Raw genomic sequence first — 72,089 nt, forward strand, 5'->3', positions numbered from 1 at the left:
GAATATGTTTGGGGATATCAGCCTATTATTATCAGAGTTTCTTGGTATCCTCCCCCTCCCCAAATCGAAGAATCTAATTGCAAAATGAGTCAAAATCTTTCCGAAGAAAACGTGGAGGCAGAAGTAATACTGCCATTCGAGAAGTGAGAGTAGCCTAAGGAAACGAACTGAATATTTTGTGTTAAAGAAACATGTATGAAAAAAGTGTTGCAATTGAGTATTATCAAGATGTATCAACCTTGTCGTCCCGGATTCTTTTCTTTTTTTAAATATTCTGTGAAAGTGAAAATTTGTAACTGTGATTGTGATCTAAGTAAGGTTTATATTGGAGTGACCTCTGGTCAACCAGTAGATGGGAGAAAAAGAAAACCAGTTCTTAATTGATTTTTGTTACTTAGCATCGCTTTTCTGACAGTTTTGGCCAATCGCCACGGAGATTGGCAGAAAAGCACTGTATGAAGTACACTTATTATTTAAGCCCCATAGAAATTTGGGGAAAATACTGGTCTTTCAATCAAGTTTCTCTTCAAGGTTTTACATTTTCCTCTCTTTGATATGGCTGTAGGCATCTTCTGGCCGGCCTCCGTGGCGGAGTAGTTATCATATCACGCTACAACGCCAGTGGTCCAGTGTTCGAATCCCGGCCTGAGCATGGGTGTTTTCCGTGACTGTCCCTTCATCAATTTCATCATATCATCACTCATCCTCATCTTCGCGATTAGCCAAAAGTGACAGAAATGCGAAGTGAAATAAACCAAATCAATCAACCAATAAATCAAGGTATCTTCTCCCCAGGCCAGACTTATTGTACAGTAACGGACACTTCTGAGTTGTAACAAGCCCACTGACTCTCAAGGGATCATTAAAGTTCCTACTTTGGTCAGAGGAGTGTAATTTATTGTTGTGTTCAAGTCTAAGTAGGAAATGCTAATAATTTACATGGACATCCACTCTATTCAAATTCAAATTCAAATTCATTATTTGCGTGGGCGAGGTTCAGCCTGAGGCTGTTCTGCCACCTAACCCGTGTCATGGAGTACATTTAAATTTACATTTCTTATACATAGATGTGGTTACAGTATTAATACAGAGTACAATAAAATGTACGATTTAGTTACAGAATCTATTGATAAAGTAATTGTAATAAATGTATGAATAAAATGATACAAAAATTGTGAAAAGACAACATAAAAATAAAATAAATTAATAAAAAAAAGATGTAGGCAAAATACATAACATAAACATGCAAGTTACATCATAGTATTCGAATACAATCTCTGCTCTGCTAGAAGAAAATTCTTTACTTCATTATGGAAAGATTCTATTTTAGATATGCTCGACATGCTCTTAGGTAGGGCACTTCATATTTTTGCAGCAAGTCCTCACATTCAAAACGGGAAAAAATAATGTTATTTCCCGACTAAATTGGGAGATTATAGGGGCGGAAAATATTCAAAATTGCCCGATACTAAATGTTAATTATACACACAATTTCACCCTTGGTGATTTATTTTGCATTTCTGGAATAAAAACTGCTAGTTTCAATGAATTTCGAACATTTAGTACAAACATTATGTAGGGAATAAACTACTTTAAACTCTATTATTTAGATTTCCCGAAGTCTGGATCGGTCCCGACTTTTTAGGTTCCTGCACATCCGTCGTCAAAACTGCGGAGTCTACTCCTGCTAATGGGCTTCCCATTTTCACGCCTGGTAGCTTGAAGGCAATTATTTTGGCGCCTAGATCTCGAGGAAATGGATGAAGAAAGATCCGTGAAAGATTATTTAGCCCTGATCGTAGTTTACATCCTCCTTGTACACACCCATTCGTTCCTTTCATACATGACACAATCTCAGCTCCCTTTAGCGGCATGTTGTGAGCCTAGGAACCGGAAGTTGTTGTGCTAGAAGTATGGCGTCCGCGCGAAAGCACTTCCTTCCGGTGGATAGCCCCTATATTATGCCCGGTTCGCTCAACCCGTGTTAAATTTTAAAGAAGCGTTAAATCAAGTTAACGCTACATTAGCACATCGAGGTATTTCTCCAACCTTCGTTAAGGCTAACAGACCTCTAATGTCGTCGTTAAATCTAAAGATGGCGAAATTGCGTATGCCAGCTGTTGTGTTGAAAGGTTATCCCAAATCGATTTGAACACATTATTTGCATACCATCGCAAAACATACACTACTTCGATTTCTTTCTACAGCAAAAATAATTTTTCCATTTCTTATTTCATATTATATATTCGTACTTCAAATCAGAAATCACATGTAAGTTAAATGAGAAATATTGTATCAATGTACTTTTGAAAGTTTTGTCAATAATGGCATCGTGATCATCACAAATTATTCAAATTTTATTAATTTTGCCTGTCGAGCCAAAAATATATGTTTATAGTTAATTATACGAACTTGATTTTTTAAAATGCATATTGGGCTTCCAGCTTCAATGCACTGTAACCATAAACACAAAATATCGCATGACTTTTTAATATAATGTAACATATTTCAATTTGTATAAGGTAAAGTTATTCACCAAAATATTCGGTGTCGTCGTCCACGCCAGCGTCGTAAACGCCGTTTTCTAGTGGATCACATAGAAACTGGAGAAAGTCGTGGTTTGTTGTGTTTATGCTTATGTCTGCTTATAACTACCATTCCAACTTTATGTTGTTTTTTAAACTGAAAAAAAGCCAGAGATAAAATTAAAATGAAGCAACTGTCCTAGAAATAGGCAATACACGTCCTGTATTCTCATTTAATGTAAAATAAATCTGTAACATTACACAATGTAGCCTGCAATCTTTCATAGTAGTAGGGAATTGTTATTTCGAACTTTTCAAATTATTATCCTCCTACTCCAATTAACATAATGGAAAAAATGATTTTGCAGTGAAGAGAATGCTCGACACAAATGTTCATCATTCTATATTCTGAATCACAGTGTGTGCAACCACAAGCGGTTAGCGACAACTGTAGCAACTTGGAGATAAATGCTAAAAGCACCAAATCTGACCTGCCTAACCTAACCAAGTACAGAAATAAAGAAAACCTGCATAACCTATCTGCTTATTTAGCTCGTAGCTGTACGTAAGTACTGTGCAATAAAACATTTTATTTAATATAACGTGAGTTTTAATATAATCACAAAATCAAAACAATTATTATGCAGCATACTGAAAGTGGGCTGACTTATAACGGTGCAAATGGAAATTTAATCGTGTTCGTAACAAACTGAAAGAGCACTTGAAAATTGATAAAAATAATCAACCGTTTCATGTACAAGGTACATTTACGAACGACTACCATCTCATCACGTAATATAGATTACATATGTTGCTTCATTAAGAATAAAAGCTTGAGGTCATAAGCAGTTTCAGGTATATTGTTTCGTGCATGGACATTGCAACATTTTGACATTGTGCAGTGACATAAAACACACTACCATCCATTCAGAAATTATTCCTTGTACGTACATACGTACAAGTGGTAATGATATTGTCTAAGAGTGCACTTGTTTTTTTCACCAGTTATGATAAATCATATACAGGATCAAATATAATATAAAAATATCATATTAATCAACTGTTCCATGAAAAATTTACATATATTTAAGTGTTACACATTACTTTATTTATTGTTGTTCCTGGGATTTCATACAAAAAGACCCAAAACAAATGTTTCGGTAGAACGCGCTTACGCACAGTCTACTGTCCACGGTGCAACCAAATGTATTAGAATAGCAAGGAATCATAGCAAAACGCCTCTAACATGTCATTAGTTAACGGGCTTATAAAATCGCTTGAGCGAACATTAAAAGTTTAACAGGCTGCTAAGATTTTGCTGATACGTTAACTATCAGCTCGTTAAGAACGTTTTAACGATGCTTGAGCGAACCGGGCATACGACTTTTAACTACTTGAGCTCTTCGGTCGGTCATATCTTGACGGTTTTTGTATTTTGTTGAGTCTCAGTCTTGTAGGACTATGCCTCAGTATATGTCATTTTGTCTTTTGTCTCTTCTTTTCATGACGGTTTAAATTGTAATTGTCTAATGTCATAAAGTCATGCTCTACAACTGTCGTAGAGCTTTTTTGGTGTGGTAGCGATAAAATGTAGATTAGGACATGTTGCCGATAAGGCGATGAAATGTGGTGAGTCGGTGATGATTTACAAGAATGTCAAGGATTTTGGTAATGATGCCGGAGGGCATTTTCAAATGTTTTGATAGTGATGCCGGAGGGCATTCTCAAATGTTAAGGTGGGTATGCCGGAGGGCATTTTCAAATGTTGTGATGAAAAAGGATGCCAACAGCGCCTGGCATTCCCAGGTGGTCACCCATCCAAGCACTGACCCGGCGCGACGCTGCTTGACTTTTTAGAGCGGTCACCCATCCGAGTACTGACCCAGCGGAACGCTGCTTGACTTTTTGGAAAGCGGTCACCCATCCAACTACTGTCCCGGCGCGACGCTGCTTGACTTTTTGGAGAACGGTCACCCATCCAAGTACTGACCCGGCGGAACGCTGCTTGACTTTTTGGAAAGCGGTCACCCATCCAACTACTGTCCCGGCGCGACGCTGCTTGACTTTTTGGAGAACGGTCACCCATCCGAGCACTGACCCGGCGGGACGCTGCTTAACATTTAGCGTGATGTGGCCGAAGATTTTATTGTAACCTGGGCATTTTGTGTGTTCTTCTAGCTGGTTCAACCTGGCCTATAAGATGGATAGTGGGGTTCATATGATGTGGAAGAGAGGCCCAAACTTTTGTTCTCATGCGTTGCATGACCTCGAAGAGCGTTTCCACATCCAGGTCGTCATGTAGCTGAACATTTGTTGTATATCTGTCTACCCCAGCGATAATCCTCAGGGCTCTATTTTGTACACTGTATAGTCTGCGTAAGTTGCTTGCGGCCGCGTGGCCCCAGACTGCACACGCGTAAATAAGCATAGATCGGATCGTAATCTTGTATATGGAAATTCTTGTTTCTAGAGGTAACACCTGGCTTTTGAATAAGCTGAATAGGTTGCCTATTCGTTGCGATCCTTTGTTGGCTGTATTCAGGATGTGTTCGCGAAAGGTAAGACCTTTCTCCATCGGCACTCCTAGATATTTCGCTGAGGTTTGCAGAGGGATATTACTCCGGTGGAGCCGTAATTGTGGGTTGAACCTCTCGAATTTCTTCTTTGTGAAGAGGACGGCCGAACTTTTCTCCGGGTTTACCTTGATCCTCCACTTGGTGGTCCATTCCTCGTAGAGCCGGAGATAGCGCTGCATATATGTTTCGGCATGCTGGGCTCTTATACTTGATGTAAATATTGCCGTGTCATCAGCGTAGACAGCTACCATCACTGATGGCGGAGCTGGCATGTCATAAGTATACAAAGCATATAATAGCGGCGATAGAAGAGAGCCCTGGGGCACACCTGCCGTAATTGGTCTCGCGCTGGATCTTTCCCCATTAAATCTTACGATGAGCTGCCGATTTTGAAAGAATGAATGCAGCAGTTGAATGTCCGAGTCCGGAAACCCGAGGCGATGAAGTTTGTATAACAGTCCCTCGTGCCAGACACGGTCAAAAGCCTTTTCGATATCTAGGAACACTCCTAAAGTAGATGCCTTCCGGTTGAAGTTTACTGTCACTAGGTCCACCACTCTCAGAAGCTGAGTCTCGGTGCTGTGGCCAGGTCGAAAGCCATGTTGGAAATCTGGCAATAGATGATGTTCCTGCGTAAAATTTTGCAATCTTTGCAGGAAGAGGCGCTCAAACGCTTTTCCCAGGTTACTGAGGAGGCTGATTGGCCTGTGATTGACCGGGAAGATCGGGCTTTTCCCTGCCTTCAGGATTGGAACTACTTCAGCCACTTTCCATTGTTGCGGGAAGTAGCTGTGTCTTATCATTGCGTTAAAGATTCTGGTCATGTAGACCAAGAGTTTTCTTGTGCCATGTCTGAGATCCTCGTTTAATCTTATCAATTCCGGCTGCCCTTCGTATCTTCATCTTTGCGAATACTTCCGCCACATGCCGTGGTGTGATAAGCATAGGCCCTACGAGCGGCGGATGTTCGATGAAAAAATCCTCAGCCCAGTTTTCTACTTGCTCGATGATATCGTCATCGTAAGGCCATGCATTGGGAGACATCTGCTGTTCGTATAGCAATGCAAACTCCTCAACCTACTGTTCCGGTTGGAATGAAAGCCCAGCTGCTGTGTGCAGGACTGGTGTTCTTTGGGTCTTCTTCTTCCCTTGCAGGGATTGAGCAAGTCCCCAGAATTTGGTGGGTCTTTCATTTATATCCTCCAAGATATTGTCCCACTTGTGTACAGTTTCCCTTAACAGGTGTCTTCGAATCTTCCGCTGGGTCTTGTTCCATAGGTGCTTGTGGAAAGGATTTCTCGTGGTTTGGAATTTCCGTCGGGCCCATCTTTTCACCCTGATGAGGATTCGTAGATGTATATCCTCCCTTGCAGCCGGTGTCTCAATGGTGCGCATGTTGGTGGCAGCTCTCTTAGCCTCTGTGATGTTGACAGTGATGGTGTGGACCGCTTTCTCGATGTCTGCCACAGTGTTAATCTTGTCATGCAGATTTATCCGATCGTTTAGGCATTGTCTGTAGAGATCCCAATTGCAAGTGTATTCCCTTCGAGGTTCAGGGATTCGTTTCAATAGATTATGCTGAACCGTGAAACAGACTGGCTCGTGGTCCGAGTTCAGCGCGCTTACAACAAAAGGAGCTGTAGAGAGCTGTAGGTCCTTAGTGAGAACTACATCCAGAACATCTGGTAGGCCGCCATTCTTCGGGAAATGTGTCGGTTCTCTGGGTGCTTGAATTTGGAAGTTCACAGTTCCCAGAAGTCTTAGTAGTTGAGATCCTGCGACGTTGGCATGAGGCGAGTTCCAATGTCCGTGTTTAGAGTTAAGATCGCCGGCTAGTATTACTTTGTCGCCGAGTTGATAAATTTCCCTAAAGTCAGCGTCTATTATTCTTGCTGGCGGTTTAATATAGCCGACTGCCGCAATAAATCTTGAGCCAGGAGCATATATTTCGACACCTATTGCTTCCAGTGCCTGCAGGTTGTTTATTGCGATATGCGTGGATGGTATGTCAGATTTCACCAGAATAAGCAGTCCTCCTTTCACACCTGTTGTTCTGTCTTGCCTGTATTGAGTGTAATTTGAAAATTTTATCTGCAGTTTATTGTTCAAATGAATTTCGCAAATAAGCATTACGTCGATTTGTTTTTCTTGGAGAAAGAGTCTTAGGAGCATTCGTTGTTCCCAAAGTCCATCGGCATTCCATGTTGCCATGGTTATTTGTCGTGTGAATGTCGTCGCATAGTCATTTCTGGCCATGGAGCAACATTTCTAACAATACCTCCACCGCGGAAGTGAGCTTTACCGGCCCGTCAAGTGCTGCAGCCACCTTCCTGAGGCCTTCCCTGATGATTGGGATATACTGTTGTATGAAGTCACTTTTTACGAAGTTTATTAGGGAGGTGATGTCGTCTGACATGGCTGACTTTTGTACCGGCCTTGCAGGAGTGCCTTCCCTGCGCCTGTGTACCATCTCTTCCCTTACATCTGAATTTCTTGCCGTTTGAAACCCTGGAGGTTGTCTGTGTTGTTGCACTACAGCCGAGTACTTCTGTCTGTTGTTTCCTGATGAGGAGCTGGAAGGCGTTTGCCCTGCAGGCGTGACGTCCGTATTCCCTTGTTCCTTCCTTGAACATCCTTGTATGGAATCATGTTCCCTCTGCGGAAGCTGTGGCATCTTCCTGGGTTGAAAGGTGTCCGGTCTCTCTGTGAGGAGGAGGGACGGGCTGCGTTTTTATGGGCGAGTTTTGGCCCATTTCCTGGCTGTGCATTGGGGGTGTTGTTCCTTGCAGCTTTCATGGCTTTGATGACGGGGCATCCTTGATAGCTGGCTGGATGTTCCCCTTCGCAAAGCGCACAAACTGCAGGGTGATCAGCTCCTTTCTTCTGACAGTCAGTAGATAGGTGTTTTTCGGCGCACTTAACGCAGCGTGGTGTAGCTCTACATGTTTCAGAAGAGTGTCCCAGCCTCTGGCACCTGTAACACTGGAGGAGTACTCTTGTTCTGTATGGTTCCACCGAGATGTTGTAGTATCCTATGAATTCAAGAGCGGAGAACTCTTTCCATCTTCCTTCTTTGGTGAGCACCACCAGGAACAACGGGATAGGAATTCTCTTCCCTTTATCTTGTCCTCTCCCTCGTTTCGTGAGGATGTTGATCCTTTTGATCACGAAGCCCATATTAGTGAGCTCTGCTTGAAGTTCTGGGATGGGCGTGCAGGTTGAAAGACCCCTGATGACAGCCTTGATGGGGCGTTCTTGTCTGGTCATCCCGTATGCCATGTCAATGTGATGTTCCTCGCAGAAGGACTTCACTGCTTCAAGGTCTTGCTGGCTTCTACACTGGATTTTTATGCAGGAGGCAGTGTGTTTCACAATGGGCTTCTCCTTGAGGTGCTGTACCAGGTTGGCAATCGTAGCGTACTTGTTTTGCACGTCGTACAAGAAGGCAACCGCCGGCCTAACGATTCCTGGTGGGCGCGGCGGGTTACTTCCACTACCCGAAACATTTGGGTGGGAAGGAGGGTTATTTGCACTGTTCGAAACACATGGGTGGGAAGGAGGGTTCTTTGTACTATCTACTACATGTGATGTGTTAGCTACATTCTGACTACAAGACATGTCATTATCGTCTGTGTCGATGTGGCAAAAGTCGTTGTCGTCAGCCCAGTTAGTAGGGGGAGGTAATTTCCTCCGTCTGGAGAATTTCTTTGGTATTTGAAATCCGTCAGTGGGAGGGATAATGTCATCGTCCGTGTCTGAGGTAAAATCGCTACTCACGACTTCCATGGCCCTCTTAAGCGACGCCGGCGGTACATCCCTCATCTCGACTTCCGTCGATGCAGCAGCTTTCGATGCTTTGTCGAGCGGAGGAGGAGTTGTTTGGTCCAGGCATTCTTGTCCCGGTTGATTCTCGTGCTTAGCAGCACTATCTGGTGCTTTCTCAATCTTCTTTTCGTTCTTCTTTGGCTTAATATTCTCCGATGAACAGGTCCGCAAACCGTCAACGAAGTGCACTGGCCGTGAGAAGTTCTCCTGAGCTCTAGGTATGACATCATCATTTATTTTAATTGTTGTATTGATGTGCTCGACCGAGCCAATAGCATTTCGAGTTCCAATAAATGTGTATATATAACATGACTTATTAGCATTAATTTTAAGGCCATTTGCATCATACCATGTTTTTATCGCACCCAAATCATTACTTATGTATTCAATACTTGTGAGGAAGTAAATTCACATCATTGGTATTATTATTGTTGTTAAACACGGCGCAATTAAGAACCACATGAACAACAATTCTTTTGCTCACAAAAATACAGTACCTGCCCGAGCATTGTTCCACTATATGTCTAGACTGATTTTTTTTCTATCTTCACACGAATCTATTTTACAACATAACCCATGGTGCGATAGCCCAAGAAAGCCTTGGCCGATCTCCTGACTGCCAGTCTCCATCCCACAATCCTACCTAGAGATATGGATATCTCCAACCGGTAATGGGGTGACGTGGTGTCAGCATGTCGAACCCTCAGCCGTTATAGGAGATTTCGCAGACAGGGTTACGCTACTCACTCGCAGCTCCCCAATGGACATTTCCACTTTGACATGAAAAACGTTTTAAATCCATTCATTTTACAGATAATAACACAAACATGAGATGTGCAAAATATCTCGGCGATATTTGTTTCGGTTCTCGAGAAACACGCCTTCAAACACCGCTGAAATTTACCTTCTACGTCACGGATTTGAAAACGTCCTCTCCACAGACAGGAGGTCCTCTGACGTCATCACTTAGAAATGCGTGGAGGCGGGGCTTCTGCTCGTCCCGTCAACTTAGCATGAACCGCGGAAGCGACAGAAAATTCACTTGCTACTGTGTAAAACAAGTATCGTACAACTTCCAGTGCAAAAATCTGTGCTCCATTTCTTGGAGATGAAATGCCCTAGCAGTATAGTAGTATTTACTATAATTCAGCCACTCGGTAGAGGGTTTTCCCATTAGGGTGACAAAGCAAACCTTGTAACAGTCAATGGCTGAACACGTGAACAGCCTTGCTCATTGCGAATACATAGGTTAGTTCTGACTGGCAAGAACTTAATATTATAGGAATGCCTTTTCTGGAATTACAGTTATTTTCGTCATAATATTTTCTTCACAAATTTTAAGATAATACTTTTAGAACACACTGGATTACACGCAATTTCTGCAATATAAGAGGTGATACGGTATAAAAAGGTACGGTGAGTTTTTCAATTTCCTGCAGTAAATGACAGTTTTCTTCAGTTAATATATATATTGCAAATTTTTGTATTTAGCCTACTTTTACGTCGCTTTTCCGTTCACTTTGTTTAACCGCAACGATGAGAACGCATGGTTAATTTATTATAAATTATTTATTAATTATCATCTCTAACATCACATTTCTTCCCACTTTTGGCTAATCGCTACAATGAAGATGAAGAACTACAAGCTGTATTCGAAGTCGGGGTGCAGGAGTACACCCCCCCCACACACACACACACTACCACCGAACTGAGTATCACCCAACCTGCCATGATAAGAGACGAACCTTTTCTTGTGTCCCATCTCATTTCGAAAACATTCACTTGTCCCATCTCCTTTTATGAGACGAAACGGAACATGCCTCGTCTCGTGAGCAACACTAACATTAACAATAGAAGCATCCCCCTAGCTGTCACCAAAGTCTCGAGCAAACATCCTCCCATGTAACAATTTCCAGTTCAATGAAATGTCACTCACAAGGAAACAGTCATGCCCAGGTCGAGAGTCAAACCTGAACATGCGACTTCCTCAGATAAATCATGAATTTTGTGTATAATCATTACAACGCCAGTTCATTCCTGGTAATTCTGAATCTGCAGTTTGGTTTGCATATATAAGCAGGATAATATTTAGTTTTCGAGGGCTGTACCGTCGAAACGAGGAGTCAAAAAAAAATAATAAGAGAGATTTTTTGTATTTATAATGATAAGCCTTTGCATACGTTGTTAATTCTATATTTTTCTAGACTTGAGACGAGAACGAGAATTGCCCTCCCAAACCGAGACGGATGTTTATAAATTGAGACGAGACTGTCAATGAGACATTTACAAATAAACACGAGACAAACATTTACAACTCTCAACGAGAACGAGACCAAGGCTGCCATGTCTCGTCTCGATAGGATCGAGACCAAGGCTGCCATGTCTCGTCTCGATAGGATCCTTAGTGGTGAAGTTGTGAACCAACCAATTAATGCGTTCGGGGTAACGAGATGAGGCGGCTTTTTTCGCAGTACAAAATTCAAAATAATTATATCGTACTATTTCAGTATGGGATATTGTTATACACATGGGCGTATATATAGTTCACGGGAAGGAGGGATGGATCAACTTTTGGTATGATTAAGGTTGGTTTATTTCGTAAGTGAAAGTCCATGACACTGCTAGCCGGAAGCTTGTTGGGGAGCAGGGCGGGAGGGGATGTTGGACCCGACAAAGTTGTGTGTTTGTAGTCACGAAGTCATGCTACTTAGTATTGATACTTTTCTGTTCATCTTGTGTCACTACGTTTTTAAGAACCAAATTTCTTTAATATGATTCGAGGGGTGGGGGGATAACTGATTTGACAGTCTCAATGCAGTTTCTTATCGCAGAAATTCCGAAACTATCAGGAAATTGCAGATATTTGTCTGCAGTCCCATCTGGTGTGTGGAATTACGAAATTTCCTTCCCATCCGTATCCCGTCCCCCGTCCTATACGTCTTTAATTTAAGAGAATGAAATAAGTCCGAAGGAATTTTTTATGAACAAGCGGAAATAACAAGGAAACTGGTAATTTTAGTGAACCAAAAAAAGAGGGGGTTTGGACCCGTTGAATCCCCTTTAAATACGCCCATGGTTATACACATTATTTCCTTGTAATAATTGTACGTACATAAACTAAGTATACATATGTACTGTGCAACTAATGTAATCTTCTCAGTGTATTTTCTCTTATCTGCACAAAGATATTTGATCATAATTTGCGCAAAAGAAATGGATCACAAACTGAAATTGCTTTATGGAAAAGAAAGTTAAATAGGCTTTATAAATAAAGTGAAGAATGTGAAAATTCCTATCTTGCACTACATAGGTTACGGTAAATATCGATAAATATAAGTTTAAAAATTATTTTTGAGTGTCTGGTCAGCAACCAATTTTATAAGCAATATTTTTCGTATGGCCTGAGAACACACACGCAACTGAACCCTTTCATTTATCTTGCACGTGAGCAGCACGGATATTTCATAGAAGAATGATCATTACAAAGCATAGCTTTCCTTTCTCCTATCGCTCCTTATTCCATTATTTAAATCGGTACAGATTTGTGAAACTGCTGCACGTATTCGCTCACCGTGGTCTACCCATCCGGAACTAGACGCTCGAAGCAGACGACAAACGAGCTCTCCCTAAGGAGTGACGTAGTAACATGGCGGCGGCGTGTTTTCAGCGCAACGCTAGCCTCGCAACTTTGGAAGTCTCGTTTCTGCCTTAAACTGGACGCAGAGAAACGCGAGAACTTGCAGGGTTCATTTTTCCAGGGTGTAGTTTTTAAAATTGTTGTAAAAAAAATTGAGTGGAAATGTCCATTACCTCACGATGGTGGGTTGCCAGCGGTCCTATTCGCGATTAAAATTAAACGATATGCCATCTGGTGGGACTTTCAGGAACTAGTCTAGGTAGGATACGTTGTGTTGAAGTCGTTTAAATCATGGGGAATATGCGAAAGAGTAAGGTCTACTGTTCAGGTTTTTTTGTGCTCTAAATCGTTTTATGGGTCAGAACAAATGAAAAGTTTTCATGTATTTCCACCCCGTGGAATCAACAAAATGAAATTTGTTAATAAATCAGGAGAACGTAATTGAATGACAGAAGATTGGCATGGGGATAACACTGGAATTCGGCAAGTACGAAGAATGCACGAGTCTGCTCACATTATTTTTCGAGAGATAAATATATATTACCACCATGAAAGTAAAGTTTTAAATTGCATTTTATAAATAAAGCTTTTTTTTTCTTTCCGAAAAGTCATGAAGCGATTTAGTTTGAGAATGAATTAATGTCAAATGTAACCAGGAAATGAAAATAGACATGCTAATGTTGCTGTTTCATTCAGTACGATTTCCTTTTTCAGTGAGGATAGCCTGGTCATGAAATCGTGAATATTATTATTAAACCAGAAACAAGAAAGAATTGCAATGATATGTTCGCAATTTTCTCCTGTCCCAGCTTTTCAAGTAGAGATCAATTTCAATTCCTTTATTTTCAAATAATTTGCGAAAACCCCAGTTACAACATGAGGTGCAGATGATACAGCACTGCTTTGAAGAACCAGTGCGTATACATTACTTTCGTCTGCGTTTTCCGTGTTATTTTTGCCTATCATAATTAAATGCTTCGCTCTCAGTACAGCTTCACCTTCGTTATAGTTCCTGGAATTCACATCGCATTCAAAATATTTAAAATGTCGCGTAATTTAAACGTTTTCTACCATACCAGCCATGACAACACGCTGCCATTTCGTACTACTGCTGAATGTAAACAAAGATTTATCCTACATAGAGCGGCTATATTGGAAGCGACACTAGCGCTCAGGTGGTAATTTTAATCGCGAATACACAGGCCAAGCACCCAGGCGGACTCGAACGCAAACCCATGCCGTCCAGCAGTCGGAGCCCAAAGCACAGCGCATGCATGTGCGAACTGAACCGTTCGCGAACCGCTTGTAAACCTCTTGTTCTCACTATTGGGACATGGTTTTCAGCGCCGAGCGAACTGCTTGTGAACCGCTAGTGGCGATCCATCTCCTTTCGGTTTTCTGACGAACACAAAGGAATTCGCAGTTCACACTGGGACGGCGTCGTGCGTAGTTCGTTGCTTTTGGTCTGCTCGCGAACCTCCAGATTTTCTATTGGTTTTGTTGCAGTTTTTGATGTAATTATAGAGTGGTCAGAGGAAAATGCACTAAAGCTTATTGGTATTTATGAAACCAGATCTTTACTCTGGGATCCTAAACATAAGTACCATTTCAAAAAAAAATTTAAAAGAAGATGCCTGGAGAGAAATAGATGCCGAGATGAATATTTGTGCGGACAAATGTGACTTCAAATCCATCATAAGCTCCGTACCAATGCGTTTCTTATACAGGTTGGTGTGCCACCAACGTCGTTGTTTCCTCTTCTTCTTGCACAAACTAGCCGTCACTAAAGCCGCACCAGTCATCACCAAAATCGCATACTTTTCCTCACGCGGAGACATGATGACAAGATGAACACTGAACAAAAGATTGCCTGTGGTTTGCGGTTTCCCATGGATCGTTGGAAGTTCGCTGGTAAGAATAATTTCAGCGAACGGTTCACAAGCGGCTCGCAAACGGTTCGGTTCGCACATGTATACGCACCTTAAGACCGCACGGCCACGGAGTAGGACTATTTTACAACATACAGGATGATTAAGAAGTGAAGGTACAAATTGTAAGGGTCAAAACTACTCACTATAGGAGAAGCAAAGATAAGCTAATCGGGACCGGACCTACAGTTTAAAGTGGGATCCGAACCTCTATGTGCCTCCACCGGATATCGCAATCGGAACCCTTTGATTACAAATTGAAAGCGTTTCCACTACGCCATAGCCGCAATCAACATGACTCTGCGAATAAACCGTTTGCAAGAAATTGGAAGCTGTATAAATGTATTGTCATGATCCGCCATTGACGTGCTTGCTGATACTGATGCGCTGTTCGCCCTGCACGCTTGTCCACCAGGTGCCTTCCGAGTTTGCCGACATGTGGCGTAGTACACTTGACATGCAATATGTTTAATAAAGAAACTATTCAGAGTCAGATGAACGCTTTGTTCTTGTTATTTGGTTCCCCACTGTAGTAGAACAGCGCATACAATGAGCATCAGTATAGCGAACACGTTAGTGGCGGATTGTGACAATACATTCATACTTCGGTAATTTTCTCTCAAACGGTTTATTTGCAGGCCCACGTTCACTGCAAGTTTTTTCCTTTCTATTGTGTACTTATCACCAGGTACGTAGAAATATATTTTGGGGCGTTCGAATCAAGTGTCTCATAATAATAATAATAATAATGTTTAAATTAATTTAAAATAATGATAATAATAGTAATAATTCAAATATTAAAATTAATTAATATTACATTTTTATTACATGAATAGATATAGAGACGGTTTAAGGAGTATAACAGCACGTATTCATTATCTAGTTTACGTATAGATAAGGTCCGCATAATTTGTAGAAGAAAACAACTGTCCTGGAAATGAAATTAACGCCAAATAGATAAAGAATTTAATATTTATTGAATTTAAAAATATATATATATTTTTGGTCCAGTTGACGAAAAGTAAAGTTCCTGGTAATATTTTATACATATTATTATTATAAGTAGTAATAGATCTTGCATAAATCTTCTTTGGTACTGTTATTTAAAGTCGTATGATCCCAATATAATCCTTGGCTTCCAATTAGTTTGGGGGAAAATAATAACTCTCGATCAAACAACGAGTATATTTTTATATTTAGTTTTAGTTATTTTATTATTTTATTTTAATACTTAGTAAGTCTTTCGGGGGGGGCGGACCCCATGGTCACCCCATGGACCTCCCGTTTCGCCGAATGCCCCAGAGACAAATATCAAACCTATGCAAAATTTTCGTCGAAATGAAAATTCCCGTTTTGCCGAATCCTCTTTCGCCGAATGTTCTGAGACGAGGGAATTTGCTCTCTGCCGGGAAATTTCAGGAACTTAAGTGAAAAAAATAACCTCCGTCCATTGGGCCCAACATGGTAATTAACCCTCCAGTCTCGCTTTGCAGCTCTTTCAAAAGAGTGCTGAATTCGTAAACGTTCGGGGGCCTCCCCGATGGCGCAGTGGTAGCGTCATCGCCTTGCAATCAATAGGCAAGGTCCCGGGTTTGATACCCGGTGGAGGCACATAGTGGTTCTGAACCCACTTTAAACTGTAGGTCCAGTCCCGATTAGCCTTATTCGGCATAAAGTGGACTTAAAACACAAATTCAATAAACATTCAAGTAAACGTTCAGATGGTGTCTCTGTAGCCTCCTGTTCAGCCCTGAATGCCATCCCTCCACATAATTCGTTGTTCTTTCCTCATCATTATTGAAATGTTTTCACACGAAAATTTGGCGTATCACTTATTACTACAATATTTCTGATTCCACAATAGGAATCCACAATCTGACCCTCTCATCTTCCTTGTAAAGTGTTGCTAATCCTAATGCTTGAACCTTCTTCCTTACACACTGAATAAAGTGGAAGAGGCATCCTCCGATGATGATGCCTGGAAAGACGCTTCGTACTGCGTTCAAAGCTGCTACTTCGAAATCAAGGACGATTTCCCCGATTTCCACAGGGACCTGAAATTTCCCTGGGGAATGAATATTTCCTTCATTCAAAATATTCGGCGTAAGGCGATTCGGCAAAACGGGAATTGCCATTTCGCCGAAAATTTTACTTAGGTGTGAAATCTGATATAATGCGCCTCTAGCCCATTCGGCGAAATGGGAAAACAGGCCCCTAGATACGTCCTTGCTTACCACCCTTACAACATGTACTGTGACCTCTGAATCATCCTGTATGTATGAATAATTTTCATGTTCTACAAGGTGTTAACTTTTCTTATAGAACGAATATTCCAACTAAATTAACATTTGCTGGAATTTTACATGTGGATAACAGACAAGAGTTCATTCTTTAGTATTCTTGTGGCCCGATATAAAGTCAGATATCGCCCCCTACCATCTCTGGCACTGGCAGGGGCGATTTTACCCCATCCCCTCCTCAAATATGATAGCCACATCTTAAGACAAATATTTTCAATTAGATTTTCAAAACCGATCGAATTCAAAAAGAATCATTTTGTGCTATCGATTGCAACACATCTGGTCATTATGAAACTGGCAGCATGTGCCTAATTTTATCATAAAGAAATATTCAAAATAATTTTACGTATTTGCTTGTGTTTGGTTTATTGCAGAACTTCTTATGATAGATTTTTTATTGTTGAGTAGAGTTATGGGAGGGAAGGAACCAAGAATAGTTCATCCTAGTCATCAGAGACCAATGAGGCAGTGGATAGTATCAAGGGCACCCGCAAAAAATGTTCCAAAATTGATATTACGTTTTCGTGTCTCCATAAGAAAGGAACTATTTTAAAATTAAACCCAATAGGGAATGAGTGAAAGGAAAACAAAGAAGCCATATACGCAGAGAGAGAGAGAGAGAGAGAGAGAGAGAGAGAAGGAGACAGGACAAGAAGTAAATAAGCCAGAGTCAAAGAGATATAAGGGGATGGGAAAGATGGAAAGAAACCACAGAGAAAGAATTAAATGAAGGGTCGGGAGAAAGAGAAAAAGAAGAGAAGTAAAGAAATCACAGGCAGAGTGAGAGCAAAGCGAGTAATAAAATGAAACAGAACAGACAGTTGAGGGAAGAGAGAGAGAATAAAGAAGAAAAAAATACAGGAAACGGGAGGGAAATGTGGAGAAAATAAATTATCAAGAAGAGAGGAAGTAAATACGAACAAACTGATAGTGAGTATGAGAAAAGAGAAGGTAAATCTACAAGAAGATACAAGAAAAACAGAAAAAAAATCCGGATTTCACTGCCTACGACATCCGATTTGCCTCCTAAATCCGGATTACCTCTGAAATCCAGCTTCTCTGGTTTTACCATTTGGATTCCGGATAGTAAAAAATATCCGGATTTGTGCATCCAGGGGTAGTGGAAAAATTGTTTCAATGACATTCAAGGTCAGCCAGGACTCGAACACGTAATCTCGACCAGCGAAAGCGCTCAACAACAGAGGGAACAAGGAATTTACGAGTGAATGACAACATGGTTGATGACCGAGATGATTTTGCAATTACATTCATCAGGAAATTAAACGGAACCAAAGAAATTCTAGAAAATATACTGATGTGGTGTTTGTCGAAATAAGCATGCTAGTTGCGCAACACGATGAGGATTCTACCGCTATAATTGAAAATAGCCGTCACATAAAGCAAATAATGAATGAAAGCATTCCGGTGACACAAGAATTGACCCACATTTATTTTAGTGGGATCGTTACATAATTAGGGGCGACTGGTACCCACATGCAAAGACAATATAGTGAAGACATGATCAGCACACGACAGGGAAGCATTACGCTTCTCATGGGGGGGAAAAACCACCGCAAAAAAAGCGGAATTTGCCGTCCACAATGAGTAACGTGCCCTGCTTTCACACCCCTCCCCCCGGGCGTTTCCTTTCGTCACGAACAACAACCACCTGGTGACGTCATGACCTCGGGGAACGTGCCCTGTCACGTGAGCATCTGGAAAGGAACGAGCGAAATCCTCCTCCATAGAGTTAGCCGTTCCTGCGACACTTTCATTAGGCGCCAGCGTTTTGCAAGCGCCGTTGTGCTGTACATTTTTGCCCTCTTTAAAAAGGACTAGTAATGTCCGAGTGGATGGCATTCGTCGTGCTGAATTGAACCATGAGATATCGCGAGTGGCACCTGTGAAGGACGAAGCAGAAGAACTGGAAAATAACATGGAACAAGTAGTGAGGACTAGTTCGTGCTTGGTGATTCTTGTTTTCATATCAAGGTTGCACATTTCCAGCGCTCAGTCACGTAAGTACCCAACCAACTTGCTCTATTTAAATTAAGTTAATTTGAAACATTAAAAGTTGCCAGTTGTCTCTTGAGCCTTTAGTTGATTTTGCTGGTATGAAAACTGTCTTGCGATAGCCTTGGGTTCGTAAGCGATGCGTAGCCACGCTGCTCTACGAGGAATACGGACGGCAGGTGGAATTTACCTTGCACACGGAATGATCTTCTCTCGTAGAAGGTCGTACGAAGGCAACACCAGTGTCTTCCGTTTATCGAACACAAACAGCTTATTTTATACTTCAAAATAGCTATCAATACGTAGATCTAGCGCAGTCATATCAAACTGACATTTAACTATGAAGTCAGAATTTGCGACTTGCACTTGTGTATTGTTATTATTTATTAGTTCCATAAAGTGCCGCAGTGGCGGAGCGGTAATCATAACGCACCACGACAACAAAGTTCCTAGGTTTTCTACCCTGGTCAGGCATGGATGGACTATCTCTAATGTAATGGTGGGACAGTTGCCCCCTCCCCACTTTTTGCTACCTTTGCTCCCGCACTATGCTACTAAACCTTATGTATAAAGGGAAAGTAAACTGTCCGTGTCCCCCCCCCTTAATTTTGATACCCTGCCCCCAACCCAATCGCCGCCACTGTGTGTTCACCTTCATCGTCGCGATTATCCCAAGAGGCAGAAATGCGAGTTTGAAGAATAGCAATGGCAGTGAAGTCATTATTGTAATTCATTAATAGGCAGGTTTGTCACCAGGCGCCAGTCTATAGGAAAACATTCACTACGCATGCGCTCCCAACAGACCGACGTGACAGGATACTGACAACAAGGCCCGGTCCGAGCAACACGTACAGATTTTATGTTACTTCGGTACGGATTCCATTTAACTCTATAGGTTCGTTTCCAAGCGACACTAGTCGCTTGTCTGGTCGCTTCGGTCTGAAAGCTTCCTTACGCATCATATCAGTGTATTCGTCTATCATATTTTCCCCCAGATCCTTTTCCCGTTTACCATTGCTTCAGTTCATCTTCTTAGTGTGTCCCAATCAATTTATTTCCCTTTTCTGGATCGCTTCCAGCGTTGTTCTTTCACATGAAAGATGCACATATCGCTTGGACTGGGTCATGTTCTCAATATCGTGCATCTTTCCAAGAGTTTCTTCTTACTTTGTCTATCCATTTCACACGCTCTATTCTTCACCGTAGCCTTATTTCTAAAACGTCTAGTCGATTTGCCTCACTTTTTCGTAGCGTCATGCACGTAGCCACATTTGTAATCCTACAAATATCTAATTTAAATAGTGTATAGTGGTAATTAATTATACTTCCTTAGCAAGATTAAACATTAGATCGAAAAAGGTTTAGTGTATGACAGAGCAACCAGCTTATATTTTTATATTCTACAATTTAATATATTAAATGGATCCACAGCTCCAAATATTCATAGTTTTCTTTGTGAGAGGTCACACCAGATAAAATGTATGAGCAAAATTTGCCCTTAACTTTTAGTCTTTTTTTTAATGTGTAAAGGTCAATAACAAAATACAATAACTTTGAATTTCAGTACACTAACTGTACGAAATGTAAGGAAAATAATATCACCCATACGGTGCATCGAGTAGCAAAGTCCCTCCATTTATATTATAACAACAACAACAATAAAGTTGGATTAAAATTAATTTATTTTTAATAACTTATAATAGTTATTATTGTAAAATGACAATTATAACCTAACTAATTAACTCCCTAGCCTTCTTAAACCCGAAGGTTCATGGCTGCAGCAACACAGGCCTTCCATCTTTCCCTATCTTGAGCAAGTTCTATATACTCTTTTCCATTCCTACCGATTTCCTTTAGATCCACCTCAACGTTATCCCTCCATCTTCGTCTTGGTCTTCCTACTGGTCTCTTACCATCAGGTTTCCCAACAAGAATCCTGTAAACTCCTCTTTCCTCTCCCATTCGTGTCCCATTGCCTGCCCACCTAAGTCTTCTTGATTTAATCATTCTAATAATATTTGGACATGGATACAAATTATGTAGTTCTAAATTATGTAACCTTCTCCACTCACCTGTCTCCTCATCCCTTTTAGGTCCAAAGATTTGCCTAAGGATCTTATTTGCAAATACTCTCAATTTATGTTCCTCTTTCAATGTAAGGGACCAAGTTTCGCATCCATAGAATAATACAGGCAAAATTACTGTTTTGTATATTTTAACTTTTAGTTTCTCAGATATTAAACGAGAAGACAAAAGTTTATGAAGAGAAAAGTAACATGTATTTCCTGAATTAAGCCTACTTTTTATGTTCTCTTTAATATCATTTTCATTTGTTAGTATTACTCCTAAGTACTTGAATTTGAAAACCTCGTTCAAACGAGTTGTTATCAAAAATTATATTTGATTATTACCCAACACTTGGTTTCCTCCTGTAAGCATATATTTAGTTTTCTCTTTGCTAACTTCTAAACCTATCTCTTTAGCAGTTTTGAAAAATATTTTAGCATTATTCTTAATTGTATTTATATCATCCCCTAATAAGTCTACATCATCTGCATATGCTAACAACTGAGTCACACCATTTAATTTTAGTCCTTCTTTAGTTTCTTTTACCTTCCTAACAGCATATTCTAAGGTAAAATTAAAGAGCAATGGAGATAATGCATCTCCTTGTTTTAACCCATCATGAATTGTAAATTTGTCAGACATATTAATACCAACACGAATTTTACTTTCTGTTTCACTGGTGCATACCTTTATCATATTAACAATCTTCTTAGGTATTCCAAACTCGACTAATATATTATATAATTTTATCTCTTTTGACCGAATCATATGCTTTTTTGAATAGCTGATGGACACTTCTTCTCAAGTGTCTGTCTGATGAGAAAAAAATGATCTGTAGTTGATCTGTTACGTTTAAATCCACATTGATAATCAACTAATGTTAGATAATATTTTATATTATAACCTTGCTAATAATTATTATTGTAATTTTTATTACTACTAATCAAGTTTTATAACTGGCCTGCCCCCCCCCCCCTCTACGAATATTTCTGGCGACGCCTCTGCTGATAAGGATAAGCGCCCCCGAAATAAAATTCTGGCTACAGGCCAGCTTAGCGTTCAGATTTCTGCGCTCCACAAAACACACTACATTAGCCTCTTAATTGTTTGTCCAAAGCTCCACAAAACACACTTCTTCTAGACTTCTTTGCCATTGCTATTCTCACTTTGACTTCCTGACGTCACTGTTTATGACACCCCTTGTATCTGAAGCTGTCAACTATTCAATACTTTGGCCTCGAATCCTGACGTTTATTTTCCCCGGTTTCTTCCCAATAACCATTACGTTTGTCCTGTTAATTTATTTTGATTCCTAATCGTTCGGATGGGGAATGGGGCTCAAGTTCCATTTGTTTTATTGCGATTTCATCATGCTACGAATGCCATTTTTACATATTTCGATTTACGTCTGTTAGCACATACTGCGGAGTTTTGGCGATTACTTAAGATTTTGTTCAATATATGCTTTCGTTGTTAGGTTAGGCAGGTCAGATTTTGTTCTCTTAGCATTAAAATAAAGTTCCTAAATGCATTCTGCTAAAGTTCCGATTTACTTCTACATTCATTCCCACTAGTCTACGATACTTACACTTAGTGGCTTGTCAACGTAAAATACATTGTCCATGGGAAGCTCGCATGCTTTCTGTAAGGTAATTTTTAAGTTCTTTTTTCCAACATAAATAACTTTTTTTCGAAATCCAAACAGTGCTCATTACTTTAAGGTAGGTTCATATTTCGTGTGACAATAATTGTCAAAATTTTATGATAACTAGTGTTCCTGCTAGGGAAATTTGAAAAATATAAAACAATCGGAACCGTTACCCAATTACAATATGCTGCATTCGGTTAATTGCAAGATGATCAAATTTCAAATTCAAGCCGTTTTTGGACGGGATTGCCTAGCTCAGAAAAGACGCGAAAGATAACTCAACTATCCTAATTAGTCAGAGGCACGACCCCTTCGTGAAGACGCCTGAGAACAAATAATCAGTTTGTATTTGTACTTGCTTTACACCCTCTTAATTAATGGTAATCTCGAAGAAGACTATGAAAGGGGTGTAGGGTTGTAGTTAGAAACATTGGTTTCTTGCGCAACTCAGAGGCGCAACCACGAATTTTTGTCTGGCGGGGGAAAGTACCAGGATAAACGTACCAATAATAATAATATTATTAATAATAATGTTAATAATAACAACGTTACTAATGTTATTATAACACCATTATTGTTATTATTGATTTGCTTTATTTTACATCGCTTCTTGTGCCACTTATGGCTAATTTGCGAAGATGGGGATGAGTGATGGCATGATGAAAATGATGAATGGATACTCGCAAACATCCATTCCGAAGCCGGGATTCGAACCCAGGACCAACATTATTATTACTATTAGTAATTATCCTCGTAAATTTCGCAAAAAGGGGATAGAAGTTTGTGCTAAAGCAATTGCGTACAAACAAACAATTTGAATTATTTTTTTAACCAGTTCAATTTCACATTAATAACGGAAAACAAGCACGTAAACTATTTTTGAAAGACAGAAAATGCTTGACAAATGCATTACAAATATAATTCTTTTTTAAATTAACAAAACTTTCATGCACGATATATGTTTCACATATATGGAACGTGGAGTGACGTGGACACTAAATTGTGTACGTATTGAAAGTTTCTTTAATACATATTATATACAACATATATTATTTAAATACATTACACATCCAATTCATCCATCTCACAATAAACTAACAGCAAAAATTACATAAACTGTCTCTGAAATGTGCACGCTCCCTTTCCTCAAAACAATTGTTCATGCATTTAAAACAAAATCAATTAAGACAAGTCTTATTTCTCTGTCTGGTAATTTACAATCCATTACAGAGAACAATGATATATTGCGAGCAAGAAAATTTTTGTATCCAATTTTTTTGCAGGCTGAAATCAATATTAATTTAATAGGATGCAAATGATTTTACGGGACGCCAATGCATTCTCTCTTGTACAACTTTTGTGCCTCCTCGATGGTGTAGTGGTAACATCGTCGCCTTGTGATCAAGGGGTCCCGAGTTCGATACCCGGTGGAGGCACATTGTGGTTCGGAACCCACTTTAAGCTATAGGCCCAGTCTCAATTAGCCTGTCTGTGCATCAAGTAGACTTAAAAAAAAACACAAATGAATCAATCAATCTTACAACTTATTTTAATTTAGATCGTTCGGCGCCCAAGACCGACTCCTGCCGGCTCCAGCTACGGTTCTGAACTTGATAAGACTAAGAATGGAGGAGGTATTGCGAGCGAAGCGAGCAAGAAAATTTTACGAAAAGTATTTTTATTTGCATAAAATTTGAAGTTCTGGGCGGTAATTTCCCCCTGCATGTACATTTGGTCGCCAATGCTTGCCCCCTAGGACTCATTTCCGACCCAAGGGTGGGGGCCCCCCCCCTGTGGTTGCGCCACTGGTGGAACTCCTTGGTAGAGTGGTTTATGTAACGCGCTACGAAATCGAAGGTCACAAGTTCGAATCTTGGGCAAATTGTGGATGTTTCATTGTGTTTGTTCATTCACCTATTTCATCAGTTCATCATGTATCCACATCGTCATGACTCATATGGAAAGTTGAGAATCAGTGACGTGAAGTAATAATAATAAATAATAAGGATGGTTTCTTGCCTTTTTGGAATGCTCAGCAAGGTAAATATGGCGTCTCCCGTTTTTTTTATTTGCGTCAGTCGCGCTAAGAAGTAATGCATAACAGCCCGCATCTTATGTCAATACATGTTCCAAGGATAATCACTGAAAAAGTGTGCGAGTGAATGGTTTATTTGCATGTTTGCACAATGGTGCTGTAGATCGGAGTTCTTACATCACAGTTGTCGCATCATTGATATAAATTTATCTCATATGTCCCTCATATAATCTTTGCCCCACCCCATAAACACATTTCCCTGGATAGAAAGATGAAAGAAAGATGGAGACACTGTATTTTTGTTGTTTAGAGTCTCATTCCTGCCACATTTGGATAATCGTAACGATGAATGACGATATGATGAAATTGATGAAGGGGCACTCTCAAAGAACACCCATGACCAGACTGGGATTAGAACCCTCCATCTCTGGCGTCGTAGCGCTAAACATTTCCCCACGGATGTCGACTCTTCAATATCATACATTATAGTTTACCAGTCTTTCCTTGACATACGAGTCGATCCCATTCTAGACATAATTCCCTGTCTTAAAAAGAAGTTCAATCTAAGTACTTTCGCCATAAAAGATGATTCACGTTTCTATAAAATTTATTGGCGCATTTCCAAATTAAAAATAGTTCCTTCCCAAACGATCATCTGTGTGTCACATAAGGAAACACAACGAAAGGAAACGTAAGAAAAACTACTTGTTTGTGTGGCCTGCTTTCCTTCTTTATATTTTTTCCGGTTTCCTCCTTCAGCCTGCAAGGCGTTGTGTGAACAATGAAGCGGCACGTGGAAGACGAAGGAAGATTGTATCTGCCCCGAACATAAAAACATGACGTCAGACTGGTTGCCCCAAATCATAGCCTTTGGCTGCACGGGCTCACATGTGGTCTTTTTTAACATTGTAAACTCGTCAGTAACCGCAAAATAATATCACCTCCGTGTCCTGTTTGACCCGTTTCCGTTGGCTGGATGGATTTCTCGAAGCAGTTCACACGAGAGCGAATGTCGTCTGTGCGTATTAAAATTACCTTCCAACTCTCACTTCTTCCTTTGAGTCGATCTACGTGGCGGAGCAGTTAGCACAGCGCGCTACGACGCCAGGGTTCCCGGGTACGAATCCCGGCATGGGTATTGCGTGTGTTCCTTCATCATCCTCATCGTCACGATGACCTAAAACTGGAAGAAATGCGGCGCTAAATTAAAAAAAATCAACTTCTTTGTTTGCGGTGGCTCAGTCGGTAACGCGACTACCATGCTAAAGGTCCCGGGTTCGATCCCCGGCCAGTTCAAATCCGGGAACTTTTCTAACGTTGGAAGCGGCCCCGGCGCCCACCCAGTTTCGAATAACATGGGTACCTGGGGGAAACCCTGGGGGTAAAGGCGGTCAGGGGCGTGGTGCTGATCACATCACTCCCACTCACGACCGGATCAAGAAAGTGTGGGGCGTTACCCCCACACTCCCTATACGCCTTCATGGCGTGGTGCTAAGCACAGGGGAACACTTTACCTTCACCTTTTCTTTGTTATAACTAGCTTTTCCATTTCCCTTGGTCCTGAAGGATAACAATGGATGATATTCAGGGAACAATTTTCCCCACAAGTCATTGCGCAAAATCACGCTTCGCCGCCATATTTCGGGTGTAAGAAAAGGCATGAGCCTTAATCTCCGCCACAAATGAATAAGAGACAAATAAATAAATAAACAGATCAGATCCTGTTCTGAAAACATGCCGGGTGCATTGTGCATGCGATCTTTTATTTGCAGATGTAATTTAAGGTATGATTATCATGATCATATGTAGGCATAAAATATCGCAAATTTATCGCTGTAAGAAGCATTTACATACGCTTTCGAATCTGTTTACCTTGTGATTGCCCGAATTCACGCTGTTTCTTCCCAAATGCACTGCGTGCGTGATGACGTGAAGTTGAATAACATCCATTGCCGTTATCACTTCATTTCCAAAAATAAACATTACGTAAAATGTTCTGCTCCTCTGGGACTATAACACCAGGAGATACAGGCCTTCAAATGTTGAATGGAATGACAATGACTACAGAGAAGACACTTGGACATTCAGTAGTGAGAAAGGTGTTCCATTGTGTGAGCAAGATTCAACGTAAGTTATTTAGAAGAAAAGTCCAAACATGTAGTTGCAGCACAGGAGGTCGCAGTTCTCATCAAAAACCTGTTGGACGTAGTTTCGAAGACGAATAGGCGAAATTCGTACAGTCGACGGCATAGAGAGTAGTAGACAAATCGCCTATCGCTATTTTCACAGTTTTTAATTATTTTTTTTTTTTTATTTCTACTTAAGTACAACCTTTGTTGTTTTAAGGAATGGAGTTATGTTGATGGGAAGCAGATGCTATCCTCTACTTACTCGATGGTTGACTCACGATCTTGCTATCAGATGTACCGGGTTCAAATGGGCATGGGCGTTTCTTCAACATTATCATCTAACCATTGGCGTCGCGTTAGTGAAAAGTGGCAGAAAAGCAGCGTAAATGACGATTTGATTTGCTATTTTCTGCAATTTTTGGCTAACCGCCAAAAGGGTGAGTGATGATATGATGAAGGGACATTCACAAAGAACACTCATGCCCAGGCCTGGATTCGAAGCCGAGACTCTTGGTGTCGTAGCGCGCTGTGCTAACCACTCCAACACGGAGGTCAGCTATAGCGTAAAAGACGAACATATAGAGACCAGATCCTCCAAACTTACGTTAAAAAAAACGTAAGAGGTAATCTCGTTAAGTAATATTTAAATCCTTAAAAGAAAGGGAGTTGGGAAGGGACTCAACAGTTTTTCCAGCTACTGAAAGGTGAACTCTCTGCACAGGCTTTGGAAAAAGATTGCACCCCCAAAGTTACTGCGAATAGATTGTTGTTGGGTTAGACGTTTAGGGATTATTACTAGCGGTTTTAGGGCCGCCAACAACTGGTGTGAAATTGTTACTACAAAAACACCGAAGCAAATAATACCGATGAAAGCGCAGGAATAATTTCCCTTCTGCGGAATGTTTAACAGCTGTGGTGTTTCATTTTCCGTGTACTTTTACATTACATATCACATACAAGAGCAACCACAAACTACGGCCCAAAGCCTTCACGCATCTTCCCCTCCATTCGTTTATCTCCCCTTCTACGATGCACAGGACATGCGGTTCTGCGCAGGTTATTTTGCCTGTGATCCACTGTAGTTGGTTTGATGTTTTTGTGGGACGAAAAATAGAGTTCAAGGCATAAGAGCCTTTTAAAATCCGATTAGTAAACTATTTAGGATGTGCCACATATGTTTCCATTTTTCTTCATATTTTTTTTGGTCACTTACGGTGTTCTACCCAGTGTTCCTCTCGATTCATGTCAACAAGGAAAATGAAAATACGTGAGTCACTGTCTTCTACGTATGATCTTGGTTTGCCCATTCGTCATGGAGAGGTTATTAACTTTTCGGGGAAATGAATGTTAGTGGTAAGCTACTTCAAAACCGCACAATAGAGAGCGACGCGTGCTAATGATTTAAGTGACGGACATTATGATGATGTTCGCGTGACACAAAAGACGAGGTACGTGCTGACGCCTTTATTATGGGACAGCAAAAACGTAGTCCTCAATTACCATAAATTTCACTATTCAGAGTGGCAGAACTTTCTTTGGGTACTATTTTCAAAACGGTATTTCTTGATCATTGAGAGAGAACAGGTTTCTTTATTTTTTGTTAAAATGGAGTCTGATGAAGGATCTGCAAGCTGAACGTACCGTTAAAAGGAGAAAATGAATAACTGAATCATATCTCCACGTGAAATCGAAAGCGGGAATCGTTTATGAAAAAGTGGCGAGGGATGAGAGGTCTGGCGAGTATATCGGGTGAAAAAATTTCAGAGCCGAGATACAGCCAACAGCAAAGATAATATTGTACGCAAATTGTCCACTGTGTTTGTTTATTATATTTTCTTCATCGTGAGGTTAAAGGATTGAAACCAAAACACCAATAAGCAGAATTCCATTTAAAATCCGTAGCACGTGAAGGGGGGAAAGAACAAAATAGCGATGGGCAATTTGCCTAATGTTATCTTTCTCCCCAATTGTGAGGTTCGATAACTTAATAAGAATATTAAACCTTATAGTTGTTTACATCCATTACTACAACAGGGAGCCATTTTTCGTACGCGTAAGCTAAGCGAACAGTTCATTTCTTCAAACTGTCTGCGTGAAAAAGGGTATTTTTCTATTAGAGATTTCTTTCGAGATTTGCATAAGCAAAAGCGTGCGTGCACATACACACACAGAAGAATGACTCTTTAAATTTACCTTTCTATGAAGTGCTTTCCTTTCTTCGTCACATAGAAGGGCGCAGTACTTGAGTGGTATACTGGGGATTTCCTGGTTATTAGCCTCGGAAACAAGCCTTTCTCAAGGATCAGGCAAAGTGACCAGGTGCACGGTGTCGATGGACCTCTGTGAGAGGCGGATTGCTTTTATTTAGCTGTTACTTTTGTATTCATATTTTTTCGTTAGTTTTGCACGTGCCTCCATGAGAGGCGGTGCCAGCGGGTCATTCCCTCTCTCCGCTCTTTGGCACAGAAATCCTCAAATAGGAATGTCAAATGCAGAAAGATGTGGCAAAATACAGGAATGACCGGGGGGGGGGGGGGTGGAACTTGGGACCTAACTTTGGAGGGCAGAATCGAAAAGTTTGGCATTCCATAAGAGAGCGTCCAGGACTGTTTTGCTAAATTACTGTTACGTTTGCGAAATCATAAAAATTGCTCTTAGTTACTTTGCTTCTGAGATCCCAGGAAGTTAACAAAAACTTGTAAATTTTAATAAAGCTGAAAGCCTCCGCTAAGTTGCGCCTGTGGGTATGACTACTAAAAGAAAAAGGCATAAACCTTGTAGTTATATCACCCCTTGCAAAAATCCTGAGCGTGCCACTGTTGCCGATTGCTATATTTTAGCAATAATTTTCGTTACTTATTTTACGATTTATTTGTTATTTTAGACGCCTCTGGGAGGACGACGATCAACCCCATTCCTTTAATTTACCCGTAGTCTGTTCCACTTCATTTGGGTCTACCAGTCGATTTTCTGCCTGTCTAGGTTATTGGCAAGGTTGAGTATGAATGAGAAACTAATAGTGGGACAAGCAGCCATTCATGCCTTACCCGAGACTGGAAGCTTGGACTGTTGATTTCATAACAGCATATACGAACACATTGTACGAATTAACATTTTAACACAAAACATTGTATTCCTGTCAAAGAAAATTTATATCTATGCCATCCAGGGATGTTTTTATCCCCGTCAAAGAAAATAGAATTGAAAGCATACCGTATAGCATACACAACTGAAAAGTCATTTGTTTCAAAGATTTCCCTGCGGAAAGGTATGCAACCTTGTGTATTAATGGAGGACACCATTCGGCAACTGACCAACCTCACCGAATATGTATTGTTCACAAGAAAGATGTAGGTGGTTAAATGGGCAGAGGTGAGGCGTCCGGTCATGGGGAGATGCGGCGATGACAAAGGAAAATAATAAGAATTTTGCTTTTTAAATATTTTAGAGAATTAAAAAATAAGTCAGAATACTCGCATATTTGAGCGAAATTAGTCACGCGACGCCATGAAACGTCTAGAAATACGCAAGAGATTCGCTAAGTTTAGCGCACCGAAAGGAGAGCCCAGTTCTACCCCCGTGTCCAACCGTCGCTACGTTTCCTGTTGAGTGCAATGGTGTCAGGCGGGCCAAGTCATCGCAGTAGGTCTGCGAATCCAAGGTCCTTCGACCGCTTTTCCCCGCTCTTGAAGGTCTGGTCATAAGGGACCTTTTTTTCACCCCCCTTGTTTACAAACACGGCAGGGTTTCTGTGACGTCATCAAGATGAAACTTCTCAGAATGTCCAGCACTGTGGGCCTAAAGCATGCAACGCTCTTGTTTTTAAGAGAAAAAACACATTGAAGAGCATCGCAACGCAACTTACACAGATTACATGAAAGTAATGGTACTACATAGACAAAAATATATAAGTAAGCAAAAGCATAAATTTCCCCACGGTTAGTGCTAGAAAGAACTGGGGGGAAAAGCAGTTCTGGATCCATTGTATTTCCTTCACAGTATTTTTCCTTTTAATTTTTTTTTTTATCCCACGGTTCAAATATCGATTTTGGAAAATAGTGTTCTTGCTTTACAAAACAGTTTTGAGTTTACTATGCCTCGAGGTGACAGACATACTTAGACAGAACCTTTTCTCTAACATATCTTACTTTCACACCAAGAATGGTCAAAAACATCAGGATTCCGGAAAATTTAAAATCTGGATTCGGAAATTTTACTACCCGAATTTCGGAGAGAGAGGTTGAACAATTTAAGAATTTAAGAAAGTTTAGTCTTCCTTATTTTACGATCATATATTCCATAGAAAAAAATGAATTTGGTCATCTCTACTTCACACGTCTGTAGGAACACTGTTATCATCATTATCAATGTAGGAATTCCCCCACCCCCCTCCATGGTTGAAAGATTGACCCTAACGTTTGGCAAGTCTTGCGATGACTACGTAAAAATGTCACGCTTCGCCACTGGACATTAGGTTTGAATCTGGCAATGGAAATTTGGATACGTTTTCGGTGTTACTAGTTCGGTAGCGTACGAGTTTGGGTTTTCTTAGAATGTAAATACCCTGTTTCTAAATTACGTCATAAATGTATTAAGTAAGATTTAATGACCTAGGTTAGAATCAATGTTCTAAGTTACTTAGAACCGCAAGGCACTAGTTTAGTTTACTGACTCATAACATACAAATTTGCACACCCAAAGAAGCTGCTTCCCAAAATGAAATCACAAACACGCCACTGAGGGGCCAACAGCATCAGTAAGGGACGGGGGGGGGGGGGTTCAATCAGAGGTACCATGGGGGACAGTAGATTAAGTGGCATCTGTTTGATATTTGTCCCTTGTGAAAAAGTACAAGAAGGCAAGGAGCTGTTCATACAAAGTGATAAATGTTTATGAAAAGGAAACAGGGCGTATCCAGTTTCTATCTAGAAACCAGACTGGAGTCTGAACTTATATACAGCACCAAAGTATTTTAAATCCAATTTGAATTTTATGATTTCTAAAGAGGTAATAATAATATAGCAATAATAATAATATAATAATAATGATAATAACAAAAACAATAATACAAGTTCCCATGACTGAAGGACAACATATGAAATCTCACTATGCCCCCCACCAAGAAAAAGTCCTGCGGGTGGTTTTGGAGTGGGCATCCCCCCCCCAAAGCAAAACGTTCAATTTGAACAGTGTACAAACCATTCAAAGAGACTAAAAAACTGTTCATTAACCTCCATTTAACAGTTTAAAACTCATATTTACTGAACAAACCAGATTGGTTAACCCCACTGGAAATTGACATTGTTCATTTTCTAATGAGAAAAGAAGCAAAAAGCATATTATTTTCATAGTTGATAACAGAAATAATGTTCAGTTAATTAGTTTTTTAGCACCAATAGCACATGTTAGCAATGTGTAAAAGTTAATAACAAAGTAGAATAACTATGCATTTCAGTATATTAATAGTATGAAAACTTCAAAAAAATATTAGAAAAAAAAACAGTTATGCTAGATATTCACTCATCTTGTACATCGAGTTGAAGAGAATTACTGAGAATATAATGTTGATAACTGACAATATAGTTCGCTGGCCACAGTGGCGAGTGATTAGCATATCACGCTACGATGCCAGGGGTCCCGGGTTCGAATCCCAGCCTGAACAAGGATGTTTGTGATTGTCCATTCATCAATTTCATCATATCATCACTCATCCCCATCTTCGCAAATTAGCCAAAAGTGGGACAAAAAGCAAAGTAAAATAAAGCAAATCGATCAATCCTGACAATAAAGTTTATTTTATCACTAGTTTATGCTAATGGTATTATTATTATTATTAACATCATTTTATACTTCTAGAAACGGTGTAACCCCCCTTCCATACAAAATTTCCAGTGATGCCTATGTGTTCATATTATATGCCATGCAGATTCATGTCTCACTAGTCACAACTAGGAACTGCTAATGGAGAGCGATTGCTTGGCTTGTCTAGTCTGTCAAAAAGCAGCACCAGTGTTGTAATATGTGTTATTTCTCCTTTTGTTTCCATGAGAAGAAATATGACGTTACAGAGTCATTAAGTAATTTAACATTTGTCTTTTATGGTATTTGCTTTAAGATTGTGCTACATTATCAAAATTATGGAAGTAATTTTAACATTAACATATTTATTTTTAAAAAGGATTGTAGTTACTTTACTTGCATTGCCTTTCCAAATTTTGAACTGGATAATTTATTCTCTAGAACAAAACATAATTTCTTACAAGTGAATAATAACAGATTTACATCTGTTGGAAACTACTTACTTCATGGCTGACAATGATGTGAACAAATGTGTATATATGTGTGTTTGGGTGTACATATTGTTTAGGTGAAATTTCTTAGATATCTGTTGTTAGCACATGTGACGCATTACTTTCAAAGTATAGTAACATGGGATAAGTTATTTTTTTTTAGTAACTTTCCCACATTGGAGCATAAACTACTCACTTTGATAGATTTTTATTAAAACAACTTAAATGTAAACATTTTTGGAAAGATGATGTAATGATATAAAAACAACCATTGTTGTAAAAATAGATTTTTTGTGTTCACCTTCAAATTTTCGAAACTTTCCACAGGAAAACTTAAAACATAAAATGCAGTTTTTTTGTTGGCATTAAAGTGCAGATTTGACTTTTTTTATTTCTTACATATCCTCTTCACTCATTATTTCCCTGTCTTTTTCAGTTGGTGCTTGGTGCGCAGATGATAATGGTGCTGTGGGAGTGTGCAAATTACTACCTCAATGTGCAATAGCAGTGCAAATGATTCAACAAAACTTGGGACATCCAAAGATTTGTGACTTCCATGGCAATACACCTGTTGTGTGCTGTGACGAAAGACTCAATGTTAGGACCACAACCACAAGAAGGCCAGTGTACATCGACACACAACCAACATTCACCTCCACTAGGAGACCCTACACAAACAGCAACCACCACACGAACACTAAAATACCACAAGATAACTTTAACAGACCACCTGTTGAAAACTACAGACCATATGAGCCAGAAAATGAAAGTGTAAATGGAGGTTCTATATCTTTTGAGTCAGAGTTCCAGACAACTAGACCGCCATATACATCAAAAAGTCCAAGCCATGGATCAAGACCAGTGCATAAACCTCCTGATCAGTCTAGGCCCTCTAATTCTGGAGTGCATGGGAAGCCTCCACATAGGCATCCAAACAGACCCTCGGGGTTATTAAGCAAGAGTGAAGCAAGTAAGTACTGTACAATATTATATTGTTTCTATTGTTGCCTTAGGAGATACCAGATTTGCATGTTGCAGTACAAGCTAGCATTGAAAGGAAATGAAAGAAAGTAGACACTGTTTGGTTTTATGAGTGACAAAAACGTGTTCAACCATTAGAGAGTAGTTCTTACATTTGTTGGTTAAAATTCAGTTCTGATGCCTTCTGGCTAACTGTAAAACAAGTTCCATAGGTGTTGCTGTCTTTTCCACTATAGAAATTTGCGAATTATACAGTACCTATTGTCCTGTTCCAATCTACAATTTATATATTTGCTGTATTTTTTTTTGTGCCACTTTTGGCTAATTTGCGAAGATGGAATGAGTGATGTTATGATGAAATTGATGAATGGACACTCACAAACATCCATGCCCAGGCCAGAATTCAAACCTGGGATCCAATCTACGAGACCTCTGCACTACTGAAATGCTATTATTGCATTTCTTAAAATTTTCCTTAATTTTGTGAAACCTCCTGTTCTATACAGACTGAGGACATTCCGTCTTGCAAAGTAATATTCTCTTGTCCTTTTTCCATGCCTTTCCTTCCAAAAGATTCATCTGGTTTCTCTTTTCCTTCTCTTTCCTTGTTTTTACTGAAGCAATTCACTACATCTATTTGTACTAATTGAGTATAAAATACAGGTAATTTTAAAATAGGATAAATTGTTCCACAGCTCTAGGGTAGATATGCAATTCACATTAAGTCAAAAAAATCTTAATGATAAAAATACTATCTTTAGGTCTGTATAGTAAAGTATGTCTTGTGGCCATATGGTCTAAGGTGCAAGCTTTGGGCTATGAGGTAGGGTGTGAGGCAAGTGCAGGCATGGTGCGAAATCACTGCAGATTGGTGGGGGGAAGGAGCAGACAGACACACACACACAATTTTATTATTAAATAATTAAAACAATTATTAAATAATCAAATTATTTTACAATTGATTGATTGATTGAGTTGAAGTTTTAAGTCCACTTTGTGCACAGTAAGGATAATCGGGACTGGACCTACAGTTTAAAGTGGGATTCGAACCACTATGTACCTCCACCGGGTATCGAAAATTATATTATAAAATACACAATATATTATATCGACTATCCATTTAAAATTTGATTGCAAATTGAAGACTTGAGTTTACTACTATGAACATGAACAATGATTTGCGTGGCTAAGGAGGGAGGGGCAAAAATTAAGAGGCATGAAGAAGGTAATAGTTTCCTATATTAAATTCACATCTAAATGCTATTACGTGTTTTATTTATGTATTTATGTACTTTGTGGTAGCTAACGAAAGGCAATGAGAAATGGAGAAGAAATAACAAGTTGGACTAATTTCTGGGTTCAGTGTCCTTAGAGATGAGGCTCTTTGTGTATGTTTTTGATATTATTCCAGTGAAGTAAATTCGATTCCCAAACTAATTTCATGTGTTTCTTGGAAGAACAAAAACTCCCCCCCTGGAAAAGTTTGGTGGGGGGGGATTTCAGGACAAGATCATTGGTGGGCGAATTCCCTCCTGTCCCCCCCCCCCCCCCGGGATTTCGCACCCTGAGTGCAGGTCTGAGTCTCCTTGCAGAATCATAACAACTTCTCCTGAGATTTCTATCTGTGTATGGGACTGGTAGCCACCCATCATTGTGAGAAAATTGGAGAGCTACGAATGAGTAGTGTAACCCATCACAGAAAGCCATTAGTGTTCACTGAAGGAAGACTGGACAAGTGCCGCTTGCATAATTTTTTCCAAAGTTCTACTAGAATATTTTCACGTATTTGTTGCTTTCTGCATGCTATATGAGAGGGCGAAGTGTTCTCGAAATCTGAAGTCATGCTGCCACTCCACTTAGAATGTGTTCGTGCTTCCTTTATGATTGCGCTTGTTTTTCGCCAAAGAGAAATGCAATTCTCTGATCATTTGCCCTTGCGTATGCTTCCAAACTACCCACTCGAGGTCTTACATTGTTTTCAACGTTTCGCTGGTAAGTTTACAGAGCACTCAGTTCAGTCGAAATGCAACGAGGCCATCGCTTCTGCCTTCCAGACACAACATGGCTGCAAGAGTTGCAAACTCTGCTCTATAGTTCATTTATGTTACTCGTGCATGGAATGGGCAGTGAAAAAAGACACTCGTATTGGCCTCTGATTGAAGCTCTGGCAGAGGATGGAAATTTTTCCATGTGTATAGACTGGAGAATAAATTAAGTATTTTCTTTAGATGAAGTTTCAGCAGTGATAGAACAATTGCAAATGCATTTACGTATTTCATCAGTTGAATCATTAATATTTTTTGTGCTCAAAGTGGAAATTCCTAGGTCCCAGGATGTTTGTTTGAGCCTTGGGAAAAGACAGAGTGCTTTATGTAATTTATCCTAGCTGCGGGAATGGTACCCCTTATTTCGAATACTATAGTCAATGTATATATTTAAGTTGACCTGTACCTACAATATGAAAAATAAAAATTTTAATCTGAAATCGATTATTATGTAATAAAACAGGAATATGCACTACACAACTCATAAGGATTCTTAGGTGCTTTTAAATCATTTGTATTGCAAATGTATTATAATATCATAATGGTAACTGTGAAATAGAATCATATTCAGTCACGTGTCTCATCCCAAATGTCACTGCAAGTGTGTGTATATATGTGGTGGCAAGGGGGGGCAAATGTCCCGCCTTATCATGAACGTCCGCATATTTTTTCCGTGGAGGGACAATCAAGGTATTTTTCCATGGGGCATATTACCTGGATAATAGTGTTGCCCCCTCAAAAAACACCTCTTGAATTTGAAATTATTGCATTCCTGCATCCCCATTGTAATAATTAATGTAAATTATTATGACTGAAATCAAATTATACATGCAAAAATGTACTTTTAGGTTGACATTCATTTTATAAGGGGGGAGATGTGACCATCCTTGCCCCCCTTCAGACATCCATGCCTTTATATTATTATATTTTCACCTAGAAATTTAGGATGGAGGAAACTTATTGCCATTATTAAACGATATTATACTCTTAATGGAAATGAAGTATTTTCAAGCCGATGAAAGTTCAAAGCATCTACGAGGAAGGGGTTGTAGTGTGCAACCACAGGGGGTCAGGGGGTATTGGCCCCCAACCTTGGATGGAAATCAATTTTAGGCAGGCAAACATGGAAGTAAAAGAAAGCAAGACTAGCAGAATCTAAGAGTAGCAAGATGGAATTAGTTTTCACGTCTTTCTTGCATTATTTCTTTCAGATGACCAAGAGCACCTGCAGGGGGCACAGAGCTGCAATTGCCCCCTTGATTTCAAATTTTATACAAATAAAAGTAGATTTCGTAAAATTTTCTTGCTCACTTCTCTCACAATATCTGCTTTTCTTGCAGTCTTGTCAAGTTCAGAGCCATAGCTAGGAGTTAGCCCTGGACACCAAATGATCTAAATAAAAGAAATTGTACAAGAGAATGCCATGGCGCTCCATGAAAATTTTTACGCCATATTAAATCAATATTGTTTTCACTTTTCAAAAATTTAGATCTGAAAATTTTCTTGCTCGCTTCGCTCACAATTTGTTGTCTGTGTAAATTACCAGGGAGAGAAGTACTGCTGCTAAACAGTTTCCTCTTAAATGCATGAACAATTGTTTGGAGGAAGAGGAGTGTGCGCATTGAGAGACAATTATGATTTTTGCTCTTGGTTTGTTATGGAGCGGATGAATTGATTATGTACGTATGTATATTTTATATACATATATACATGTGTGTCTGTGTGTGGGGGGTCTTCCCAATGGTGCAGTGGCAGCATCATTGCCTTGTAATCAAGCGATCCCGGGTTCGATATCTGGTGGAAGCACGCAGTGGTTCGGGTCCCACTTTAAACTGTAGGTCCAGTCCTGATTAGCCTTTCTGTGCATAAAGTGGATTTAAAACAACAAATGAATCAATCAATCAATGTGTGTGGGGAGGTCTATATATACACACACCCATCAGTGCAATAAAACTTAAACTTTATCAAGGTTTTTGTCCCCATCCCCCTAATCAGAGGGTCTGCACGCCTATGCTAGTGTAACATAATGTGCTCTAAGTAAATATGCAGTACTTAATCTTGCTTTTGAATTGCATTCTTGCCATCTTAGTTTTACTGTACAGAATTTAAAACTACACTATGTGGAAGAAAGTCATTGGACACCACATGTCAGCGGATACCATCAGTTTTCTTGCAATCAGTAGGACGTTGGTCCGCCTTTGGCAGTGATAACAGCAGCTACACATTGCGTTTCACTGGCCACAAGGTCGTGTAGTACACCGAGATATTCCGAGTGGGATATTCCGCCAATCCTCCTGCAGTACAGTCACCAACCCTGGAAGTGTAGAAGGGCGATGCGATCGCGACCTCAATTTGCGCTCCAGTTCGTCCCATAGATGTTCAATAGGGTTGAGGTCAGGGCTCTGAGCAGGCCAATCCAGTCAGGTGACATTATTTTCTGCATACCTCTCCGTGGTAGCCCTGGAAACATGACAAGTCGAATTATCATCCTGGAACACATATTCTTCGTTTTCATGGAAACGCTACAACTTGGGGAGCATGGTGTTGTCGAGAATATCTTGGTAGGATGCAGACGTCATGTGGCCATACACCGGTACCAGTGGACTCATGCCATGCCAGCTGAAACAACCCCAGAACATGATGCCCCCACCACCATATTTCACTGTGGCCACTACACACTCAGGTAACAGACGTTCTCTGGGTAATCGCCATACCCACACTCTCCCATCTGTTGGAAACAGTGTGAAGCGTGATTCATCGCTCCATAGGACCTTCTGCCATTGCAACACTGTCCAGTTTCTCTGCTCTTTACACCAGCGTAGTCTATACCATTGATTGTTTTTTGTTATCAGGGATTTGTGGGCAGCGGCTCGACCATGATAACTCAGCGCATGGGCCTCCTTGTGAAGTGTCTTGGTCGAAACAGTCAAATTGGTCGCACTTTGAAACTCTTCCGTATCGAATGCATCAGACGAGTCCTGTTTTTCCGAATCTCCCTCTTCAGCACTCTCCTGTCCCAGTCGTCCAATTTCGTGGGTCTTCCACTTCGTGGTGTATTGCTGCAGCGTCCCTTTTCCTTCCACTTCTTGATGACAAAGGCTACAGTTGATTTAGAGACCTGTCGGACATCAGCTATGCTACGTATACTCATGCCTCTTATGGAGCAGCCTACTATGATCCCTCTTTCAAACATGCTGAGCTTTTTGCTGTTCGTCATTTTAACAGCGATTGATCTGAGAAGCTTCCTGCTGCCGTATATATACCCATCTGTACTCTCTTTTCCATGAGGAGTTCGTTTCAGAGTTGAAATCTGGGTGTCCAATGACTTTCTTCCACATAGTGTATGAGGGGCTTTCAAACTAAAATGATGAGCAACACTTGTTACTTGAAACAAACCTATAGAAATGAGTGCAACCCTTTCATACTGAAGTAACATAACTAACTCCACATGTATATTGTAGCTTACATATCACTTGAAGTGATATGCATCAATAGGATGCATCGATATGTTGGTCACACATACCCATTGGTGTGCCCACGATTTTCAAAAGGAAAGGGTTATGTATACTTTCTTTAGTAGTCAGCACTCATTTTGCCATTTTTTCCTGCCTGTACCTTTATTTTTTATTAACACTGAGCCAAACCCCTTTGAGCATTCCACTGAATGTACATTGCAGTGCATGTGTTACTTCGGTCTGAAAGCACATTTACAATCAGGGTGATATCGGAATGCCTTCCTCTGTTTGCTAAATTTTGACTCTTGGGAGAAATTACATGTATATAATATTCTGATGCTTCAAGGATATTGTATAAATATCTGGAATCACTACAATACTGTAACTGATACTGTACTGATTTTTTTTTAAAATAACCCACAGTTTACAATTGAAATATTTCTGAAAATAGACAGTGAAATTTCTTGCATTTCTTTTCCTACAGAATGCAGAGAATATGCAGAGCAGGTTACAGAAACAGTTGAAGCTCTACCACTGGTACCAAACCCAGAGCCAGTTTCATTTAATGTTGAAAAGTGTGACTACTCCGGTCTACCACTTATTGTTGGAGGAGAAAAAACTATGGTTGGAGAGTTTCCTCACATGGCAAGTTTTATTTTCAGATATTACTAACATGAGTATAGTTGTGTGTTGTTAAGTTTGAAAATTTTATACTTTGTGTGCAAGTTGAACTATTTTGACAAAAAATAATTCAGTTAGGAAGCCTAAACAATATAAATATATGTGTGTGTAAAATTTTAATTATGTTTATCTGATATATTTACTATTTATTCAGCTGCAATTTTTGATGCATGAAATCTGCATGAAGTAAATTTTTTTCATGGACTTCTAGCTTTACTTTTCATCCATAATTGGTCAAAAAATATTCATAGAGTGACCATACGTCCTGTTTTCAATGGGATAGTCCCGTTTAGGAGACGTGTTCTGGTTGTCCCATATATATATTTTAAAAATCCTCAATATATCCCGTTTTATAAAAATGTAGAAGTTAGCTCGAAAATTAAATCTAAATTGGAGACTTTTCATGCTGAAAGAAAGTGGATGGAATTTTTGAACTAGTGTCATGGAAACACTGTTTCAAGTTATTCATAGAAATTTGTTATTTTTTATATTTCAAGTCTCTTTTCTGCCACTTTTGGCTAATTACGCATAACAATCCAAATGCTACAATTTCGTCGAGAAGATTCGAGCAGGCAGCAGTTTACTGTTTAAGTTAGCTTTCAGTTTAAGTTGCGGTTTTCATTGTTTTGTGTGTGTTCCGTTGTTTGTAGAGCAGTGAATAAATATGACAAAGAAGCATACATATAGTTTCAATGCGTGCCTGCATGAAGAATTTAAATTCCTGAGTCTCGACCCAAAAATCAAAAGACAATTCCTAATGAAATATTGAATTCTAATATATTTTCTAATTCAGAGAACGTAACAAAACTGTACGATCAGTAGCAATTTTCAAGAGGAATCGTAACACAACTTCGAAAAGACTGAAAAAGAATAAATAAATTAGATTTGCTTGTCCCGTTTTTGGGTCAACATATTACGGTCACCCACAGGCGTGCAGATAGGGGGCAAGGGGGGGGGGCGATTGCCCCTCCTAATACTCTCACTTAAATATTTAGTTTAGAGAAATCAATTGGTTCATATAAATCGTTTACATATTTTTTCTTTATAATGATTACCATCTAATTTCCTTCAATTATGAATTAATTATCAAATTATAACTCAAATATAACCTCAAGCCTTTAACTTGAATATATAAATCATTGTTAACACCTCATCTCTAAAGGATCGCCAAAGTCTTCTATTTCTTTCATTTTCACTGCCAGTTCTATTTCCTTGGTCACTATGGTTACTTACCTCTATTAGTATTATTCTCTCCTCTTGGATTATAAGTTTGATTTCTATTATTATTATTATAATAATATCTTTGTTGGAATAAATTATTCCTTCTGTCTCCACCTCTTCTATCATCTCGGTGGTTAGTCGGAGAATTTACTAATTGACTTTGCCTCACTCGAGGTTGTCTACCCTCTTCAGATCTGAATGTTTCATTCCTGTTAAAGTCAAGTTGTTCAGAAGCTTCGTATCGACTAAGAAATGAGGTTAGTTGATCCACAGTTTTCGGATTTCTGATTAATACTAACTGTCTAATCTTGATAGGTAGTTGACTAATAATCAGATTCAGAACTTCCTCTTGATTGACATTCTCTACCAAATTACAATAGGTGCCATAAATTTCCCATGAGTATTCTTCTAGGGACATTCCTAATGAATGATAGTATCTCTTATTTTGTAGGTTATGCATTTCACGTTGTTTACCCTTGGTGGTGGGCTGAACAGAAGTGTTCGAATGATTTTCACTTACGTTCGTTAGCTATATACCATGACTTAGCTTTGCCGGTCATAAGAGTACGTAATAATTTCAGCCTGTATGTTGGTGGAATATTCATCATGTCCATATAACTGCATAAATCTTCAATATATCTTTCTGCCGAAACTGTAATTATCTCACCAGAAAACTTGGCCAAAAAATTTACATCAGACATACGGAAATTTCTTTTTATTGTATCGGAAGGTTTCTTCTTATCTAATTTTACTTGGTAGTTATGTTCCGAGTGACCACTAGAAGAGTTACGAGTTTGTCTCATCTGCTTGGATTTGTTTCTTGACTCAGAAGAGACTGATTGACAGGACGAACCACTATCTCTTTCTTTAAAACTTCTTTTGTGCTCCAGCCTTGGAATCGTAGGTACTTCTCTTCTCTCTCTTCCTCTTTGGCTATCTATTTGCACGGTTAGTTGTCCAAATTTTAAACTTAGAGATTCGATTTTTTCATTTGTTTTGTGAAATTGCCAATGTACTTCTTTCATTTTGTCTTCTACCTCCATTTTCCTTAATTCCTTTTCTTCTCCTATTTGTGCTTGGATTTTGTTGGTTTCTACAGTTAATTTACAGATCAGATCAACTAATTCTTCATCCTATGGCTTCCCTAAGCCTCATCTCCCTTTCCATCTCTTTCTCTACTTTATCATAGTCCTCTTTCCTTTGTTCTTTTACCTCCTTTCGAAGTTCTTGTCCAAATTTAACCAATTCAGTTTGTGTTTCCTTACGGCTATCCTCTATAAGAAATTTTAATTCCATCTTTATTTTCCTTGCATTCGGTTCTTATCATTTCTATCCATCCTTTCATCTCCAATTTCTCTTGCTCTTCTTTTTTCTTCTTCCTCAATTTTCTCTTTTGTTCCTTTCTCCTCTCTTTCTAATATTTTCCTTTCATCTTCCAATTTCTTTCTTCTTTTTTCTTCTTCCTCCAATTTCTCGTTATTTCTTCTTTCTTCTTCCTCCATTTTCTCTTTTGTTCATTTCTCCTCTCTTTCTAGTATTTTCCTTTCATCTTCCCATTTCTCTTTCTTCCTTTTTCCTTCCTCCAATTTACCTTTCTTTCTTTTTTCTTCTTCCTCCAGTTTCTCTTTCTTTCATGTAAGAAAAGCATGAACCAATTTGGCATCTGTGGGGATTCTCCCTTTTCCAAGCAAGTGTTACATTTGAAATCCATTCCTGCTGTTATAGGAGTCATTAACTCTGCGCATTCAGTATGAAACATTTTCTCGCATTCAATACATTTTATAATTTGATCTTTAGATTTACTTCTATCTGAACAACAAACTATGTCAGACATGGTGGATTTCTTAAGTTCACTTTTTTGAGTTTTCTTTGACATTATTTTTCCCAACTAAACTTATAAGTAGTATTATTACCCTTTTTTAAATACTAGATCAAGAAATTAAAATTAAAACTTATAATATTTATTTTGTCTTGGAACCCACAGATTTTAAGTAAAGTTACTTTTTAGTATTTATTTTGCACATTCACAAATTTGCCGTCAGAACGAACTTCTTCGTAGAGGCTTCAACTGTTCTGTTGCGTCCTCGCTCAATACAAGTTCTATAGATTTCTGCTACATCACACGTCTACTTCCTCGTCGTGCCAGCACACTGGTGTGTCAGATGACTGCGTCGATGATCTAGGGTTTGACTGTTTATTTTCCAAATTTCATACAGTTTGTAGTAGTAGGGATTGTCGAGTAAACCTTACTTTGAAGTTTAGAATTTACTAGATTTTTGGTTTGGAATTTTTTACATTCAGCCAAATCAGGGAATGAAAAGTAACCTGTTCACACAGGTTGTCTTCTTCCTATTCAACACAGGAAGAGTTAAAACCTCAGACCTGTTAAATACAGATCTACTCCCTATTCAACACAGAAGAGTAGTCCCTATAGCCTGTTAAACACAGGTAAGCTTAGACCTATTAAACACAGGTCTTCTACTCCCTATTCAACACAAGTCTTCTACTCCCTATTCAACACAGAAGAGTAGTCCCTAAAGCCTGTTAAACACAGGTGATATACTTCCTATTAAACACAGGAAGTGTCAAGGTTATTAGAAGTATAGGTTGGGCCAATCCGTTGTTTACTTGTGATGACGAAACTACAGTAAGAGGTGAATTTATCCATGAAATGAATTCCAAATGTATGCGCTAGTGTTGCACTATGCAGATAGGAAACCATGCCAGAAACTGAACACACGAAATCGAGTACACAAATGAGCATTTCCACCCATTTACATTTTGTGGCTTCAAACAAATTGAAAATAAATATCGATGGGTACTTATTGTTATGCAGGACAGAATATTATTGATCGGAACGGTAATTTTTTTTAAATCCGGACATTCGGGATGGGAAATATCGCAATTTCTCGACTAGTCGTGAAATTTTCGGAAAGGGAAATTTCCCAAGGCTCTGGAAATCTCAAATTCTACACGTCATTTTCACCTTAAGTGATTCTCTTTGCATTTCTGGAATGAAAACTAACAATTTCCAAAAGTTCCAGACACTTGCAATGTAGAAAACGTTAAGAATTAATACCGTTTTAAAATGACCATTCAGTCGGGATCCAAAAAAATAGGAAGTCATTTGCTGAAGTCTGGATCGGGATGGAATTTTTCTTTCCGATCCCGATTTTCGAGAAACCGCACACCACTTGTTATTATTATTTATTTTAGTTCAGCACAAGATACACCTTCCAAATACGTTGAACATAATATACTTTGCATACCAGCATTTATGTACGCTATATTTACACTAGGCTATGCACTTGTATTTTTTTCTTCAGTGCACATGTTTCCGCGAATATATCAAAGTCTGCCTAACATGAAATGTAATACTGTTCAACATTGCTTTCACGCAAACTTGGCATGAAGTAATATTTCATTCTCTCAGGCAGTGGCGTGTCCAAGGGGGAGTTGGTGGGTGTTATAACCCCCCCCCCCCTTTGGCCCAGTATTCCTAAAAAAAATGTCAAATGTAGGAAAAGATGGCAAAATGAGGGATGACTACCAAAAATAGTGTACGTAACCCCTCCTTTTCGAAAATCCTGGGCATGCCACTGCAGTCTCAGGTTAACATGCAAGGGCACATTTCTTCCACCTTTCGATGTGTAGTCTTTAATTTCTGCAGTAGAAACCAAGTGTGGCTTCTTACCGATGTGTAAAATGATTAATACTACAACTTCCGTGTCTGTATTTTATAAGCACAAAATATACACAAAGTTTTGTTCAAAGCTAAGTTGCGTTACTGCGAAGCCGTAATTAGATTTTGAACAGCTGTAGTAGTTTAGCTTAATGGTTTAATTTTTGCTTTGTAACTTGGCCATAAGGTAGAATTCAGTTGCAGAAGTATTGTATTTTTTAGTATCGCTTATACGTTCTATGAAATAAATATTACTGTGTCTGTAATGGTCTTACATAGTAGTATATATTTTTAAGAATACTTCAGTGAATTGAATACGTTGCCACAAATATTTAAAATACTATTACTAATTTGTATAATAAATTTTAAACTTCTGCTCTATAGAATCCTTAAAAATATCACCAGTATTTTTTTCATATAATCAAAAGAACATCACGTTATGAATCTCCTACCTGTGATTGCAGAGTAATCAAACAAATGCCAAATTATCTATTCTTCCATTGCCCGTTAAGGAACAAACACAGACACACCCTTTCTAAAAGACTACACAGAGCCAAGATACCATTTCCTGTATCCATACCCTCCCTGTTATTGTCTCCCTCCCCTCGTACAATGTGGGTATTATATAGTTTTGCCCGCCAGAGTGGTATTTAATTTTAACATTTGTGTGTATATGCAAGTTTGTGATCAGTGTTACAGTTCAGTGAAGTGAACTGCAATATCTACACGACCACAACTACTACTACTACGAATTCGATTCTATGGTACTCCTCCACAGTTACCATTTCTTTTGTTATTGGTGTACAATTCTCTCTCATTTTTCCCTACATATTCACATAAAGCAATAAAAATACAAACTGCTAATTTTCATTCTATTTTGGTTATTTATTAAACTGTACGTGTTTGCATTTATATTTGATAAATTTACTTTGATCTTCCGGCCATTTAAGTCAATTGAGATGATGAAGAAGTGATAAAATAGATGAATGACCAATCACAGTTCCCCTTACTTATAAGAGCAATCACGAGAAAAATAACCTTCGTCGAAAAGTCCCCGCGCACCTTCCTACTCTTCCGTTCAACCCTGGCTATAAGAGAGCATGCTCTACTCTCCCCCTCCCCTCCACACTGGAGTATGGTGCACAGGAGTCGCGAGTCTGCGCAGGTTTCTTTGCTTGTGGTTCCACTATAATAGTAATATAAAAATGTACACTCACCTCACTTAGTTCTCCGGTAGTTTGTTTCTTTATATATCATATTTGGAGAAGATACAATTTAATCTATAGGTGTACACTGTATATAACACACCTTATTACTGACTTCCTTGACCCTGGATGTACAGGGACAAGGAAAACAAAGAAATGAGCATAATTTTCTCTTCAGAGATGTTGAACCTAAACCAAAAAGAACACAAATAATGAACTCGACCATGCAAATTGATGAGATTTAGTAAATCATTTGATGAAGTGAACTAATTCTGAGTGGACTAATCGCAAAGGACATAATCAGCTATGATCCTATTACTTCTTCATGGTAGGTGTCGTAAAGTTCCCGCCCAACCATTTGACGGCGTTAGTGGCTATCGTATCTCCTTTTCCACAGCCCCACAAACCCATATAAATTGGCGCCACTGTACACAGTCTTCATAAATTGCTAACGGAATTTTTGTATGTAGCTATTCTGTGGTAAACCTAGTTTAAATCACCTGAAACACCATAAGTACAATATAGTTTACAAGTGGATTGGAAATAATGATCCCTGGTCAAGATGTGTCATTCATTACCAGAGATTTGATGTTTCAAACCAGGAAGGGAGAGCGGGAAAATCCCTCCTATTGCTCCTTCATATTGCACCCTGCATTAAAATGAATAGATGCATTTTTGTTCACTACTTTCAAGTGACAAACTTCTGATTTTCCATTCCATCACATTCGAAATGAGCCCACAACGAGGTCTAGTTTTTTTTATGTTTCAGAAGAATATGTTTTGAAAATAACCATAAATCCCAAGATGAAAAATGTTTGTGCTTCACTGAACACACCTATGCACCATCCAAGTTCATAAGTTCAGCCCCCCATCCCCCTCCGCCCCGAAAAAATCCACTGCCTGTCCAGAAAGTGGAAATGGCAGAAGATGATTGTCCACAACTTTACTTCTCTTGTACTGAATTCAGTCACTCATTATACTTCATTCTTAGTGTAATCTGTATCTGTCTTAGTCCGTATCATCAATTTTCTTCTTATTTTTTTAGGTTACTTTTCTTGTGTGGTGGGTTATATTCAGCTTCGGTTTTTACCAGAAACTGAGCAATTCCAATTGCATTGATATTTTTCCTAATGTCATCAAAAGCTCTCTTAGCAGCGATGTGTGCGAATCTTGATGGCCCGGAAACAATTCAATTTATCATCTTTAAAACCAATACTTTTAAATGCCATCTTTTCCTTTACATCCATTAGGAACATCTCCTATCCTCTACATCCATAACTTTGGACAAAGAAGTTTGTTTACTTAAATGAATAAAGACTAATTACATGGTAAAATGCATATTAACTTTTAAATTTGGTTTTACTGTTTACAAGTTTGGATTGATCGTATTACTATCTGTGAGGATATGGCATAGGAAAGAGGAGTTCACAGGATTCTTGTTGGGAAACCTGATGATAAGAGACCTATAGGAAGGCCAAGACGAAGATGGAGGGACAACGTTGAGATGGACCTAAAGGAAATTGGTAGAGATGGAAAAGAGTATTTAGATCTTGCTCATGATAGGGACAGATGGAAGACCTGTGTTGCTGCAGCCATGAACCTTCAGGTTTTAGAAGGCTAGAGAGTTAGTTAATTAGTTAGAGGATATGGCATTCCTGACCTTTGTTTTGTTTTGTTTCTCTGTGCAAATTTACTGCTTCTGTAAGTTAATTATGACAATGAGAATGCATGTACAAATGGTAAGAATAAAAGTACAAAAAAAATCCAATTTTTAAGCCCAGAGTTGAATGTGGAACCTACAGTTTAAAAATATAAACAATTGTAAACAATCAGGTTGATTTGAAATGTTAAAAAAAATGTTATTATTAGCTCAATTTCAATTCGTGAATCTGAGTTAAGATGACACAATAGATAGAATCATCACCATTATCATTAGTTGTATTTCATTAATCTCTCACAGGCTGGCAAGCAAAGTTTCACCTTCCTTTTCCAGATGTATCAAGCTTCCATCTGTTGTATCCACATTCCTCATAACTGTATCTATCCACATCATTCTTGTTTTCTTTTCTAGAGTCATAATTATATCACTTTCGTGGGTAAGAATTCTTTGTGTTCCCATATTTTATTTGTGTATCTTTATATTATATGTATACCTTTTTACCATGTTCCTTGTGTCTTCGTTTCTGAGTACATATTTTTTGTTCCCCTCCCCCATGCTTCTTGTAAACTTTATTGTAGCTGCTGATTTTCTACCTTCATCTCTTTTCAGTTCTACATGATATTTGACTACAATTGTATTGTTAATTATTTTCAGGCAGCCCTTGGTTATGTACAAGATGGACGTATATCCTGGTTGTGTGGTGGATCACTCATTAGTGAAAGATATGTGTTAACTGCTGCTCATTGTGCTTCGAGTTCACTGTAAGTATCTGTGGTTATTTAATGTATTTAGTATTTCAAATAGTTAAAGTGGTGGATTGGCAATGGCAGGGATATATGAAGTAGAATGTAGTGGATGTAGAAGCAAGTACATAGGAGAGACTGGGAGAAGCATCAACGAGAGAATTAAATAACATAGGAGAGACATTAAAGAGGAAGATCCCAGAACGGCATTGAGTGACCATATGTTGACATATGGACACAAGATCAAGAAATTACAAATGTAGGAGAAGAGGGAAAATGAAATTGAGAGAAAAGTAGCAGAGACAAAGCACGTACGCATAAACAGGGGAGAGAAAATAAACAAAAATGAAGGGGAAATTGGTATGAAATGGGTGGAACTGATAGAAAAAGCATGTGGAAAGTAAGTTAATTAAGTTTCCTGAGCCACCTTCAATTTTCTGCACAAAAATAAAAGATTTTAACTTGCCAGATGAGTTAAAGGAGAAAGAGAAGGTCAGTGCCACCAGAAGGAGGAGGAGAGGGAAGACAAGAAGAGTAGGTTACAGGATGGAGGGGAGGGGAGACACCTGCAAGGTGGAAAAATCAGTTTACCTAGGAGGAAATATGGACACACATTCATTCCTTAGAAGTGTAGAGTGACTAGCCACGTGAGGTTGTGTTTTGTATGTACGAGGGTGGTTTGAAAAGTTCTCGGAATGGAATAGAAAGAAACGACTTACAACAGTGATTTTTTTTTTTGATTTTTCAATGTAGTCTCCCTGTACACTAATGCACTTGGTCCAGCGATGTTCCAATGCCTTGATCCCATCTCGAAAATTAGATTCCTCCAGGCCTGTGAAATACGTGTCAACTTTGGCTATTAGTTCTTCCTTTGAAGAGAATCTCCGTCCACCGAGGGAACTTTTGGGTTTGGGGAAAAGATGGAAGTCTGAGGGAGCCAAATCAGGTGAATAAGGCGAATGTGGCAACAATTCGTAACCAAGTTCATGATTTTTGCCATGGCAACAACACTTGTGTGAGGGCACGCATTGTCCTGATGCAAGATGATTTTCTTTCTTGCCAAACCTGGCCTCTTTTCCCGTATCTTATGCTTTAGTTGGTCGAGGAGATTAGCGTAGTATTGTCCCGTAATTGTTTGACCAGTGGGAAGATAATCGATCAACATAATCCCTTTCGCATCCCAAAACACTGACGTCATTACCTTTCCAACCAACCCTATTGCCTTTGCTTTCTTTGGTGGTGGTGAATCAACATGTTTCCACTGCTTTGACTGTTGTTTTGTCTCTGGGGTATAGTAGTGGACCCACGTTTCATCTGTCGTCACAAACTGGCGCAAAAAATCTGTTTGGTTTCTCTTAAAACGAGTCAAACATTGTTCGGAAATGTCCACTCTGATGCGTTTATGGTCCTGTGTTAAAAGTCGTGGCACCCATCTTGCAGATAATTTTCTCATATCCAATTCAACTGTTAAAATGTGATACGCCCGTTCGGATGACATTCCTATAGCTTCAGCAATTTCATGCACTTTCAGTCGGCGATCCTCCATGACCAATTTATGCACTTTTTCAATAATTTCTGGGGTAGTAGCACATTTTGGGCGACCACTACGTGGATCATCTTCTAAGCTGTCCCGACCAAATTTAAACTCGTTTGTCCACTTTGCAACAGTTGAATATGAAGGAGCAGAGTCCCCCAGTGTGTTCAGAAAATCGGCATGAATTTCCTTTGCTTTCATACCTTTCTTTACGAAGTACTTAATCACCGCTCGAATCTCGATTTTTTCCATCTTCACAAAGCACTGCACGGGAACAACTACAAAGTGACGTCCGCACCACAGATCTCTATCCAGAACACTATCGCGCCACGTGTTTATTAATAAAGGATGGCCTATTACTATGTGGGAACCTCGTTGTCCTAGCACTGACATCTGGTGGTGATTTCAAGAACTTTTCAAACCACCCTCGTATATCTTAGTGTAGCTTGAGAAAGTTCTGAGAAACCAGAACGAAACGTCGCAGATAAAATAAAATAATAATCACTAAAACTAACTGTGTTAGATAATTTTGCATATATAAAAAGTGGTTATGCGAACCTTTAAGAAGAACATAGAAATACATATTGGGCAATATGCAGAAATTATTTTTATCCCTCACATCCTCGCGTTGCCTTCGTTGTGGCCTGACTAAATTAAAATTTTGTAAAAAAAAAAATAAGATTTTTTAACTTTCATCTATTCTTCTATTTTTTTAACAATATTCATGCAGCTAAGACTATACTGAAATAAATTAGCTATAATTTGTAACTAGCATTCATAGTTATGGAGATATAAATCTTTATTTCAAACCTTATGCCATACCAAACTGCCCGCTGAAAGCGCGATCGGCATTTAAGGGTCTACCTTTACTGGACACTAGCGCCTGCCAATAACAAGTTGAAATTTTGACACATATTACAGGAAGGTCTGATTATGTAGTATGTGGAATTTGGCTTGGGTATCACTTGTCCCTTTTGTGCTATGTCATTTAAAAAATCTGCCATTTTCCAGTGATTTTTCAATTTCTTACATATTCCGCCTCATATAATATGAATTGGGTGATAGATGTGGAGGCAACATAATATGTGCATACTGAGCCCACATCAGGGTTACTAGAAAAATTAATGCCAACTTCCTGGGTGGAGTACAGTTGTAACAGCAGGCACACAAAATATGCATTTTTTGGCATGCAAAGCTTTTTAATGCATATTTTGGAGTATTTCATATGCTAATGTAAACAAGCTGAGGGTATTTTGATACAATACGTGTCTTCCTTGGTTGGAGGTTTGTTTGGTGTGTAAACAAGCACCTATCATAGCATAATGCCAGTTTTTGATACCATCATTGCACTTGGTTGCTGCCAATGTATTCAACCATGTAGTGACTTCATCTTTGAGTTCATCAGCAAAGTGCTTTACTGAAAGAAAGTCTTTCAATTTTGAGAACAAGTAGTAATCACTTGGTGCCAAATCTGGTGGCACAAAGAACAATGGTTTAACATGAAATCCTGGTCAACCTGAATTGCTTCATCAGTCTTAGTCTTTAAGGCCTCTATCAATCACCACCAAGTATTAGAATATTCATTCACCAGGCATAGAGGTTTGGCATGTTGTAGGTTAAATCTCATTAGATGGAGGAAACTGGTATAAGTATGATAATTTTATATTGCATTCAGGATAATTTTTAAGATAGTTTTCTCCATAAAAAATACATGGGAATCTGAACGTATTCAATGATCCCTACTAGGACTGAACTGATATCCATAGGGATGCTGATACTCTTACCGATTCCCACCAATAGCAATACTGATGTTTGAAAATAGAACAACTGAAAGTTGTTCAAAATATTGATTAATATTAGTGGCTGAGTATTCCACTCCAATTATATGCATCAAAATATTCAAGAATTAATTACATGAGAATATTAAAATACTTGTTTTGGAATCACAAAATACATTTTTTCACACAATCTTGGTGCAAAATAAATGTAAACTTTGAATTTTGCATAACTTACAGGATAATTACACTCCACAAAAGTGTTGCATGGCATTTTTGCAGACAAGCAAATACCAAAATGCTGGAAACGTATCGGCTGATATTGGTAAATAAAATCCAACTGATACTTTCCAATACTGATACTGCTATTATTGCTATATTGGCAGATACCAATACGTATCAGACATCATACTTTGAATATTCTTGCATCATAAAAATAAAATACATAATCTAGGATTTTCAGTTCTTTCTCTTTACTCTGATGCAGTTCAACAATATTGAAAGAAAGGTGCAGCATATTTAAAGTGAAGCTATATACCTCCTACTGTTAATTCCCTGCAAGTGATCTAACTATGTGAATGTGATAGTATTGAAGGTAAGAAGATGACAGGATTTAATGTTAAAGCCTACATACTACACATACTACATATAAGCTGAACTAGCAATTTGATTGATTCTACTGCATATACTAGTATGCTCTCAGACAGTGGTGGTGATTGGATTCCAAAACTGGAGGGGAAGGCCAAGGTGCCAAAACTAGGGGGCCAAGAACAGTTTACTTTTCCTTTTGTAGATAGGGTTTAGCATATTACAGGGACAAAAGTGGCAAAAAGTTTGGGGGGAGGGGGCAACTGCCATCCCACGTGCCCCCCTAATTGCTGCCACTGCTCAGAAAATATCTGGATTTATATCTTACTAGATGTGGATTGATGGAGTTGAAGGCTGTTATTCTAATGGTAAACAAATCTGTACAAATTAAGATATGGCATTTGGAAGTTGAAAATCTCATAGAAAACATTTTTCTATGCTTGTTCATCATTTTGAATCATTTTTCGTACACCTGCCAAGGTGTATTCAACATTTAATACTTTCACACAGATATCTCAAGCTGGTTTCATTTTTGAGAGTAGGAAAGACTCTTGTATAAACCTTAATGAATTCATTTCAGGGGTCCACCTCAAGTAGTCCGTCTTGGCGAACACAATCTAAAGAGGGATGATGATGGAGCACGTCCAGTTGATTATGAAATAGAGCAAATAATTAAGCATCCAGACTACAGGCCCACAGCCAAGTATAATGACATTGCTGTCCTTAAACTGAATAGGCCTGTACGCTTCAGCAAATTCATCCGTCCAGCCTGCCTGTATTCAAGGAACACATATCCAGGCAACAAAACAGTGGCCACTGGATGGGGGAGAATAGATTATGGTAAGAAGATATATTTGTCTATTTAGTTGAAACATAAAATTTATCATCAAGGTATTGATACATATTTTTTAAAAGTTCTTTAAGTACATCAGTTTATGAGCAAATGACTGATAGAGTAAAGAAATTCCACAAGTACCAGGTCTTAAACCCAGATCTCCGAAATACAGTGCTCGAAGTGGAAATTTCTAGATCGGGAGATGCTTGGCTGAGTTTTGGAATACATTGCTACTTTATTTGGTACACATAGGAAATGTATGTTTGAGGTATCACTCGGCTCAACCACTGAGTCAACTGAATGTTATGGTAACAAATAATTATTTATTACTGCTGTGGTATTACTCAGCAGTTAGAGAGGTTGGACAGGTATATGTAGACGCAAAAGTATAAAATTATGATCGATTTGCCGGGATTTGATGTTTTAAGTCCACTTTATGCACAGTAAGGCTAATAGGGACTGGACCTACAGTTTAAAGTGGGATCCGAACCACTTGTGCCTCCACCGGGTATCGAACCCGGGACCCCTCGATTACAAGGCAATGACGCTACCACTGCGCCATGTGGGAGGCCCTAATTATGATCGAGGAAGCCAGATAAAAGAAGCAACAAACAATATAATTTGATGGTTCCTTGCTTCACGAGTTCATAAAATTTTGATAATATAGCAATTGCAAACCTTCATAAAAAGAAACCCTACTAACTTTAATATAAATTGGAAGAAAATATCAAACAAAGGTCAAATATCAAAATTGATAATGAGAATTGTGTGCAGAAATGTTGAACGTGGTTATTGAATTTTATGAAGCTTATTTTCTTGTGTATATTTTTTTTTGTAGCTGAAAATCCAAGTGATGTTTTGCTAAAAGTCACTCTTTCAATTATTGATAATGACATTTGCAATGGTTTGTACAAAGCTGATAGCACAACAAACAAGCTTTCCAGAGGTATTGTATCTTCTATGATGTGTGCTGGAGAGCTTCGAGGAGGGAAAGATACTTGTCAGGTGAGTATCAAATTACAGTATGGGACATTGTATGACATTAGATCTAATCTCTAAAGCTTGAGTGGATTGTGTGTAGTAGAACGATTTCAAATAAAATCCGAATCCCAGTAAAAAAAAAAAAAAATATTTGTTAGTAGTAAATAATAGACATTTAACATACATATATATATTAGTAAGCATTGTACCTTGAAACAAATGTCTTGACCTTGAAAAACATATTTCACTGAAGTTGAAACATAAACAAATAAAGTTCCTTACTTTCATAGTGGTATGGAATCAATTATTTACCATCATGCCTGGGTATCATAACTTGATCTAGTAACATCCTGTATTATCTGGGAAAATACACAAAATTTTGTATTCATATCTATGAATTATGTCCCGTACAAAGGCCGTGCAGTCTAAGGTGCAAGCTTTGGTCCCCATCTATGAGACACATACAGGTTCAAACCTCTTGTGGAAAGCATAAATTTTCTCCTGAGAATTCATCCTGTGTATGGGACTGGTGGCCACCCACCATTGTGAGGAAATTGGGGAGCTAAGAATGAGTAGCACAACCTGGCCATAGAAAACCTACATTAACCTCATATCATCCCATAACTGGTTGAATGATCTACCACCTCTGATGGGAGTGAGACCAGCAATTAGTAGGCAGGCAATGGCCCTCATAGGCTGTTATGCCACAGGTTATTATTATTATGTATGAATTACCTCGGGGATCGTCTATTGTCACATAATAATTCAAATATGATTTTCAGTTGAAGACACTTTGCTATACATAAATTGTTCCTCTATAATTGTTCCTTCGGCAAAAGAGCCTGCACGTCATCATCCTGCATGGAGTGGAGGGGCAGAGTGGAGCAGCTTTCTTATGGCCTGATTTGAACTGATGGAAGGGAAGGTGCAGGAAGACTTTTGGCCGAAGGTTCTTTTCCTTGTGGTCGCTCTATACTAGCTTTATTTTATGTAAACATTGAAATATGTACATGCTATTGTCACTTTATCTGTTTTATCTGTTTGTGTGGAAATATTTTTTCTAAAATTTAATGAACACATATGGAAGAACATACTAAAATAGCACATCGATTTTTCAAGAGATAATTTGAGGCATTGCGGATATTAAGGGCAAACTTGACAAAGTTTTTTATTGTTGTATCATATACATTGAAAAGTGTAGGATCTCATGCAATGTGTGACATGAGTCTGCCTCGCCTCTAATACTCTTTTGTCCATAATGTCTGCAATGACTCATTTAATATCTTTGTAATGAGATGCAAGACACCTGTTCAGTTCACTAGATGTTAAACTTCTGTGGAAAACTTCTGAAAGTGTGCATTAAAATGCATTAAACCCATTCTAAAACATCAGGGAGCACAGTTAAAATTCACTTTCCCTCCCTCCCTCCCCCTCACAGGTACACATGCACACTAGCCCTCCATGGATTACTTCCATTTACGGTAGTAAATTGATGACAATGTTGATGCGTTTGAAAATGAAGTGATCACTTACTTTCAGTTCACAATAGTCAAACTTCAAATATATTGGGGGGGGGGGGGACAAGACTGGCATAAACGATATTTTACACGTATAATATCTGCCAGTCTTGGGACATTTTGAAGGACCGGGTGTGCCTTTGCCAATATTGCCATTGTTTCCACTGTAAAATATTAAATGCATCATGAACAGTTTTCTAAGTGAAACTTTGTAAATCTACAAAACAATGTGCTACTAATGAATGCAACCAGGAATTAAAATCCACTTTTCTTTCACCTGATATTCTATAATTGGAGTTGGTGTACTTTCTTGTTATTTAGCATTCCCCTTCTGATACTTTTAGTTAATTACAATAAGATGAAAGTACTGAAGGGACATTCAAATGATAAAAAAATATTTTAAAAATATCTCCTATCTCTTTCCTAGGGAAAGAAAGGAAGGAAGACCAGAAGGGCTGATATTTAAAAGAAAAATGTGAATGAAATAGAAAAATTCACCAGACGTTGGAAATCATTAAATTTTTGTGGTCGCATCTCCAGACAGTGATAAAAGGCAGCTGAAAGAGAAGTTGCATGTTCAAACTGCAAGGCTGCCAGGTCCAGAGCAAAGTTAAAGTTGGAATGAAAAAACATGGTTTCCTCACCAGGGTTTGGGCACCCTTTACTCCTATGTATAAATTTGTCCACTAGTCAATTCATTTTAAATTATGGAGTATTTTTCTGAATCTCAGAATATTTGAAATTATTAGGTGTGTATAGAGCAGATTTGTTTTATTCCACTTAAAAGGTAAACATATCTGTAAATTTGCACCGTATTTTATTTATATGTATTTTTCACACACTCTTAAGCTACAATGAATACCGGGCTATTGGCTTCATAACACGTTTCCGCCACCTCACAGTATGCCTGAATGCCCTTCAGTTTTTATGGGGGAGCTAGGGTGTCAGCTCGGAAAAACCATCTGCTAGCAAGCCATACAGATCCACAGCACGGTAAGTGTTGTCATCTCAGTATATGATGAAAGTTTGCGGATAGCTTGACAGATTCAGACACCATTCTTTTTTGTGCAGTTCTTTGTCAAGCATGTAACATGTGAAGTAATCACTGTGAATGATCAGTTGTGCTTTGTTGTTCCAAGCAGTGGTGTATGCGAGTTTGAGGTAGGGGAGTTGATGGGGGTTACATCCATGGACATCTGCAGGATTTTTTATAGGGAGGAGCAAGGAAGGTATTTTCTTTTTCCAGGGGGGCAAACAAGGTACATTTTCCCCAATAATAGTGTTGTTTCCTAAAACAAATTGCTTAAATTTGAATTTATCATGTTTGTGCATTAATTAACACATATTATTGTGGCTGAAATGAAATTATATGCATGAAATATATAATATTTGGTTGATTTTCAATTTCCAGTGGGGAGGGGCATGGTCCGCTCTTGCCCCCTCCTTCTGGACACCCATGGCAACATCCCATCTCGAAATTTTGAGCTTCAATTGAAAGCAGTAAAGAACTCTGAAAAAAATCATTATTGAATGCAAACACCCCTTAAAATTATCTCCAATTACCATCTTTGAATAGGTTTTAAAATTAAGGTTTAAAGCGATGATTGCAAAATATTTTATAGTTTATTCCTCCCCTACCTAGAAAGCAGCTATGTGATGCCGACTTTTACAATTCTAGTCACGTTGGGAAAAAATCCTGCGTTTGCTAGCGGTTCCAAGTGAGTGTATGTGTGTGGAGGGGGGGTTGGCAGAGGTGTCTTCTGGACGCATGCGATGCGAAATTAGAAATTAGAATGTAGAAATGCTCTTTATTGTTGTCGCAGAGCAAGCTGTTGGATGAACCACATCAGTGAAGGAAGATTTTAACGTGAGCAAGTGCTGCTTGCGTGCTTCTTCCCTCCCCTCTCCACTTCTTCCCCCTAACAATGCGTGAATATCACATTGGCTGCATGCAGTGTGACAGCTACAGAGAAGAGTGTGCTTGTTGTTTCGTTCAACAAAGATCAGTGGCAGTGATTGATTTTTCTCCTTGGAGGTACAGTGCAATGCACATTTAGTTTAAAGTTTGGTTTATTTTTATTTCTCGGCCTCTTTCAAAGTTCCACATGACTTAGTGCAGTATTTTCCCGAAATATTTAAAAAATGATGGAAAATGAAAAAGAGGGTGTGATACAGGACCTAATTAAAAAACAATTAAACTTTCGCTCTTTCTCAGAAAAACAAGAAATAGTTAAAAATGATAAGACCTTGCCCTTCTTTAACCGACCTGTGTAGTAGTTATAAGGATAAGAAACAGGAGTATGTAAGACATTTTCAAACTGCTCAATACAAGAAAACTAGCTGGTTAGCAGGTTGTGATGTTACAGAGAGGTTGTTCTGTTGGCCTTGTCTATTGTTTGGTGTTGATAGAACAAGTGTGTGGACTAAGGATGGATTTAGTAATTTAAAACGTACTATCTGTTTCTATTTCAAGACATGAGAAATCTCTCGGTCATATTAGAGCAAGTTTAGAGCTTTCCACATTTGGGTGAACAAGAATAAATCTTCAGATAAATCAATAAATGAAAATATCTGTAAAGCTTCATAATGAGGCCGTAACAATAAACAGGGAAGTTTTGAAATGACTGATAGACTGTGCATGTTTCTTAGCAAAACCAGAGCTGCCATTTAGAGCCATTACTTTATTACTTTTTTTTATTATTTCATATGTTATGCAATATTTAGTAATGTTAATGTGCAAATTGTCAACTATTGAATACGTATAATGCTATGCCCCATTCCATAATACATATGTTTTAAAAAAATTGTGTAAGCATGCCCTTTATGAAATTCCAGGATACGCCACTGGGGGCGGGAGGGGGGTCATTGTAAATGCAAAAAAAACAACATCTACCTGTAGCATGCATCTTTGAAAAGTCATGAGCCACTGCTGAATCCACTATATGGGACTGCCAATGAAACAAGGAGTGATTTAAATTCAACATTACTGTATGGTAATGATATTTACATTCATTTCTTCTGATTCTTTGCAGGGTGACTCAGGAGGTCCTATCCAAATTAAAAGTCGAAATAATCAGTGTGTTTATTACATCATTGGGGTTACGTCCTTTGGAAAGTACTGTGCTGCAAGAAATGCACCTGGGGTGTATTCTCGAGTGTCTTCTTTTGTGCCATGGATTGAAAGTGTTGTGTGGCCGTGATGTGTTGTTTTTACTGTGCATGCCATGTAAGTGTGTGTGTGTGTGTGTATGTATGTGTGTGTGTGTGTGTGTGTGTGTGTGTGTGTGTGTGTGTGTGTATATATATATATATATATATATATATATATATATTTTCTTTCCATCGTCTCTCTCAAATCAAAGTTGCACATGCAAAACAACTTATTTTGTGCCAAAGAAATCTACTTTAGCTGAAAAGTCAGCTGAACTCCTTCCAGTCATGAGGAAATAAAGTTGTGATGCATGATGGGAATAAATAAATCAAAATAAGTGTTAGAATCAAAAGATGATAGCACTTCTTTCTTCAGACAGCTTAAACGTTTTTCAGTGCAGTGAAAATTTTCAAGATAGATTCCCCCTTAGTTTAAAATTGGAGAAAAATAAAGCTATTTCATAGATATTGTGTTCTTGCCACAATAGTAGTGTTCATAAATGTAAAAAAAGGCAAATGGATTTTGAGATAAAAGAGGATGTGCTTACTGAGAAAAAAATGCTTATAACATGTCTTATGTACAATAAATGCTATTTATGTAAGAATCATTTCATATTCATTTAACTTGCATGAAAAAATACATAAATAAAACACATAGTTGTGTTAACATGGAGGTGAAGAACAAGAACTCATTTGAATTGGTGGGCCAGGATAGGCTGATCTTTTAACTCTCATTTTGCCTGACACAAGACATTAAATAACAATTCCTGTACAGTCACAAGTTCATCTTTGAGTGAGTGGAATAGAGCCTTGGTCTTGAGTAGTCAAGAACCTATTAAGTGAGTTTGCATACATATAGGATAGAAAAAGCAATTTTCAATGGCTCATATAATCAAATTCTTTGACCTTGATGTTCTCTACACATGTGAGAGTTGTTGGTGTTGTACGGTCACATCTCTGTGTATTTATATTCAAGATAATTACAAGTAGAAAAGAAGAATAGTTGCAATAAAATAAATTCCGATTGACAGAATCTCGTAAATAATACTGTAAAACTGTTAGAAAAATAACAGTATCTGTTAAAAGTACTTAAGTTAAATTTTTGACAAGAAATGTAGCAACACCTCTGCTGTGAAGTGGATTATCCAATTTACATTATATTCATTAATTATAAGGCAATCTATGACTGGCAGAATCGACATCAGTTGCTGAAATATCCTGATGTTGGAGAAAGGAAAAAAAAAAGTTTTTTTATACTCCGCGTGGTGCGGATGGAAAAAGCTAATTCCCCTATATGGTTGGTTTTGTATTTCAGTCATTAAGAAACTTTTGTTCTATAATGTAAAGAGTATACAAAATTCCTCTCTATGAAAATTTATGTGAAACATTAGTGACACACTAATCAAAGAAACCATTGATTCCTATTTGTTGAGTGTCAAACTGCTGTTTTTGACTCGTGAAAAAATTCAAAACAATTTTAATAATGTACACAGTATTCTACAGAATGTCCTACATAAGCAGTACAGCGTCTGTTGTGGGCCAGTAGTGTTCTTTATAGCAAGGTGTGTGTGAACCGAGATGGAAAAAGTCGGGACACAAATTAAAAGGGATTGACTGCCCCCACTAAATCGAGACGTGTGGTATCCTTGAATCAGTGGTTATAAAACTAAAATTACCAAATATTGCAGACTGCAGACTTCTGGAGCCTGTCTCTCTCCACAAACTAACAATTCATTTGTGGGAGGACAAAATCAAAATTCTTTGAAAATTTGAAAAATCATCCTTATTTTCGTAGGTTTTTACAGGTTCAAATTAAAAGTTTCATAGCTCGAGAGGGCCCCCATGGCCCCCTTGAGTATGGGCCTATGTGAACCTGAAATTTATGGAAAAGGAGAGTATAGAGTAAAGTTCTTGTTAAAATGAAGTATTCAAGGTAAGATGTTTATTATATGTTATGTTTATTACTCACTTGTAGGCTTACATAAATATTTCACAATCTTTCCTTACTGTTGTTCTTTTAATGAAACATTTTCATAATTATTTGTGAGGTATGTATTTTTAATCACAATGTTATTTCACTTCAAAAAGAGAAAGAGCCTCTCCCCCAAGCAAATTTTTGTTCATTTGAACACTACGATATGGTGAGATGGCCCAGGTTTTGAACCTCACATTATGCCAATGATATATAGAAACACACACACACATGCATATATACAACCATGTGCTACCACTAATTGACTGAATCTCGAATTATTATGAGGCCTCCCCGTTGGCACAGGGTAGTGTTGTCACCTTGTAATCAAGGAGCCCTGGCTTCGATACCTGGTGGAGGCACATAGTGGTTCGAATCCCACTTTAAACTGTAGGTCCAGTCCAGATTAGCCTTACTGTGCATAAAGTGGACTTAAAACATCAAATCTATCAATCAATCCAATTATTATAAACAAAATATGTGACTTGTCTATAAATAATCACATATGTCTGAAGATGTTGCAAGGCAAATATATTTTGTTTAGTTATTTTTCTTCTTTGTATACCAAAGTCTCAAATGAGACAGTGTCAACAACATTTTTAGTCTTGTCTTGATTTTACACAGGTCCGTTTCATTCCAAGTTTCAAGGCCATCTCAGTCTCGGAACACTCGTGTTCAGATAAAGTAGCACATACTCACATACTACAACTGTCCAACCTTACAAAATGTGCCACTTTATATGAACAGGAGTGTACCATTCATATCAATGACAAATATAAAACAAAAGTTTATTAACGTAAATAACAAGGAGAATAAGTTATCTTGAAAAAGCCAGTGCAATACTCAGGGATAAGATCACAACCCTCATCCTCCACCCACATACTTTCGAAGGTAATGTCGTGAAAATTAAGCCAGGGTGTCAGTTCCGTAAATTTTTATGGATTCCCCATTTGTTTTGTCCCTTTATTTTCTTATTTTTTATTTTTATAATAATTCACTTTCATTGCAATGTATGCCCTAGTATAAAGAACCAAATTTGTGTAATTTTCTTGAACAAGTTCATTTTACAGTATTCTAATAGGAGATAAATAAGATTAGTAAGTATAGAAATGCAGTTAGTAAGTGTAGAAAGTAAATGTTTGTTATATTAGTGATTAAAAATATTTATGAATACAGGAACAAAATTACATAAATGTGTACACATGTGTCTTTGATTGGGTAATACTGTGTCAAGAAAAATGTAAACTTCATGACTAAGCATGACTAAGATTTCTGCTTAAATTTGAAACATAACTTTAGAAAGATGTTTGAAAAGTTAATAACAATGGAAAACTATCCACTTCAGTATACTTGTGGCATGAAATGTGCAATAATGAAGAAAAAGTTGTGCCGGATATTCACTGATTTCGTATATTGTGCAAGAATAGAAATCTCTCCTGAAGGATTTAATAATTATACTATAGTAATTGGCAAAATTAATCCTTTCTAATATTACATGTTGTTTGATTATTATTATTGGTGTTATTAAATCCAACAACCTAACTTCCTTTAATCTTTTCCCTCTCATCCACCATCAGTGGCATATGCTGGTTTAAAGGAGCAGGTAATCTCCGACCCTTGATTAATTCATCCACACACTCTTAAAGTATCCCTGCAAATGTACCTCAGCATCGATGTAATTTCAATTTTTCAATATTCAAAGGGAACAGTAAAAGCTCTGGGGTGGAGAGTGTGACTGGTGGAATCCATGGTTGTTAAAGGTGGACCGGAATTGAATTTATTTTTACAATTCCTGGACCTTTAACGACCCTTGTGGAATCTCTCCCAGAAGGAGAGTCCACAGAATTGGGGCGCTTTCAAATTCCATTTTTTTTCTTTTTCAAATTCAAATTCTTTATTTGCGTGGGCGAGGTTCAGCCTGAGGCTGTTCTGCCACCTAACTCGTGTCATGGATTACATTTAAATTTACATTTCTAAATGTTATAGTGTTAATACAGTATACAACAAAATGTACGATTTAGCAAATATGTATAAAATTATACAAAAATGGTGAAAAGACAACGTAAAAATAAAAGTACAATAAAAATGAAAAAGAAGATATAGATAAAATATATAACATAAACTTACAAGTTACATCATAGTATTTGAACACAATCTCTGCTCTGCTAAAAGAAAGATTCTACTTCATTTCGGAAAGATTCTATTTTAGGTATACTCGACATGCTCTTCGGTAGGACATTTCCATTTTTGTGCAGCTAAATATGAAAGCTACTGATATGCCTGTGTGGCATATGTGTGCCTGAGTGCGCTTGATTAGCAGCGTTTTGTTTCACCGCTCATTGTCCAAGGATTTGAAGGGAGCCAGGGGAATCTCCCCTATCTGGAGATTTCTTCTCGGACATTCAGCGGCAAACGGTTGGAAACATCCGCATGCTGGAAGCAAAGAAATGCCCGAGTCGGAGATTTGTTGGAAATAATATCGCAAAGAGAGAGAGAGAGAGAGAGAGAGGGAGAGAGAGAAAAAAAGCCATTGGCCGGGCCATCTCCGACTCGGGCCCATAGCTATAATTGATCTCCAGGTGGGGCTCATAAGTTATCAGGGGGGGGGGGGCTTAGTAAATCAAGTACAATTTTAAAACGTTTAAGACTATTAAATGAAGGTAAATTGATTTGACTTTAATGCTGGGCGAGTTTCAGCTGTTGCTGGTCTACCACCTAATCCCAAAAAGTACAGATTAAAATAAAAATAAAATTCAAGATTACAAAGAAATTATGTGTGAGGGGAGGGGAGTTATAAAAAAAATAGAAATATCATACAAATACCACATGTTTTCTATATATTTTAAAACATCGATTTTTGAAGTGTTGGCTGCTACTGAAATAATCCCTTACTGCACACACTATACTACTTTTGATGAAACAGATCCAAATCTAGGTCTTAGATTATGGTGGGTATTTTAGTTAGAGGGGGATTGAGTATTAAATTGAGGGAGGAATCTAATTCTTGCGTATTACTATATTGTCTTAGACTGTTGCGGAAATTCTGGTGTGGAGACTGGGAATTAATTTTTTGGAGGAGGTATATTCACTCTTCAATATCAACAGTAAGTCTAAAATTGGCATGTAAATTTTGGTGGTAGGATTGAGTATTAAATTTAAATAGGGAGATGGGAAGAAGCTCTTGATAGTGTGTTAAATCTTAGATTGTCAAGGGATTTCTGTACTGGAGAGAGAGTTCGAACATTACATTTTTGAGACTGTATTTTATGGGCTGAGCCGATACCACTTTGAATCGATACCGATGCTGATACTCTGACTGATACCCACCAATACCGATGTTGATACCGATAGGCTACTTGTATAATTCCAATTTAAAATAACATATGTAATAACCAGCCTTGGTGTGTGTTTTTTAGTATTGTTACATTTTGTAGATATGTATTTTTGACAAGGGGCGATGAATAAATTAACCCACCAAACTATGCTCTCTTGCAACAATGCATCACAACTTTACAGATTTTTATAGATCAGTGACAATCGATCAAATGTTTCAAATATGAGAAAAATATTATGAGAAGCTCCCCCCCCCCCCATATTGAAAAATTAGATCATGGCTCTTCAATCTCCTTTAAACCAAGGGATCACGCAAGAATAATTGGTGATTTACCAGCCCCGGACACGACGTCTAAAGAACTAACAGTAAACTCGTCTCTTTTTTTGTCCGTTAACAAAGAGAATAATAAATAATAAACGAAATGTAAGGAGAGAGTGATAACTTGCCAGTCTCTTCCTTATATATCAGCTGAATGATTTCAGTACAGTGATATTCCGACTTGACTTTTCTTTTGACATATATACTTTCGGGAAATTATTTCTAAAAAGTATTAAAGGCTTAGTACTATCCCACCACTACACTTTCCAGAAAGTAAATGCCATCAACTGTCGTTCAAATAAAATTATTCCCTTGCCGAGTTCCCTGTGCCGAAACACGCTTGTTGAAACCCAATTATGCAGGTCGGGACAACAAAAGTCTAAAGTTGGAAAGGAAAAGGGGGATTAGCCCAGGTATTTGAATTTCCAGGAATATGCTATGTACTATGTCTGAGACACGTGCACCACTCACAGGGCGATGACTGTTTTGACTGCGGGAGGTCTCTAAACAGAGAAATCACATCATTAGATCTCTTGCATAATTTGCTTTTGAAATTTCTTACCATAATGCAAGAAATCTATCAAATGTCCACAATACACCAGGTGCCTCGTTGGCTGCAGGGACCTCATTGAGATTATTGCTACACGAGACCGCAACTGTGAGAACAAGAAGGATGGGGATAATTTCGCGTTACCCTTGATTTGCAAATTACTGCGTATGGATCTTTGTCACGTACTTGCTGTTCACGGAACTTGACTCCATGTTCAATTAACAAATGCAAAATTTTCATTTTTCTTCAAAGCCAAATGTAAATTGGAAAAGGTGAATGAACCTTTGAAAATAAACAAATGTTGGTATTGACCACCCTTCTAGCGAGTCAAAAACAATGGTATCGGCTGCTATCGGTGGAAAAATTTCAACCGATACTTACCGATACCGATACCACTGGTATCGGCTCAGCCCTAGTATTTAGCGATATGGTATCCACATGTTTTCGACCCCGAACGTGCCAAAAGAGAAACTGGAAAAGATTAAATATCTCGGGATCCTAAGAACGTATTGACTGACTGACATTCCAATGAACGAATATTCTTGAAAGCCTGCAAAGAAATGAATGCAAAAATTTTCTTGCTCACTTCGCTCGCAATAATGTGTTACGACAGTGACGTGCGGTGATGTCGACACTTGGGGTAGCAATCAGTGGCGTGCCCATGAGAGGTTGGTATGGGTCATAATCCCCTCCCCCCTTTAGGGCCCAGTATTCCTAAAAAATAGAACGTCAAAGAAAGGAAAGGATTGCAAAATGACGAAGGACTACTGAAAAGAAGCACGTGTCAATCCCACCCACTTTCGAAAATCCAAAAGATGTTGATTTGACTATTAAGCCAGAGATCCCGGGTTAGAACCCCGACCTGGGCATGGGTGTTATTTGTGTTTGTCCCTTCATCAATTTTATCGTACCATCTTGACGATTAGCCAAAAGTGTAGGGAAAGTGAAGTAAAACAAACCCAATGAAACAATCAATCAATGATTTGATTTATGCTACTTAGCGTCGCTGTCACATTTGGCAAATCGCGAAGATGGTGCAATACAATTAATGAAGAGACAAACACAAAAAACACCCATGCCGAGGTCGGGATTCGAACCCGGAACTCCTGGTGTCATAGCGTGCAGCGATAACCACTCCTCTGCGGCTGGTTGATTTGGTGTTTAAGTCCACTTTATGTACATAAAAGCTAATCGGGACTCGACCCACAGTTTAAAGTGGGATCCAAACCACTATGTGCGTCCACCTGGTACCGATCCGGGGCCACTTGCACTACCCGACGGAGGTCGGCCGACAACAAAGATGAGTGGAAAGCTCTAACTATTCGGATACTTGGGTATCGGTAAAGCAAACTGCGTATTTACTCAGTGGTACTTAAAATTTCAATTGGATTTTTGAAACACCATATTTGCATATGATTAACGTTTTTCCAAAAAATTTGCATTCCTTGATTTCCCTAATTTCTTCATCTCACGATCTCGTTACTGAAGGATCCGGGCTCGAGCCCTGGCCTGTGCATGAGTGTTCCTTTGTAACCACTTTTCATGCGTTTAATTTAATCAACGTTCATCGTCATGGCAGAAGTTAGGTAAAGTGATGGAAAAGCAACGCTAAAGAAAGGAAAAATAAAATACAAATAATTTCCTCCCAGTTCATCTGCAGGGAACTGTGAAATCAGGAGTCCAAAGTTCTCTGTTTATGATTGTCCCTCGTGACTTCCATAAGCTCATTAGCTACCTATCGCGATTAAATCTATACAACTAGAAAAAGTGATGGAAGGTGGCAAAAATTAAATATATTAGAGGGGATGAACTTTTTTAGGTCTGGAATACATTTTACATTCCAAATTATTTCATTATTCACTGCAGAGTACAACACATAGGAACAAGAATGCGCACTCGTCACGGGTTCGAATCTCGGCCTGAATTGTTCTTTGTGAGGTCCCTTCATCAATTTCATTATATCATCACTCATCCTCATTTTCGCGATAACCAAATGTGGTAGAAAGGTGAAGTAAAATATACCAAACCAACAACAACAATTAGAACGCGCGTTTTCTTGCCCAAATTAATACATCCGTATTTATGACTGTTTAGTTTACCCATTTTTTTTATTGGAGGCCAAATTATTAGTATATTTAAATAAAACACTACTAAAACGAGAGCGAGATATTTGTTATTTAATCATTATATATTCCATATTTGAAAAAAAGAAAAGAAACCATAACGTTTTTGTCTGCACATAATACAAGTACGTTCCCATTCATATACAAATAAAACTACATCCCATATTATACATACATATTGTACAACGTTTAAAAGGTTGTGTAAATGCAGAGAACATAAGTACTGCGGAAAATTTTCCCATGAGTTCTTTAGAGGATTTACAAAGGAATCGAAGGGAAACTTATCCCCTATCTGTCCTATAGGAGATAGACTGGAGGACCTGAAACCACGGGCTTTCAACCATTGGAGCGGGGGGCGAGGGGCAAGGGAGGTACAGGCAGAAATCTTCCCTTTCCCTTCGGGCGGTTGTCTATTCCTGGATCTGGTAAGGCGGAAGAAGAGCCAGCTAGGGTATTCAGCCTTGCCAGCTGATCACATCGAGGGACGAGAAGCGCGTGGAAAGAAATGTTGCATATGAACTGAGGCTTCAAGATAATAAATATTGTGATTTGGAAATAATTAGAGACGTGAGATTGATTGATCTATCTCTGCTAGACTAGCTACTCCTCAGTGCACGTCACTGTGTTACGATAATGCGTTTTTTGGCGCTTTACTCAGGTGAATGTGAAGTTTAAAACTATAGCTGCATTACAAGACATAAGCGATATTCTTGATATTCATTAATAACATATCTTCTTAAACATATAATGCTTAGTATTGGAATACTGCTTAATTTAAAGCAGGTGCATCATTTGTAACAAAAAGCTAAGGAAAACGTTATTTTCGGTAGACACGCTGTCGTAATTAAATACGGTACTTTGTAGGGATTACGATTTGGTTTGAGGACGCGGATGATATGATTTGGGGGGGGATGTGTCATTGGCCTTGGGGGGAATGGGCACCCCTGGTGGACCACCCAACTGTGCATCTCCGACTTACGTTTTTGCTAGTAACATTACCACCTGGACAACTTGGTTTAGTGGATATCTTGTTCGTTTTGTTTCATTTCGTAGAAGGAAAAACCTTCACAAAAAGCTTTGACGTCAATATCAAAGTACAATGGATACAGTATCTTCTCAATTTATTTTACGTTGAGGATCGTCGACCAAATATTTACTAAGTTTTCCTGGTGCATGACCTTGAAGCCTGAACGCACAGCCAGTCCTACTTGCTCTCGCACTCCTCGCAAGCAAACTCTGACACGCATGATATTTACGGCACAGGGACGGAAAATTGAAATAATCTTCATTAGGAATCGCACGCAAAAGTTACAGACAGGCCGACTGTTTTTAGTGTTTTATTACCACTCCTCCTTTTTTAATTGTCCGAATAATGCTCCTCTTCTGGAAACCAAACAAGACTGAATTCAAGGTCATTTCTTTTCATGAAACGTCACCCAAGTTAGTATTAGCTAATACTTACAAAAGCTTGCAATGCAAGGAAATGCCTCTCTTGCGCATCAATAGTAAATTCGGCCATGTTGAAACGAGTTGAACGATTTCGCCCAATTTTACACAGCTATCAATTTACAGAATTTGGAATGCGCGCATCATTCTGAAAATAAATTTTTCGTCAGCCGTCTTGAAACATGGCTACCGATTTTACTCAAATCAAATGCAATACCAGACCAGTCCTCCAAGCTGTTATAAGAATTTAATTTCAAAGAGTTTCAAATTTACGACCTTACTCATAAGATTGGTCCCCCCCTTCTCCCAATCGTTATATTTGGTGTCATGGTGTAGCGTGTTGGTTACAACGGCCGCATTCTAATCGAGGGTTCTCGCGTTGGACTAGCCTTTTCAAACAAACTAAAAGTGGAAACGTTTGGAACGCTCTGCTTGGTTTAGCATAGATTTCATCCTCCACACAGGTTTCCATATGAAAGGGCAAAAATAATTGAGCAGGAAAAGAATAGAAGAAAGAAAAGGAAATATAAGGAAGATAGGAGTGAGGAAAATAAGATATAAGAAAGAGACAAAAGAAGGGAACGAGAGAGAAACAGATGATAAGAGTATACATATTACGCTGAGATCTTGCGTGAGTAAAGCTTTGATAAATTCCGTTTCAGTTGACGCCAGGTGTTTGAAGTTCTGAGATCACAAGGCGGTCTGAGTCGCAGCATTTATGGAGAGGCAAGACCATTGTTATGTACGTATATAATCAGTGGCGTACGCAAGGGGGGTTACTGGTTTAACCCCCTCCTTGAGCTTTTGAAATATTATGGAAAATGCTGTAGAAAAAATTAAAAATGGCTAATTTATCAGTCAAAGATCTGCGACAGTAATAATAATAATAATAATAATTTGAATTATTATTACATGTTTTGTTGTACTGAAACATTGCTTGCCTCCTTCGTAAGACTACGCTTCGCTATTGGCTGCTAGAATTTGTTAACAATCGAATGACTAGAAAGTAATTTTGTTATATTGCTTTCATAAATATACACTGCTGTTTGTGACAATTGCAACACCTAGAAAGAATGGCCCGAATGAATCCAAACTCGGAGGATGTGTAGAACAGTGTACGAGCAATAAGTGATTAGGATTGCAGAAGGATGGCGTACGCCAAGCTCAGTCAGTGAAGAGCCATCAAACGAAGTGGAAACGTTAAAGGAAGTGCCGGTATGCCTCGTCGACGTCAAGTGGCTCAATATCAGCATGTGAGTAAGTTCGAACGGGGCAGAATGATCGGTCTCCGGGAAGCGGGTTTGTCATACCGTGACATTTCGGCTTGTACAGGGCATGATCCTACGACAGTGATGCATGTGTGGAACCAGTGGATAGAAAGGGTTGTATGCAGCGACGGGCAGGTACTGGACCACGCGGTGACCACAGCACGGGATGACCGCCATCTTGTCTGCATGTCTGTAACGGACCTTACAGTTTCGTCCACAGTGTTGGCTCGATGCTGGAACACTTCAACAGCTGTGGACCTGTCTGCGTCGACGGTTCAACCTGGTTCAACGCCGTCTGCTGCAGGCTGGACTGGTGGCACACATGCCATTGCGTCGGCTTCCACTGTCCAGAAACCACAAACGCCTCTGACTGCAATGGGCACGCGAACGCAGTCGCTGGCGTGCTGAGTGGCAAAATGTAGTGTTTTAAGACGAGTCCCGCTTCAACTTGTCCTACAGTGATGGCCGCATACATGTTAGACGCTACCGTGGTGAACGCAATCTGGCAGCCTCCATTGTTGAGCAGCATAGCGGACAAACGCCAAGTGTGATGGTTTGGGGTGCCATTGGATACAAAATGCGATCTCACCTCCTACGTATTGAAGGCAATCTGAACAGCAACCGCTACATGAGGGAGGTTTTAGAGCCTGAGGTACCGCCCCTCCTTCAGGCAACTTCACATGCCATATTTCAGCAGGACAATGCCCGGCCACATGTGGACAGGAATGTGCAAGCCGTCTTCGAAAAACGACGGATACCACTGCTTCCCTGGCCAACACGTTCGCCTGACATGTCACCCATCGAACATGTCTGGCATATGGTTGGTCGGCAACTTGTTCGTGACGGTCCTCCAGCAACCACTGTTGATGCTTTGTGGACTCGCATACAAACTGCGTGGAGGGAGATTCCCCAGGAACATATCCAGGCCCTCTTTGATTCCATGCCACAACCTGTAGAGGCTCTGTTTGCAGCATGTGGGGGCTTCAAACCATACTGAATTCTCAAGGTCAGAGATCATGCACAGTTCTGTAATCCTAATCATTTGTGTATTGGCATGTACCTAATCTGTGGTATAAATTTCATTCCAATCACATGTATCCTTCTTGGTGTTGCAATTTTCACAAACAGCAGTGTATTTATGTAGATCTCTACTACTTAATAATAGTAGTGATATTAGTAGTAACAGCAGCTGCATTAGTAGTATTATTAGCAGTAATTAAACTAATTAATTATAAGTATTATTAATTAATTATGAGTATTATTAATTAAAGTGTAATCTGGAGAAAGTTTCAGAAATAACCCCCCCCCCCTTCCTTGATGAAATCCTGCGTACGCTACTGTATATAATTGTATGTAGTTCAATGGACAAGACTGACGAAATATAAACCAGCTCCCCTTACTCTCTCTCTCTCTCTCTCTCTCTCTCTCTCTCTCACACACACACACACACACTCACCCCCCCCACACACACACTCACCCCCCCCCACACACACACACTAGGACAAACATGCACAGAGATGGATCTAGCACCGTTGTCTCGGGGATGGGGTTCACAGCATGTTTTGTAAGCTTTAGAAACAGGTGTCCGGTATTATTGGTTCCAATTGTCCTAGCGATACTGAGTCAATAACGAAATTTTGGAACTCATATTTTATATATACAGTAATTAAGAAATATTAAGAATTATTAATGAAACAGAAAATATAATCCGTGCAGGTAACTGCAGATAAATTTAAAATCAAGACGGGTTATGCTTTGTCGTTGTTTTTTTTTTTATTTATTTAACCTTAGAATATGTAGTTAAGAAGGTAGAAGAAACTAAAGGAGGACTCAAATTAAATGGTGTAACTCACTTGCTCACTTGCTGTTGATATACTATGGAATTATGTTACAGTTAAGATTAATACTGAAATATTTTTAAAAATCCTCAAGAGCTGAAGGTTTTTAAAGTTAGCACAGGTTAAAAGCAGGTTTCACGTAGTAATCAAAACCTAATTATAGATAACAATCTACTTGAGTCAGTTACATGTCACTTTTCCATTCATAAACTTT

The 72,089-nt window shown here is 38.8% G+C and overlaps 1 protein-coding gene across 1 annotated transcript; it reads left to right on the top strand.

The window, feature by feature from the left end:
* Nucleotides 1-18,504: 18,504 nt before the first annotated feature.
* LOC146004258 (serine protease snk-like) lies at nucleotides 18,505-59,130 on the top strand. The gene is made up of 7 exons (XM_083142953.1): nucleotides 18,505-18,809; nucleotides 33,410-33,943; nucleotides 39,939-40,103; nucleotides 48,562-48,664; nucleotides 53,124-53,383; nucleotides 54,217-54,383; nucleotides 58,909-59,130. The coding sequence occupies exons 1-7, from the start codon at nucleotides 18,728-18,730 to the stop codon at nucleotides 59,074-59,076; spliced, it is 1,479 nt and encodes a 492-aa protein (XP_082999079.1). The 5' UTR covers nucleotides 18,505-18,727; the 3' UTR covers nucleotides 59,077-59,130.
* The last annotated feature ends 12,959 nt before the right edge of the window (nucleotides 59,131-72,089 follow it).

This window comes from Lepisma saccharinum, chromosome 1 (genome assembly GCF_977018435.1).
Source record: "Lepisma saccharinum chromosome 1, izLepSacc3.1, whole genome shotgun sequence".
Lineage (NCBI taxonomy): Eukaryota > Metazoa > Arthropoda > Insecta > Zygentoma > Lepismatidae > Lepisma > Lepisma saccharinum.

Coding starts and splice junctions, on each gene's coding strand:
- LOC146004258 (XM_083142953.1), top strand. CDS start 18,728: ATGGAACAAGTAGTGAGGACTAGTTCGTGCTTGGTGATTCTTGTTTTC. Junction 18,810..33,409: donor CATTTCCAGCGCTCAGTCAC/GTAAGTACCCAA, acceptor TGTCTTTTTCAG/TTGGTGCTTGGTGCGCAGAT. Junction 33,944..39,938: donor ATTAAGCAAGAGTGAAGCAA/GTAAGTACTGTA, acceptor CTTTTCCTACAG/AATGCAGAGAATATGCAGAG.